The 72089-nt window shown below is 37.7% G+C and overlaps 1 protein-coding gene across 1 annotated transcript; it reads left to right on the forward strand.

Annotated features, from left to right (window-relative positions):
* The first annotated feature begins 2896 nt into the window (after positions 1–2896).
* On the forward strand, positions 2897–58857 carry LOC106083862 (protein yellow). The gene is made up of 2 exons (XM_013247139.2): positions 2897–3328; positions 57416–58857. The coding sequence occupies exons 1-2, from the start codon at positions 3094–3096 to the stop codon at positions 58753–58755; spliced, it is 1575 nt and encodes a 524-aa protein (XP_013102593.1). The 5' UTR covers positions 2897–3093; the 3' UTR covers positions 58756–58857.
* The last annotated feature ends 13232 nt before the right edge of the window (positions 58858–72089 follow it).

Here is a 72089-nt window from a genome sequence, read left to right on the forward strand (position 1 = left end):
AGATATAGCTCCCATATATATGTTCGTCGCATTTTGAGAAATATTGCAATTAAGAGCTCATTTGATAACCGATTCTCTTGAAATTGAGCATGAAGGATTATCTGATGACTTTCGACATTAGTAATGAATTTCATAGAAATCGGTTTAGATTTAGATATAGCTGCCGTATATGTATATCACCCGATTTTCACTTCTAGAGCCACTGCAAGCACATTTTTTGACCAATCTTGCCAAAATTTCGCACAACACTCTCCTCAATGACTAAGAAAATATCAAATCTAAATCTAAATATCTAAATCAAAATAAATCTAAATATCTCAATGACTAACACAATATCCACAGAGTTTAGTGGAAATCGATTCAGATTTAGATATAGCTCCCATATATATGTTCGTCGGATTTTGAGAAATATTGCAATAAAGTGCTCATTTGTTAACCGATTCTCTCGAAACTGAGCAGGACTAATGACTTTCGACATAAGTGGTGAATTTCATAGAAATCGGTTTAGATTTAGATATAGCTGCCGTATATGTATATCACCCGATTTTCACTTCTAGAGCCACTGCAAGCACATTTTTTGACCAATCGTGTCAAAGCTTCGCACAATGCTCTCCTCAATGACTAAGAAAATATCTAATATTTGGACGAAATCGGTTCAGATTTGGATATAGCTCCCATATATATGATCATCAGATTTTGTGAAATATTGCAATTAAGAGCTCATTTGTTAACCAATTCTCGAGAAATTTTGCAGGAAGGATTTTCTTATGACTCTCAGTATTACTGGTTAACTTCAAAGAAATCGATTCAGATTTAGATATAGCTGCCATATATGTATTTTCCCTGATTGTCATTTCTAGAACCACTGCAAGTGCGTTTATTGACTAATCCTGCCAAAATTTCGCATAACGCTTTCCTTGACCACCACCACAATATCTATTTAATTTGGTCGAAATTGGTTCACCGTATATATGTTCGTCCGATTTTGAGAAATATTGCAAAAAGTGTTCATTTGTTTAGCGATATTCTGCCAGGAAGGATTTTCTTATGATTCTACGTATTTCTGTTTAATTTCATAGAAATCGGTTCAGATTTAGATATAGCTGCCATATATGTATATTGCCCCATTATCATTTCTAGAATCACTGAAAGCTCGTTATTGACTAATCTCTCCTAGAGATTATTGAACAACGCTTTCCTCTACGACTACCATAATATCTAAGAAGTTTGCTCGAAATCGGTTCAGATTTAGATATAGCTCTTATATATATGTTCGTTAGATTTGGGTAATTTGCAATAATGTTGTCATATGTCAACCGTAGTTTAAACATATTTGCTCAAAATTTGATACGGATTGTTAAATAACCTAACATCTGAAAACATCCATCGAGGTACATTAAAATTGGTTTAGAATTAGATATAGCTCCCACTTTGTACTTATAGGGTAGGTGTAGGGTATAATACAGCTGGCACCGCCCGACTGGTGCCTTTCTTTACTTGTTTAATTTGGCCCAGGTCGGTTCAGATTTGGTTATAGCTGCCTTTAGACCGATCTCTCGATATAAGATCTTGATCGCATAAATGACGGGTTCATTATCCAATTTCGTTGACACAGTGACTTACGTTAGGTTTTTCGACATATGTGTTTTATATGAACAGACCAATATTTTGTTCTACAAAATTGAACAGTAACATGTATTTATTAGAACACTCAATGTCCGTGCCGAATTTGGTCCAAATCGAACTATATTTCGATGTACCAAATTATGCATTTTTCACCGGATTATGATGAATGATGGCGCGGCCTTTTTACTTGTTTTATTTAATCTTTTAAGGTTATTAAAAAAAGTCTTCTCAAAGAGGTGTCGCACTCGGCTATAAAAAAAGAGACCCGCATCATTGTGCTTAAACTTTAATCGAAGAGTACACATTGATAAGTGAGAAGTTTGCCCCTTTTCCTTATATGGAGTGTAAAATGCAAAATTTGCCCATGAACATTCCACTAAGGAACAGGGGCAAGCTTTTCACTTATCGATGAGTGCAGTCCGATTCAAGTTTTAAGCTCAATGATAAGGGGCCTCCTTTTTATAGCCGAGTCCGAACGGCGAGCCGCAGTGCGACACCTCTTTGGAGAGAAGCTTTACATGGCATAGTACCCCACAAATGTTGCCAGCATTAGGAGGGAAAAACCATTGTTGAAAATTTTTTCTGATGGTCTCCCCAGGATTCGAACCCAGGCGTTCAGCATCATAGCGGACATGCTAACCTCTGTGCTACGGTGGCCTCCAGTTTATTGGAGTGTACAGGAGCCAATTTGCAGTTTGCAATCTTTTAAGATTAAATTTTCTAGTGTCCAAACATAATTATAAAATCTTTTTCATCTTAATTTAAAAATGTTTCATATTTTAAATCTACTTTGCAAAAGCTTGCACATAGTTTTATGTTTCTTTTAGACATGCGAAAATGTCTAAATTTTTAATTCTATGAAAGAGTTTTTCCAATAATGAATGTATTGCATATTAAACACTCACCAACACATGCTTACAGTCCACTATAGGCCATTTTCATCAATGTTAATAACAGAGAAGCTGAAACCGAATGTTAAACGTTATCAACACCCATGGTTAGCCGAACGAACGCATAGTCATATTTACACAGATATGCACGTTTACAGCAAGCACATATTCGTAAGCATTGAAAGCCAAAGACAAGCTGGCGCACATGCGCGCACACACAGCACTGGCAGCAGTGCGAATTGAAAGCATTTTGTTTCTTTAAACAAAAAGTGTCTCTCTAAGACGAAATGTTCAAAAACCCAACAACGACCAGGCCAGTCATAGACACAGACAAAAAAGTTTATATAAATCAGAGTTAAGGTAATACACAAAACAGTTGCGCGTTAAACGTTGCCTACATTCAAACCGTAACGGTTTTAATACCAAAAAAAGAAAAAAACTTCAAAAAAAAAAAAAAAACACATAATTCAAAAAGATTCACGGAAATATAAGGAGTTTCATGCACAAGGATTAAAGTGCTTTAACAAAAACAAAAGGATACAAATAAAGAGTAGTGAGAAAAAGTGTTTAAAAAAAAATGAAGTGTTTTTTGGTTGGTTTATTGACTTTTGTGCTGTGCGTTCAGTTCGGTTATGCCACCTACAAATTGCAAGAACGTTTTAATTGGAAGCAATTGGATTTTGCTTTCCCCAATGAAAATCTGAAACAGCAGGCTTTGGCAAGTGGTGATTATATACCGCAGAATGCTTTACCCGTTGGCGTGGAACATTGGCAAAATCGTTTATTCGTGACCGTACCTCGTTGGAGAGATGGTAAGTTTGGTTGTGGTTCAAGGACCTTCAGTGAATGAATGATAATTATAGTGAAGTTTTATCGAATACAAAAAAAAAATTTAACAAGTAAAGAAAAATTGTTGAATATAAAAAAAATCAAAGACAATAAAAAACAAATGGACACTGGATTTAAGAACAAAAAAAAAATATATATATTAACGTAGTAAATTGTGAAGGGTTTTATTAACATTTGTGGAACTGAGGAAGTGAATATATTGAAAAAACCACAAAGTATTAAGTGCATAGATCTTGCTATGTCAAAATATGGTTAACTAAATTCAAAAAGTGTGAGACCACTAAATTCAAATTAAATAGAAAAAAAATCAAATTAAAAATTTAATTTTTAAAAATAAAAAAAAAAAACAATTGGGAATATCAGAAAATCTTGAAATATAAATAACAACCAAAACATTAAGAATGTAAAAAAAATTATTCCAAAATGAAAAACATTATTTTGTGTGTTTGAAAAAGGTCGAAACTAATAAATTTAGTTCTTGATCACAGAAATAGTGCATAAGCCATGTTTTCTTTCTATAGGGTTGCCCAAAAAGTAATTGCGGATTTTTCATATAGTCGGCGTTGACAAATTTTTTCACAGCTTGTGACTCTGTAATTGCATTCCTTCTTCTGTCAGTTATCAGCTGTTACTTTTAGCTTGCTTTAGAAAAAAAGTGTAAAAAAAGTATATTTGAATTAAGTTCATTCTAAGTTTTATTAAAAATGCATTTACTTTCTTTTAAAAAATCCGCAATTACTTTTTGGGCAACCCAACAATTCATATAATAATTTCGCATTGAAAGTGCTTCAGAATTCAAAATGATCTGCTTTTTTGGGGTTTTGACTCGCTTCGAAGCTAACTTAGAATCTTTCCCCCAAATGGACACATAGATCAAACATGACTATATGCGACTCATATGAAAGTTATTTGAAAGAAGTATATGAGCTGTCATCTAAAACAGAGTAGAGAAAAAACTGTCATTCAAAATTTGAAGTTCGGCCTAGATCACTAGAAATATGTAGTGAATTCGGTTTACACATCCAAGTGACCCTTCTAGTCTTAAACAAATGTGTAAAGTATGAAGTAGGAATATAACAACCAATCTGAATCAAAACTAATATTATCTAACGCGGTGTGCTAGTGCACAGATGACCAAGACATTTTTGAATATGGATCCTTCTCGGACTTTTTGATTGATTTTTTAGTGCCTTTGGTATCATCATACTTTCAAACCCATAATATAAATATACTCGTACCGCATGGTACTCTACTACCAAACCCTACCAGACATTTGGTCTACATTTTCCTCTTGTTTTTTCGATAACAGATTTCGTTCTGATGTCGTGTCAAAGACTCCATATATTCTTCGTTTAAAATTCGGACAGATATCGGATCCGAATTCAAATGATTTTTCCTACTTTGGTGTAGATTTCTGAGCTTTTGGTTCACTAGGTATATTCTTGATCGTCATGAAATTTTAATTCGATCTAGAAATGTTCATTTGTCTGCCTGTCGAAAGCACATTTACTTTCGAGGAAGTAATGTTATGCACCTGAAATTTTGCATATCTATTTTTTATTAGTGTGGGTCTGTTAAGATTGTAAATGAATAAAATCGATTCTCGTTTAGATATAGCTCCCATATAATCCGATCTCCAGGCTATACTTCTTGGCCTTTAGAGAGCACAATTCCTATCAGGTTTGGCTAAAATGTTGCACGAGGACACTTTCTGTGAGCTCCAACAGATGTACGAAGTATGGTTCAATACTTGATACAGCTTCCATATAAACCGATCTCCCGGATATACTTCTTGAGCCTTTAGATCGCAATTCCTATCCGACTTGGCTGAAATTTTGCACGAGGAATTGTCCCATGACCTCCAACAGACTTACATAGTTTGGTTTCAATCTGTCCCAAACCTGAATAGCTCACATATAAACCGTTCTCCCGAATATACATCTTGAGCCTTTAGAGGGTGCAATTCTTATCCGGTTTTGCGCATTAAATACTACTACGATCTTCAACATTTTTCCAAAATATTGTTTGTACTATACTTTACTATCAAAAACCGTTCATTATATACCCATATTGCCTCATATTGTGGCTAACATATCCTGTTGGTGGTTTTTGGGGGTGCAGAAGAGCCCCAGAAACTTGGAACCAAATGTGTGTACCAGAGTCGTACCCTACTTTTCAATCATTGCACACATTTATGAGTTACTGCGTTTTTGAAAATAAAGTTTAAGTAGGGTAGGGTAAGTAGGCATACTGCCATAATTTTTTTTTTACCCTGCACCACTACTGTGGTACAGGAGCTTTATAACTAAATGGATTTGCTTGTAACAACCAGAGAAAAAAAGACCCAATGATAAGCATACGAATCGATTCAAAATCACTTTCTGATTCGATTTAATTAGGTGCGTCTGTCTGCTCGTCTAGTTATTCATGTTAATTTGTGTGCACATTACAGGTCGCAATTTTCATGTGTGTTTTTTGGCCTGTAGATGAAACCTATTCAAAACGAAACAAGTAAAAACGAAATTTGGATACCCACCACCATGGATAAATTATCCATCCTCTTTTACAAAAACTCCACTACCATATCTATAAGAACCTTAATCAGCAGTTCGGTCTATATCGCAGCTATATCTGAATATAAACCGATCTGAACCATATTTGAGTCGGATATTGGGAAGCTTTAATCAACTCACTATTTCAAATTTCAGCGAAATCGGATAATAACAGCGGTTTTATATGGGCTTTAGACCCTACATCAGCAGATCGGTCTATATGACAGCTATATCTAAATATGGTCCAATCAGAACCATAATTAAGTCAGATGTTGCGAGGCTTATTTAAAATTGTAGCGAAATCGGATAATAATTGCAGCAGTTATGAGCTTAAGACACTCAATCAGTAGATCGTTATACATTCCAGCTATATATGAATATTGTCCGATCTGGACATAATGGGAGGAGTAAAACAACTCACTATTTCAAATTTCAGCGATATCGGGTAATAAATGAAGTTTTTATATATATAGACAGATCTGAGCCATATTTGAGTTTGATATCGGGAAGCTTTAATCAACTTTTTATTTCAAATTTCAACGAAATCGACTTAGGACCCTAAGTCATTTTTAAGTCGGATATTGGGAGGTTTATTAACGGATCTCAAAACTTTGCACAACGCTTTTTCTTTAACTGGCACAATATCTCTGGATTTTGGCTCATATTTGGATATGGTTCTCATATATGTATTTTAGTCAGATTTGGACTAATATTTCAATAATGTGGACATTTGTTATCGATTCTCATGAAATTTGCCCAAAAGATTCCCCTATGACACCAGACATTGCTGTTGCATTTCATAGAATTCGGTTCAGATTTAGATATAGGTCCCATTTATATATATCACCCGCTATTCACCTTTTGAAACTTTATCAGAGATTTTCTCAACATGTTAACTATTTTTTTTATGACTTCGATGCGATCACATAGTAAGATCGCATGTATATATTCGTCCAATTTTGAGTAACACTACAATAATTTAGTCATTTGTTAAACGATCCTCACTAAATTTAATAAGGTTTCGCATATGGCTCTTGAAATCAGTGGTGATTTTCATGGGAATCGTTTTAGATTTGATCTAGGTCCTATATGTATGTGTCGCCCGATTTTTGATTTCACTTCTAGGCACTTTGCAATCGCATTTATCAAAAAATCTTCTAAAAATTTTGCACAAAGTTTTCATCTACAACTACCACAATGTAAAGGATTTTTCTCGGAATCTGTTCCGTATAAGATACAGTTCTCTTTTATATGTTCACCCGATTCTACGTATTTTAGATGAGAATCTTCATTTAAAATGCAAGCCAATTTTAATTTCAACGCTTAGCTTTCATACCCAATGTGGTGTAGGGTATGGAAAAGTCAGCTTTGTTCCACTTTATCGCGTCCTTACCTTTATCTGTTAAGTAACTATCGTAAGGAGCTACAAATGTTGGGAATGCAGTGTAGCCAAAATTGGGATCAAATGTATTCTGCAGTAATTCTCATATCATGTTATATTGTAGCTACATGTTCTTTGTTTAAGCACAGCTATGGAAGCTTGTTATTATCTTAACTATTCTAATTATTTAAACTGGACGTTCATAGTGCAGGCTTCTTATCCATTTGTCTTATTACTGTGTTTCGGTAGCTTTGTTTATAACTGGACAGTTGATTTTGTTAATTGTCATTCCAACAGGTCATAAATCATTTCAATTGAGATAAATTCTAAAGCAGTTGAATTGTTATTTATTTTACAGATACAATGACATATTATGAGAATGCCAAATGACAAATTGGTCTAATAATTTAAGATCTAAGAAAAACGAAATGTTCAAATTCCATGAAAGCTATGCTGAGTATAACGACTCTTAAGATCTAATCTTAAAGAATGGAGAGTTATTGATCTAAATAGATCTAAGTTAGCTGCTGGTGAAGCTTTCTAAATATTTCAAACAATTTCAAATTGTTTTGTCAGTGCTGAAAATCAATTATTTGTATTGAACACCCAAGCCGTCGCCTGATGCAGATACCTTCAATGCCCTTTGAAGAAAGTGATTTAAAAGTGGCCTTAGCTTAGAACTTTAAAAAATTAGTTGTGCTTAGGCTTAAACAAAGAAGCACTCACTATTAAAATAAATTACTTTGAAACAAGTAAGAGCGTGCTAAGTTAGGCAGGGCCGAAACTTATATACCCTCCACCATTAAAAGTATTTGTCGATTTTTTTTTACCATATATCACATTTTAGGCAAACAGGCAGTATAAAAGAAAAGAAAGCTTGTTGTTGTGCTTGTTGTGCGCTCTAAAAAACTATAAAGTAACCTCAAAAAAAAATTTAAGTTAGGATTTCCGTGCTACTTACAAAATCCTTAATTGTTTTCAATATTACTCCCCTAAGTTGGTTCATGTCTGATACTCCACTTAGTATCGGTATCTGTTGGACGCGAAAGCCGGACAATGACAAAGGAAATGCTCCAACCTCTCATCATCTTCCCCACATACCCTACACATGTTATCACTTGCCGCACCGATTTTACATAAGTCATTGTGTGAAATTTCAGCTAACTGGAGTAAGAATTGCGTCCTTTAGGGGCTCAAGAAGTAAAAAGGGGTGATCTGTTTATATGGGAGCTGTATCAGGCTATAGACCGCTACAGAACATATTTAACACGTATGTTGAAGGTCATGGGAGAAGCCGTTGTAAAAAATGTCAGCCAAATCTGAAAATAATTCCGCCTTAATAAGCTCAAGAAGTCAAGATCCCCGAACGGTTTATATGACAGCTGTACCAGGTTATGAACCGATTTGAACCATATTTGGCACAGTTGTTGGAAGTCATAACGAAAAACGTCATGCAAAATTTCATCCAAATCGGATAAGAATTGCGCTCTGTAGTGGCTAAAGAATCCAAGATTCAAGATTATATGGCAGCTAATTCGGGTTATGGACCGATTTAAACCAAACTAAGCACGGAAGACAAAACGGAACACGTCGTGCAAAATATCAGCCAAATCCGATAAGAATTGCTCCCACAAGTGGATGAAGAAGTCAAGATTCAGGATTATGGACCGATTTGTACCGTACTTAGCTAAGTTATTGGAAGTCATAACAAAACACGTAGTACAAAATTTCAACCGAATCCGATAAAAATTGCGTCCTCTATAGGCTCAAGACGTCAGAATCCCCGATCGGTTTGTATGACAGCTATATCAGATTATTGACCGATTTCAACCATACTTGGCGCAGTTCTTGGAAGTCATAGAAAAACACTTCATGCGCCCTCTAGTTGCTCAAGAAGTCAAGATCCATGATCGGTTTATATGGCAGCTATATTAAAATATGGACTTATATGGTTTTACAATCCCAACTGACCTATACTAATATGAAGTATTTGTGTAAAATTTCAATCGGCTAGCTTCACTCCTTCGAAAGTTAGCGTGCTTTCGATAGACAGATGGATTGAAGAACGGACATAAGGCCCTGCAACATTATTCTTCAATTTGGCTCAGTTCGGTCCAGAGTTGGATATAGCTGCCATTTAGATCGATCTCTCGGTATAAGGTTTTAGGCCCATAAAAGGCGCATTTATTGTCCGATTTCGCCAAAAATTGGGACAGTGAGTCTCTTCGACAACTTTCTGCATATTGGCTCAGATCGGTCTAGATTTGGATATAGCTGCCATATAGACCGATCTCTCGATTTTAAGTATTGGGGCCGATTTCGCCGAAATTTGGGACAGTGAGTTTTGTTGGGCCCTTCGACAGCCATTCTTCAATTTGACCCAGATCGGTTCAGATTTGGATATACCTGCCATATAGACCGAACTCTCGATTTAATTTGGGTCCATAAAAGACGACCGAACTTAGCACGCTTTTACTTGTTTTTTTTTTTGTTTTTTGTTTTTTTTTTTTTTTTGTCAATACACACTCAGTTTACAAAGTCCTGTTACACACTCAGTTTACAAAGTCCTGTTACAAATTGCTAATTAATCTGAAATATTTTGATATTTGGATATTTATCACTAATTAAGTTGTCTAACACTGTGGACGTCTTGTTCACATGCTGAAGGCATTATTTACACTTAATAAAGAGGTAGTTTAATAAATTGTAAAAAAGACAAAAAATTAAAACAAGTTTAGATTGAATACAAAAAATTAAATTTATGTCATAAATCCTATTTGTAACATCTCGATGCGGGGCAAGTGTTGAAATAATCGATGATGACAACGACCACGACATTCAATTTAACTTCCATTAAAATTAATTACATTTTCATTGCAACTGGAGTGAGTAGGGGAGCAATAAATAGATGCAATGTCCACCATAATGGGTAGTGGCATAAACTTGTTGGATGCAAATCAAAATATTTGTTTATAGCCATGGTAATTGAGTAATTTATCTACTGGCTGGTGCTGCTGGCGGAATAGAGGATAGTCATTTCATCCAGTTTTACTTTTTTTTTTGGAAAATGTTTTTCTATCGTTGGTAGTGCGAGTGGGTTTCAGACAAACCTGTATCCTTTAAAATACGCCAAGGCCATTGGGTACGGAGAAATGGGGCTTTGCGACATTGTATTTCTCGTGATGTTGATTATCAATATTGTGGATAGTTTTCTAGACAAAAAAAAAAAAAGTTTATACAAGCCTCTGAAAATGATGAAGTATCTTTAATGCCATTGGTGACAGTTATTGGCATGTTTTGAAGTTTTAAGCAACTTAAATAAATCACAGATAAACACGAAGCGTAATGACAAGGATTGAATACATTGAGCCTTCAGTCATAAAATGACGGATGATGTCGATTAAATGCCATGAATCAATCCGTGGGGGAGACACATGGGAAACGTATGGATTAAGAAACTTTGTAACTGTTTTTATACTAAACACCAAACGATGGAGGGTATAATAATTTAGTCTGCAATACACCGAAATAGTCATTACTTTAGAGCATTTAAATGATCGTTTCAAAACAATTGAGGTATATCGATCGTCCGTCCGAATTTTTTGATCACTCTTTAAAAATTTGTTGACCTTTTTACGGGTCACATATTGTTTAGTTAGCCCCAGTGTTTCTTCTTGAGGTTTATTTTTGCGATAGGCACAATTGGTGTGATTAATACTGGGTTGCCCAAAAAGTAATTGCGGATTTTTTAAAAGAAAGTAAATGCATTTTTAATAAAACTTAGAATGAACTTTAATCAAATATACTTTTTTACACTTTTTTTCTAAAGCAAGCTAAAAGTAACAGCTGATAACTGACAGAAGAAAGAATGCAATTACAGAGTCTCAAGCCGTTGAAAAATTTGACAACGCCGACTATATGAAAAATCCAATTACTTTTTGGGCAACCCAATACTTCCCGGTCGGCCCAAATGTCAGCTACCAAGATACTCAAACACCACTTTTTTTGGGTTTTGGGTTGCTTCAATCAGCCATAATATCCAATTTAAAGTTTTGTTTTGGGAATAACACCCAAATTTGGTTACCAGACAAGCCATGTTTAGGTTAGGTTAGGTTGAAAGAGGGTGCAGATATTAATCTGCCCCATGCCACTATGGACATACACCTAAGCCAGTAATCGGCTTGCTGGCCGCTCTAAAACCTATAAAGTAACCTCTAAAAAGAAAATTTTAAGTTAGTAATTCCATGCTACTCACAAAATCCTTACTTGTTTTCAATACCACTCCCCTAAGTTGGTTCATGTCTGATATTGTGTCTCCACCTAAGTACCGATATCTGTAAGACGCGTAAACCGGGCAATGACAAAGGAAATGCTCCAACGTCTCATCATCTTCCCCGCATGCCCTACACATGCTATCACTTGCCGCACCGATTTTACATAAGTGAGCTTGTAGTCCTATGTGTCCCGTTATGATACCAATAGCTATACTGACCTCCTTCTTGCTTCCTTCCAGTAATAACTTCGTTTTCTCACAATCTGGATCCCCCGTTGGATTTTCGCCGTCCTAGCGACCGTTTCGCTGTTCCACAATTTGCATGCGCATTCGTCGACCACTCTCTTAACTTCGACAGCGTCGACCCGAAAGACTTCGGGTTAGCCAAGTTTATTGATGGCAGTCCTCTGGCCTTCACCGCCAAATCGTCTTTCCTTTCATTTCCCCTTACTCCGTTACGGCCCGGCACCCAAACGATGCGGATTTTGCCATACTCAGAGAAGGCGTTAATCTCCTTCTTACACTGCAAGAGTGTTGGTGACCTTACCGTCCTGGTTGTTATTGCCCTTATGGCAATTTTACTGTCGGAAAAGATGTTCACACTCGACGACGTCGTCGTGTTAGCACCACACCACTTTACGCATTCTGTGATCGCCCGGATCTTTGCCTGCAGGACCGTATTATGGTCAGGCAGTCTAAAACAGATGTCAGTCCCTGGGTTGTCAATGTAAGCCCCCAGGCCCACTTTGCCCTCTAGCTGTGATCCATCCGTGTAACATGATCTTCCAGATGACAATACTAGGGTTCTGTTAAACAAAGACAGTGCCGATGGCAGCAGTGCCTCGAACTCGGAATTCAAGGTTCATCTCACGTATCCGATCGGAAACCTCTTCCCTTCCTTCCAGTTTTCCTACTGCTGCTCCCATCCTCAAGCCACATTTGGTTATCCGAAAGAACAATCCCCCACGTTCTAAGATGGTAGTCGAATAACTTAGAAATAACTTCAACTTCCCCATTAAACATACCTCGTATCTCACGTTTTCCTCTCTCAAAACTTTTTATGCAACCGATTATGTGTTTCTGTGTTTGGTTTATGTGACGAAAAAAAAAATTCAAATAATCCTCTTATGCAATTGTACATTTTAACAGGTTTGCATGCAAAAGTGGTTGATGTAAAGATGAAAAACAAAAGAAAAGTCTCTCATTATCCAAACAATAACAAGGATTTCATTATGCCACAAAAAGAAAGGAAACAAAATCATTCAACACATTCATTTCAAGCAGACACAGGATCTCAATTACACTGAAACTTGAGGCAATGGACTTAATTTCCCAGATTATCACAACTACTTCCTCAATTTGTTACATCAGTTGCAAAACTACAGTAAACAAATTGTTAGATTCAAATAGAAACAGGAATATTTGAAAACAGAAATCATTGGTGCTGATGTACATTCAACGATCCAATTAGTTTCTTGCATTTTCCACACAGTCATAGAAATAACTACTTGTAATTAACTATCATACAGCCATACAAAGTTTCAAAATGATAGCACCCATAAGTGATGGTATTAACTTAAGTGCGTGTATTCATAACAACAAACTGTCAAAATTTAAACGATATCAATTTGGACTCGTAAAAAAGCCACTCTTCATCATGAACCACTCTTATCTCAATTATAACAACAGACAGACATATAAGTACCACTTTTGGCAGTTTATGAAAAATTGCCTTGCAATTAACAAAAGCATATTTACAAATGCCACAAAAATGTTAATAAACTCAAATATATTTAGAAATTGTTTCGTGTACAATAGCGTGATTGATTACTGGTTATAGAAATAAAATAAAAACATTTTTTCTTTACCCAACACCATAGGAAGGATGTACACTAATCTAGTCATTCCATTTGAAACACTTCATAATATTGATCTGCAACCTCATAAGATATATATATTCTTGATCATATTGACACTCTAGGATGGCCTAGCCATGTCCGTCCGTCTGTCGAAATCACCAAAATGGTATATCAAATAAAAATACCCGCTTAAAATTTTTGACAAATACTTCTTGTTGATATAGGTTTGGAGATTGAAAATAGGTCATATGGGTTCAGATTTGGATATGGTTAGGTTAGGTTAGATTGAAAGGAGGGTGCAGATATTAATCCGCCCCATGCTATTATAAGCCAGAAATCGGCTTTTAGTGCGCTCTAAATACACAACAAGTAAAAAGGCGTTAAGTTCGGCCGGGCCAAACTTTGGATACCCACCACTTCGGGTATATATGTAAACCACCTTTCGTCAAAATCCGGTGAAAATTGCATACCTTCTGTCTTATGAATGCCCCTTTATTGGGGTCATGACTTTAAATCGAGATATCGGTCTATATGGCAGCTATATTCAAATCTTCATCGATCTATACCAAATTGCAGAAATATGTGGAGGGGCTTAACTTAACTCTCTGTCCCAACTTTCGGCAACATCTGACAATAAATGCGCCTTTTATGGGCTCAAAACATTAAATCGGCAGATCGGTGTATATGGCAGCTATATCCAAATCTGATCTGATCAGGGTCAAATTGAAGAAAAATGTCGAAGGGCCTAACACAACTCACTGTCCCAAATTTCAGCAAAATCGGATAATAAATGTGGCTTTGATGGGCCTAAGACCCTAAATCGGAGGATCGGTCTATATGGCAGCTATACCCAAATTCGAACCGAATTGTGCCATATTGCAGAAGTATGTCAAGGGGCTTAACTTAACTCACTGTCCCAAATTTTGGCGACATCGGACAATAAATGTAGCTTTTATGGGCTTAAGACCCTAAATCAGAGGATGGGTCTATATGGCAGCTATATCCAAATGTGGACCGATCTGAGCCAAATTGACGAAGGATGTCGAAAGGCCTAACACAACTCACTGTCCCAAATTTCACTAAAATTGGATAATAAATGTGGGTTTTATGGGCCTAAGACCCTTAATCGGAGGATCGGTCTATAAGGCAGCTATATCCAAATCTGGACCGATCTGAGCCAAATTAACGAAGGATGTCGTAGGGCCTAAAACAACTCACTGTCCCAAATTTCAGCAAAATCGGATAATAAATGTGGCTTTTATGGGCCTAAGACCCTAAATCGGAGGATCGGTCTATATGGCAGCTATATCCAAATTTGGACCGATCTGATCCAAATTGAAGAAGAAAGTCGAAGGGCCTAAGACAACTCACTGTCCCAAATTTCATCAAAGTCGGATAATAAATGTGGCTTTTATGGGCTTAAGACCCTAAATCGGCGGATCGGTCTATATGGGCTATATCAAGATATAGTCCGATATAGCCCATCTTCGAACTTAACCTGCTTATGCACAAAAAAAGAGTCTGTGTAAAGTTTTAGCTCAATATCTTTATTTTTGTAGACTGTAGCGTGATTTAAACAGACAGACGGACGGACACGTCGAGATCGTCCTAGATTTTTACGCTTATCAAGAATACATATACTTTATAGGATCGGAAATGGATATTTCGATGAGCTGCAAACGGAATGACAAAATGAATATACTCCCATCCTTCGGTGGTGGGTATAAAAAAGTAACCTCGTAAAAGAAAATTTTAATTAGGATTTCCATGCTATTTACATAATCCTTAATTGTTTTCCATGCCACGCTCGTAAGTTGGTTCGTGTCTGATATTGTGTCCTCACCTAAATGACGCTATCTGTTAGCCGCGAAAGCCGGGGAATTACATAGGAAATACTCTAACATCTTATCATCTTCCCGCACCGATTTAACATAAGTGAGCTCATAGTCCTATGTGTCCAATTATGATGTCATAAGCTATACTGACCTCCATCTTACTTCTCTTAATTAATAGCTTCGTCTTCTCACAATCTTGATTTCCCCATAGGATTTTCGCCGTCATACCGACCGTTTCGTTGTTCCATAGTGTTACATGCATATTCGTCGCCCACACCCTCAAATCGAACTGCGTCGGTTAACCAAGTTTATTGAGGGCAGTTCTCTGGCCTTCACTGCCAAATCGTCTGCTTTCTCATTCGCAGTTACTCCGCTATGGCCCGGCACCAAAGCGATGTGGATCATGCCATCCTCAGAAAAGGCGTTCATTTCCTTCTTACAGACTGTTGGTTGTTATTGCCCTTATGGCCTGTTTACTGTCCGTAAAGATGTTCACACTCGACGTCCTCGCGTTAACACCACACGACCTCACGCATTCTGTGATCGCCCAATTCTCCGCCTGACCGTATTATAGTCAGGAAGTCTAGAAAAGATCTCAGTCCCTGGGAACAGTCTAGAACAGTCTCCCATGGCCTTAGATCTTAATGCCACCGTGGCTGCCACGCACTTAGTTTTTATGTCAATGGGTCGGATATCTAGAATAGTCTCCGGTGCCCTAATGGGCGTGGTCCTCATCGATCTGCCTATGCCAACACAACATGTTCTCTGAATCTGTTGTATTGTCTTTTTGTTGCACTTTTTCTCCATAGCAGTCTACCAAACTGAGGCGTAAGTCAGTATTGGTCTAATGGCCCTCCTGTAGATCCAGTGGACTATCTTCGAATTCAGGCCCCTTTTTGAGCCTACCGCTCATCTAGATATTGTCCAATATCTGTGAGACATCTCCGAATATGTCACTTCAAATCCAGTTTTCTGTCCAAGATCAGACCTAAGTATTGTAGTTTTTTTTGCGAACATTTTTCACAACTTACGGCGTACATTATCCCACATTCGTGAACTTTGTATGGCGATGAAGCACCAATCTATAGCATTGTGAACAAGTAAAAAGGATATATACTCGGGTATATATGTAAACCACATAATTTATGCCTCCATAGCAGCTTTATCGAAATGTGATCCCATTTGGACCAAATTCGACACGGATATTAAGTGGTCTAATAAGTACAAGTCATTGTTTAATTTTGCACAACAAAATACTAGTCTTTTTGGTCACATACCCATATATAGACCGATGTCGACAAGCCCAACATAAGTCATTGTGTAAAATTTCGGCGAAATCGGATTATAAATGTGCCTTTTATGGGGTCAAGACTTTAAATCGAGAGATCGGTCTATATGGCAGCAATATACAAATCTAAACCGATCTGGGCCAAATTGAAGAGGGCTGTCAAAGGGCCTAACACAACTCACTGTCCCTATTTTCAGCGAAATCGGAATATAAATGCGCCTTTTATACCCCCAAAACCTTAAATCGAGAGATCCTATATATAGCTATATCCAAATCTGGACCGATATAGCCCATCTTCGAACTTAACAGCTTATGGAAAAATAAAGAATCTGTGCAAAGTTTCAGCTCAATAACTCTATTTTTGAAGACTGTAGCGTGATTTCAACAGACGGACGGACAGACAGACGGACATGTCTAAATCGTCTTAGATTTTTACGCTGATCAAGAATATATATACCGTATAGGGTCAGAAATGGATATTTCGATGTATTGCAAAGGGAATAACAAAATGAATATATCCCCATCTTTCAGTGGTGGGTATAAAAACAATACTCGTAAAAGCATTTTTTATGATAAAAATTTGTATTATTTTTATTAGGCAAGACATTTATATAGCAGCCCTCGTATTTCTTTTTTGTTCATCACTCCGTTTGCAACACATCAAAATATTGCTCGGCATTATATTTTAAGACAATCTAGCCATGTACGTCTGTCTGTCCGTCAGTGGAAAGCACGATAACTTTCTAAGAAGTAAAGCTATATGCTTGGAATCTTGCACAAAAACTTGCTATTAGTGTAGGTCGGTTGGAATTTTTAATGGGCCACGTGGGTTCATATTTAGATATAAGTAGCTCACATATAAACCGATCTTCCGATTATACTTCTTGAGCCTCTACAGAATGTAATTCTAATCCGATTTGGCTTAAATTTTGCATAGTGACTTTTTCTATAACTTCTCACATACGTGCCGAATATAATCAGAATGAATAATCTGAATTTATTCATGACCTGATATAGCTGCCATATAAACCGATCTCCTGACTATACTTATGTAGCCTCTTGAGGGCTTAATTCTTATCCGCCACAATTGTGCACAGTGACTTTTTCCGTGACTTCTCGCATACATGCCGAATATAGTCTGAGTTTGTCTATAACCTGATATAGCTTTCATACAAACCGAAAAAACTTGCTTTTAGTGTAGGTCGCTTGGGATTTTTAATGGGCTATATGGGTTCATATTTAGATATATGTAGCTCACATATAAACCGATATTCCGATTATACTCCTTGAGCCTGTACAGGGTGCAATTCTAATCCGATTTGGCGTAAATTTTGCATAGTGACTTTTTCTGTGACTTCTCACATACGTTTGTCCATGACCTGATACAGCTGCCATACAAACCGATCTCAAGATTTTATTTCTGGGGCCCCTATAGGGGGCAATTATTTTTCGATTTGGTTGAAATTTTGCACCGTGACTGTTTCTATAACCTCTAAAATACTTGATAAATATGGTCTGATTCGTTTAATAAGCTGATATAGCTCCCATGTAAACCGATCTCTTGATTATCATTCTTGAGCCTCTAGCGATTTGACTGAAATTTTGCACAGTAACTTTTACTATAACCCCTAACATACGTGCCAAATATGGTCTTAATCGGTCTATAACTTGATATAAATTCACTATAAACCGATCTGCAGATTTTACTTTTGGAAACCCTATATGGCGCAACTATATTTCGATTTGGTTGAAATTTTGCACAGTGACTTTTTCTATGACCTCTAAAATACTTGGTGTGATCCGGTTCAGAAGCTTATATAGCTCCAATTGCATAGCAATTCTTATCCATTCTCCTTCGTTTGCCCATAAAGAGATACCGGACAAAGAAATTGACAAATGCGATCCATGGTGGAGTGTATACAAGATTCGGCCCAGCCTAACTTAGCACGTTTTTACTTGTTATTATTAGCTTGTTTAAACAAAAATTGCTTGAAACATTACTACGAACATGTGAAACAATTTGTTGGGTTGCATGATAATTTCCACCCTAATAAACAGACTTAAAAACGTATCAATTTGTGAACATGTCCGATAAATTACACCAACATTATAAGCAGTTGTGGAACGACCTCAACTAGAAAAAACGATTAGATCAAATTAAAGCATTTCCATGCAATAAACATCTCTTAATCTCGAATAGGTCTGATTGCACGTGACGTACCATTATTGTCAACTAAAAAGCAAAATGTTCTAAAACCAAATTTTAGAAAAATGGTTATTATTTAACTTATAATAATAAAAAGACTAGAGAGATATTATCCTTCCCTAAAATCCGAAAATTCTTAAATCTCCACTTACATAAAATGTGCGCTGTTCGATTTAGTTTTGAGACTGTTTTCTGTAGCCTACTGTGAAAAACAATCCGACGTGCTCAGAATAATATTAATTAAGAGTTGGTTCAGATTTGTCAAATATTTGTCCCAACTTCTTTTATCATTTGATGATTTGATTTTGTATCCACATAAGACATATTTATTTGACAAAAATGCTTTTTATTTTCCCCAAATTCGATTGCTTGCAAAACTTGTGTTTCTTTGTTTGATTGTAAAATTTTTTGTCAGTAATCACAACAGTATTCAGCCGTCGGATTCAAAGAGCAATTTTGAAAGTCAAAATTATTATTTTTTTATCATTTGTTTACAAATATCTATTTTGGATCACTTACTTTCCATCAAATACATACACTTACGCTCTTTTGCATTTCATGCGACTTTGGTGTGTATCAAAGTGTGAATAACAACAACAACATTTAAGGTAAACAATGCCAAAAAATCAGACAAGAAAAACCCAATGTGAAACAATAAGCCATGAACATAAATCTTACCGCGGCGATAGAGACAAGCCAATCGGGCAGTCGGCCAGCAGCCAACAAAATTAGAGCCAAGTTGTAACGTTTGTGGTTAAGGTCCAGCAACAACAGCAACAGCAATCAACTGGCGTTAACAATATACCATACAATGATTATTATCGATTCAAATGGTGTAGCGGGCCAAAAAGAAAAACTCCTAATGATTGACATATGATTTAATAGATTTCGGTTTTTTTCTGCTCGTGCAGTTCATTCATTATTCAGACATGACGTCTCCGTCTTCGTTGTTGTTTTCTGGCAACTAACTTGAGCATTGTGAAAGAAACACACAAAAAAAAGAAAAGAAAAATAATAGACGGAATGGAAAATCGCACACTCATGTTGAAAAGAATGTTTGCCACAAAAAAAAAGCCTTCCAATATTCGAATATAAAGACCATTGATATTTCTTAGAAATATGTAGCAAAATGCGTATGACTCTGTTATAACAAAAATTGTTGGCGTCTGTGAAATAATTGACTATGAACAACTTTTGTTTACCTCACAGCTCGTTGTCAATTACGAACAGCGGGAAGTATGCCATTAAAAGTTATAACAATATTTGTTTTAGCAAGTAGCAGCAAAACAAGAAAAACAATATTATTAAAAATTTTAGTTTATTTGTGCTAATCGTATGTTGTTATTTGTGTTAATCATACGCGCTTTACTCAATTATTTCAATTTTGCCAATACGAAAGACTTAAGACACAAACGTGAAATATTGTTCAAGAAGGCCTTTATGCCTGTGAGCTGGATTTATGATTAAAAATTCTGACTAAGTCACTAATGAGTTTGGACAGCAAAGATTTTTAGCATTCTTGCAATATATTGATGTCTTAGTTGTGGAAATAACCAGCTGTGTGAATTATAAATGGGAAAATGTTTTTGTTATAGTTACATTGAAATAGTTCTGTGACTCATCGGTTGTTAAAGTGTTTCCTGTTTTAAAATTTTCAATGCAGAATAGAACAAAGTTTTCTTGGTTCTTGTTCTTTTAAGCTTAACTAAGGTACGGTCACCGTAGAGCAGAAGTTAGCATGACCGCCTATGACGCTGAAAGCCTGAGTTCAAATCCTGGCGAGACCCCCATAAAATTTTCATCGGTGGTTATCCCCTCCTAATGCTGGCGACATTCGTGCGGTACTGTGCCATGTAAAAACTTCTCCTCAAAAGAGGTGTCGCACTGTGGCATGCCGTCCGGTATAAAAAGGAGGTTCCTTATCATTGAGCTTAAACTTGAATCGGACTGCACTCTTTGATATGTGAAAAGGAACAGGGGCTCCTTAATGGAATGTTCATGGGCTAAGTTGCAAGGTACGCCATACAGTTTAACAAACTAAAAATTCTATGGCGTGTTTTGCAGTTAAACATTTATCCTAGTCCTTTGATTCACCTCCAGACGAAAGATAGTCAAAATAGTTTGTGAAATTTTTCGAAAATTTATAATAATTTTTAATTCTATAAGAATAAGAAAAAAAAAAATATTAGTTGATGTCCAATTAAAAAAAAAAAAATTATTAGTTAATCAGCCGGTAGACTGGACCGGTGTGGAGTGGTTTTATAAAAATAAATATTTTATCCTTCAAAAAATTTTTTTCGTCTGTTGGGACGAAGATCATTAATTCTTAAAATTTTTTGTTTATTTCTCTTTCGACACGAGGCAAATGATTGAAGACTTTTCTTTGCAAATGGAAAAAGAAAGCCAGAGATCGCAACACACACCAACCACTATGGGACGAGTTTCGTTATTTGATTACAATTACTCATCAGCAGTGTTGCCACTCAAGAAAATTTGTTCCTACCTAAATTTAAGAAAAATCCTACCATATCCGACCAAAACGTACTAAAGGTTCTACAAGCCAAAAATACGGTATGTTTTTATACCCCCTACTGAAGAATTGGTCATTTTGCCATTCCAACTTTCATACATCAAATTCTACATCTTAAACCTTCAAAGTATGCATACATTTTGGTCGGTCTGTTTGTTGAAATCACTCTACAGCCTTGAATTTAAATATGGGCTTTATTTTGATATAGCTCTCTTTATACCGATCTCCCGATAAGAAATCTTGAGTTCATAAAAATCTAATGTATTTTTCCCCGATTTCAATGAACCCAAGGCGGATTTAAAAGATGATATCATTTATATAACAATCACAAATCATATGGTCTAATCCGAGATTTCGTCATCAAACTGATTTACTGAACCGACATTGTCCTCAACACAAGCAAAGAAACATGCGCTCATGTGTGAGTAGGTATGCCCGTAATATGAGAGAAAGAGAACGTGCAAAAAATGCAGTGGTTTGCTGTGAATGTAAACAAAGAACTGTCATCTTAATAAACTGGCTGGCTGTTTGTAGCAGTTTACTTGAGATCACCCTTTTAAATCCGCCTTGTGAATAACTGTGCTGAGTTTTCGAAATCGAAATGTTCTACTACACAGAAATGGGTTTTCTACCTTTATTTTACCCGTTAGAGTGATTAACATGGACCCCTCAACATCTGGACCAGATCTGACCATATTTGTATGTAGCTACCATATAGCCCCTTTTTCGGATTGAAGGCATTTAACGCACAAACGCTCGACATCCAAGGTTCACTCTTAACTAAGACACAGGAATGAAAAGAATTGAAATAATTTTAAGTTATCCGCGGCATTTTTTTTTTTCAGTTATTAACTTTATGTCGGAAAAACCTACCAAATATTGAGGTCAGCCTACCAACCTACCTAGAGAATAAAAAACTACCAATTTTGGTAGGAACCTACTAAAAACGGTAACAATGCTCATCAGCCTTATAAGGTGTAAAGGCTTCAAGTGCCGTACGTTGGTATGTTGTACTTATACCGAATTTATTACGAAAACGCCTCTCTGATTCAATAACCACATTAACCATGCTCGACAACCCTGTGTATTAGCTGTACTTTTCCCAATTCGTGTGTTTTTGTATTATGACAATTTTTTTGTTTACACAATTACACCACTCCCATTGTATACACATGATTCTATGCATATGTTGGAAGTTGTGTTAATGGCTTCGAATGCTAGACATCGGCAATGGCTCTAGCTGCTGCTCCGCATTCCCAAGTTCTAAAAGCCTGGCCGGGGCTTTGCCGAATTTTTTCTTTTTCAAGTTTTTTTGCCTGTTGGGGCGAAGATCATTAAATGTTATAATTTTTGGTTTGGTTTTCTTTCGAGGCGAGCTGAATGATCCGAGGTTTTCCTTGGCAGATGGAAAAGGAAGGCCAGAGATCGCAACACGCACCAACCACTATGCGACGCGTTTCGAAATTTGGTTGCAATTACAAATCAGCCATATAAGGTATGAAGGCTTCAAGGGCCGTACGTCCCGTTTGCAAAGAAAATTCCCTGATCATTCAACTCGTCTCGGAAGAGAAATAAACAAAAAATTACTTTATTTGTATATCGTATTTGTTGTTGTCTAAAACTCACCCAAATTTGATATTCAAAACAGCAAAAATGTTTGTTAAAATTGCATTTTTTGTCTGCTGAAAAACGGATAGCAGACATTACTGCTGTTTCAGCAAACATTGGGCTGCCATATTAGCAAACATTTTTTACTGCTATTTCAACAAACAAAATCTGCTGTATTGAGTACACAAGCCTGCTGAAAAAATTGTATGCTTCTTTTTATGGATGCCTGTTACTTGTTTTGATTACTTTAGGCATTTTTTAGAGAACTTGTTGGAAGAGATGATTTTAATTTGTGGACCATTACCCTGATCCATCAGTTGGTAAATGTCAACTCGTATTTTTTTTTATTGCTCTACTAATGTGCGTCATGTGCACGGCATGGTCTTTTGTATCTAAATTTAAAGAAAACAAGTAAAAGCGTGCTAAGTTCGGCCGGGCCGAATCTTATATACCCTCCACCATGGATCGCATTTGTCGAGTTCTTTTCCCGGCATCTCTTCTTAGGCAAAAAAGGATATAAGAAAAGAGTTGCTCTGCTATTTAAACGATATCAAGATATGGTCCGGTTCGGACCACAATTAAATTATATGTTGGAGACCTGTGTAAAATTTCAGCCAATTCGTATAAGAATTGCGCCCATTGGGGCTCACGAAGTAAAATAGAGAGAACGATTTATATGGGATCTGTATCGAGCTATAGACCGATTCAGACCATAATAAACACGTTTGTTGATGGTCATGAGAGGATCCATCGTACAAAATTTCAGGCATATCGGATAATAATTGCGACCTCTAGGGGTCAAGATGTCAAGAGATTATATGACAGCTATATCAGGTAATGGACCGATTTTAACCATACTTGGCACAATTGTTAGATATCATAACGAAATACTTCGTGCAAAAATTCATTCAAATCGGTTAAGAATTGTGCCCTCTAGAGGCTCAAGAATTCAAGACCCAAGATCGGTTTATATGGCAGCTATATCAGGTTATGGGCCGATTTCAACCATACTTGGCACAGTTGTTGGGTATCATAACAAAACACGTCGTGCAAAATTCCATTCTAATTGGATAAGAATTGCGCCCTCTAGAGGCTCAAGAAGTCAAGACCCTAGATCGGTTTATATGGCATCTATATCAGGTTATGGACCGATTTAAACCATACTTGGCACAGTTGTTGGTTATCATAACGAAATACTTCGTGCAAAAATTCATTCAAATCGGATAAGAATTGTGCCCTCTAGAGGCTCAAGAATTCAAGACCCAAGATCGGTTTATATGGCAGCTATATCAGGTTATGGACCGATTTAAACCATACTTGGCACAGTTGTTGGATATCATAGCAAAACACGTCGTGCAAAATTTCATTCCAATCGGATAAGAATTGCGCACTCTAGAGGCTCAAGAAGTCAAGACCCAAGATCGGTTTATATGGCAGCTATATCAAAACATGGACCGATATGGCCCATTTACAATACCATCCGACCTACACTAATAAGAAGTATTTGTGCAAAATATCAAGCGGCTAGCTTTACTCCTTCGGAAGTTAGCGTGCTTTCGACAGACAGACGGACGGACGGAGAGACGGACGGAGAGACGGACGGACATGGCTAGATTGACATAAAATGTCACGACGATCAAGAATATATATACTTTATGGGGTCTCAGACGAATATTTCTAGTAGTTACCAACAGAATGACGAAATTAGTATACCCCCCATCTTATGGTGGAGGGTATAAAAAGTTATGGAAAGTTGACATTCAGCGGTGATTATAAACATCCACTGAAACACACATTTACATATGTGTGCTATTTTTATACCCTCCACCATAAGATGGGGGGTATACTAATTTCGTCATTCTGTTTGTAACTACTCGAAATATTCGTCTGAGACCCCATAAAGTATATATATTCTTGATCGTCGTGAAATTTTATGTCGATCTAGCCATGTCCGTCCGTCTGTCCGTCCGTCCGTCCGTCCGTCCGTCTGTCTGTCGAAAGCACGCTAACTTCCGAAGGAGTAAAGCTAGCCGCTTGAAATTTTGCACAAATACTTCTTATTAGTGTAGGTCGGTTGGTATTGTAAATGGGCCATATCGGTCCATGTTTTGATATAGCTGCCATATAAACCGATCTAGGGTCTTGACTTCTTGAGCCTCTAGAGGGCGCAATTCTTATCCGAATGGAATAAAATTTTGCACGACGTGTTTTGTTATGATATTCAACAACTGTGCCAAGTATGGTTCAAATCGGTCCATAACCTGATATAGCTGCCATACAAACCGATCTTGGGTCTTGACTTCTTGAGCCTCTAGAGTGCGCAATTCTTATCCGATTGGAATGAAATTTCGCACAACGTGTTTTGTTATGATATCCAACAATTGTGCCAAGTATGGTTCAAATCGGTCCATAACCAGATACAGCTGCCATATAAACCGATCTTGGGTCTTGACTTCTTGAGCGTCTAGAGTGCGCAATTCTTATCCGATTGGAATGAAATTTTGCACGACGTGTTTTGTTATGACATCCAACAACTGTGCCAAGTATGGTTTAAATCGGTCCATAACCTGATATAGCTGCCATATAAACCGATCTTGGGTCTTGACTTCTTGAGCCTCTAGAGTGCGCAATTCTTTTCCGATTGGAATGAAATTTTGCACGACGTGTTTTGTTATGACATCCAACAACTGTGCCAAATATGGTTCAAATCGGTTCATAACCTGATATAGCTGTCATATAAACCGATCTGAGATCTTGACTTCTTGAGCCTCTAGAGGTCGCAATTATTATCCGATTTGCCTGAAGTTTTGTACGACGGATTCTCTCATGACCATCAACATACGTGTTTATTATGGTCTGAATCGGTCTATAGCCCGATACAGCTCCCATATAAATCGATCTCTCTATTTTACTTCTTGAGCCCCCAGAGGGCGCAATTCTTATTCGAATTGGCTGACATTTTACACAGGCCTCCAACATGTAATTTAATTGTGGTCCAAACCGGACCATATCTTGATATCGCTCTAATAGCAGAGCAAATCTTTTCTTATATCCTCTTTTTGCCTAAGAAGAGATGCCGGGAAAAGAACTCGACATATGCGATCCATGGTGGAGGGTATATAAGATTCGGCCCGGCCGAACTTAGCACGCTTTTACTTGTTTCTTCTGAGTGGTGATTTTCTATGAGTGTATAAATACTACTGAATTTGGATATCAGATTTGTGCTTTGGGGCTTGGGACTTTGAGAAAATGGGACTGAAATGCAAAGACTTTCATTTAACTTCCTTATGCTCCTTGTTGCTTTGTATATTCTCTTGGAGGATTTTCGGAGGCCCTCAAACATCTAGTCCATGATATTATCGGATCTCTTTTTTATTTCTAATGACATTTTGATTCCAATATTGTCTCAATCGTCCTACATATTCTTTGGGGATGAGACGGCACCCCCACGCTTAGCACCAAATTGGAAGGTAAAATTTGTTTACTTTACCTCCTAATTACCTTTCAATTGAGTCTCATATTACCCGAAGCAGACTTTTTTCCATTTAGGACTTTTGGGGGAGAGGGTTTTGTAGGTGAAGGAAATTTTTGGGAAGTGGCTGCCCCCTTGGCGTTGTGCAATTTTGATATCATCTTCTATGTAAGATCTTTTCCATTCCATTTTGTCTTGGTGGGTTTATTTGTTTCGCTAAAGAGTGTACCAAATATTCGTATCAGATGATACTCTACTATCAAAGTTCTTTCATTAAATTCCCATATTGTCCCAACCGGTCAACATGTTTCGTTTTAGGTTTCTTTAATACCCATCACCGAAGGTTTGGGGTAGATTCATATTGTCATTCCTTTTGCAATACATCGAAATATCCATTTTCGTCCCTTTAAAGCATATACATTCTTGATCGTCGCAAAAGTCTAAGACGATCTAACCATGTGTCTCCGTTCGTTTTTCTGCCTTTCTGTTAAAATCACGCTACAGGATTTAAAAATGAAAATAATTAGCTGAAACTTTGCACAGATTCTTTTTTTATACCCTCCACCATAGGATGGGGGTATACTAATTTCGTCATTCTATTTGCAACTACTCGAAATATTCATCTGAGACCCCATAAAGTATATATATTCTTGATCATCATGTCATTTTAAGTCAATCTATCCATGTCCGTGCGTCCGTCTGTCTGTCGAAAGCACGCTAACTTTCGAAGGAGTAAAGATAGCCGCTTGAAATTTTGCAAAAATACTTCTTATTAGTGTAGGTCGGTTGGGATTGCAAATGGGCTAAATCGGTCCATGTTTGATATAGCTGCCATATTAACCGATCTTGGGTCTTGAATTCTTGAGCCTCTAGAGGGCGCAATTCTTATCCTATTGGAATGAAATTTTGCACGACGTGTTTTGTTATAATATCCAACAACTGTGCCAAGACCCGATCTTGGGTCTTGAATTCTTCAGCCTCTAGAGTGCGCAATTCTTATCCGATTGGAATATAATTTTGTATGACGTGTTTTGCTATGACATCCAATAACTTTGCCAAGTATGGTTTCAATCGGTTTATATCCTAATAGAGATGCCATATAATCCGATATTGGGTCTTGACTTCTTGAGCCTCTAGAGGGCGTTATTCTCGTCTGATTTGACTGAAATTTTCCTCGTAGTGTTTTGGTATCACTTCCAACAACTACGCTAAGTATTGTTCAAATCGGTCTATGTTTTGATATAGCTGCCATATAAACCGATCTCTTCTTGAGCCTTTAGAGGGAGCAATTCTCGTCCGATTTGACTGAAATTTTGCATGAGGAGTTTTGTTATGACTTCCAACAACTGTGCTAAGTACGGCGCAAATCGGTATATAACCTGATATAGCTGCCATATAAACCGATCTGGGATCTTGACTTCTTGAGCCTCTGGAGGGCGCAATTCTCATCCGATTTGGAAAAAAATTTGTACAACGGCTTCTCTCACGACCTTCAACATACGTATATAATATGATCTAAATCGATCGATAGCTTGATACAGCTCCCATATAAAGCAATCTCCCGATTTTGCTTTCTGAGCCCCAACATTATATTATTTATTTGCCTAAAAAGAGGTACGGCGCATAGAACTCGACAAATGCGATCTATGGTGGAGGGTAAATATGATTCGGCCCTGCCGAACTTAGCACGCTCTTACTTGTTTGTCCTTATGAAGGTAAAGTTCGAAGATGGGTTATATTGTATATCTTGATATAGCTCCATATAGACCGATCATTCGATTTAAGGTTTTATTCCCATTACATAAATTTTGCCCACGAACATTCCATTAAGGAATAGAGGCAACCTTCTCCCATATCAATGAGTGCAGTCCGATTCAAGTTTTTTAAGATTAATGATAAGAGGCCTCCTTTTTTTATAACCGAATCCGAATGGCGTGCCGCAGTGCTACACCTCTTGCGAGAGAAGTTTTTACATAGCATAGTACCTCACAAATGTTGCCAGCATTAGGAGGGAAAACTACTGCTGAAAATTCTTCTTCTGATGGTCTTGCCAAGATTCGAACCCCGGCGTTCATGAAAATTTCTGCGCTACGGTGGTCTCTCATTAAAGCCACACTTATTATCCCATTTCGCCGAATTCGGCACAATATGGCCACTATTGAAACTTATCTGATCTGATTTATTGTATATTACGACCTAGCTGCAAATTAGTAATTCGTCAAATTTATTTGAATTAAACCTCCATAATGCGGGTGGTAAAAGTCGCATATGCCAAGTCCGGCTAGACAAAGAATTTACCATTATGTGTTTCAGTGTTTCAACATATGCATATTACACTGTGTAACAAAATATTGTTATGTAGCAAATTTTACATTAATTTAATAAAATGATGTAGAATTAAAGTTTCTGATCGTGCACTTTGTACTGTGGTTAGTTGAACAAAATTAAAATCCTTTTTATACGCATCACCGATGGATGCGGGTATAGTCATTTCAACGACGAAATATCCATTTCCGACTCTATAAAGTACATATATTCTTGATCAGCGTAAAAATCTAAAACGATCTAGCCATGTCCGTTCGTCTGTTGAAATCACGCTTCAGTCTTCAAAAATAGAGGTAATGAGCTGAAACTTGGCACAGGTTCTTTTTTGGTCCATAAGCAGGTTAAGTCCGAAGATGGGCTATATCGGACTATATCTTGATATAGCCCCCATATAGACCGATCCGCCGATTTATGTTGAGTTAGGCCCTTCGACTTTCTTCATCAATTTGGCCCAGATCGGTCCAGATTTGGATATAGCTGTCATATAGAACGATCCGCCGATTTAGCCACATTTATTATCCGATTTTGCTGAAATTTGGGACAGTGAATTGTATTAGGCCCTTAAACATTCTTCTGCAATTTGGCCCAGATCGGTCCAGATTTGGATATAGCTGCCATATAGACCGATCTCTCGATTTAAGGCTTTGGAAATATAAAAGGCGCATTTATTGTCCGATGTCGCCGAAATTTGGGACAGTGGGTTAAGTTGAGCCCATCGACGTACTTCTACAATATGGCACAGATCGATCGAATAATGTCTTATTACATTATGTATAAGAAATATAGTTGTAAGGTCAACATGGTGTATTATAAGTGTATATCAACACACTATCCCTTTGAACATACCTTCAAACTTTATCTCTTGCTTTTTTTAAAGTGTGTTAGATTTTTGTTACACTGTGTAGTATAGTGGTATAGATTTTGTTTTTCAGATCCTATCTGCTGTCATAAACCATACTACGCCCAATTAATTCATTCGATAGATTGTGTTATGGAAATTCAAAATAGGTCACTCCTCAATCAATAAATAAATGCATTGCAGTTTTATTACAATCACCGTTGCCATAAAAATAGCGTGGGATGTTGCAATTTTTTGCTTTTCGCATAAAAAGTTATCACACATAGGAGTTGTGGGCAACTTCTCTTGCAAAATGCAAATTCCGCAAAATTAATGTAATGGAGTTTGAACGTTCCAATGTCTGGTCATTTTGACATAAAAATGACTTGACAAAAGCAAATTGTAAACAAAAAAGATAAAATACATAGATTTTTTTTGTTATGGTTAAAGGCGTTTTTGTTACTACAACCAGAACATTATATGCTCAACTAACTTTATTACACCGAATTACTGAATTACCATATTTTTTTGGTTTCCTTTGTGTTTTGCCCAAAGTGTGAGTCAACCAACTTTAAGCATACTTTCAATTCTTTATACCCCGAAGTCTTAGGAGAAAAATGATACGTCATTAAAGCTCACATTCAAATCTATTATCCGACATTCTTTTACACAGACACTCTGCTAGCTTAAAACCTTGAATCTATTTTTGGGCCTATGAAAAGTGTAACGCTTTAATGAATATATTTTTATTGTAATTACTCTTTGAATTTGTTCTTTTGTACAACTTTTGCTTTGGATCCGCTTGATTGCATTTAAAGTTCGTGATTCATGACAGTGGGTAGTGATGTGATAATTAAATCAAATTTTGAAATTATGACACAAGAAAAATTTTAATTCTCCAGCTACTGCTTCTAGGTACACAGGAAAAAATATATCTCGATTTTATAACGCAAATAATTGTTTGACCTAACCTAAACTAACCTACCTACCACCATAGAATAGGGGCATGCAAATCTAGTCATTCCATTTGTAACACTTTTAAATAATGATTTGAGACCCTGTTAGGTATATACATATATTTATTCCTGACTGTTTTGATATTCTGCGTCGATCTACCATGGCCGTCCGTCTGTTTGTCAAAATCACAAAGTTTTGGAACATGAAGCTGTTCGCACGAAATACTTCTTCTTGCGCAGATACTTCTTTTGTGGGTCGTTGGGGAACAATACTCAAATTTGTATTATATATTCAAAATATGAGTTGGAATCAATGAATTGTGGCATTTACTTTTTGAAAACAATTCTATGTAAGTGTTGCCCAGTTCCAATATCCAGTTGTAAGGTCCATTTCGCAATATCTGCTGGGTCGTCTTTAAATGATGATGCCACAACCCATAAACCATACAAAACTCTCCTTTTTTGGGGATGCATCGGTAACTCTTATACGCCATGTGGCTGTTTTACAACTACAGTTTTGCTCGTTTACTTATCGATTTAGCCAGCAATGAGCTTAATCCCTGAACAAAATTCTATTGTGACGAACATAAAACAAGTTAGAAATCCTTGCTCGCCCTGACATTCTATGCCGATCTAGCAGTCCACTTGTCCAATCTTCCGGGGAAATCACGATTGTAGTTGGACGAGTAAAGATATCCGCTCGAAATGTAATGCAGATACTTATTAATGTAGGTCGTTGGAGAGTGCAAATGGCTATATCGGCACAGATTTGGATATAGCTCCCATTTATTATTATTATGTTTGTAGTGTTTTTCATGACTTCCAACATCTGTGGTAAGTATGAACCAAATTGGTTAAAAACCTGATAGCGTCTCCATATACACCGATCTCCCGATTTGAGATCTGGAGCCCCTAGAATATGTTATTTTTTCATATAGCTGAAATTATTCATATAGTGTTTTGTTGTTAGGGAATTGCCTAGCCACCTATCAAAATTTTGTCCACTATAGCCGTTGTGCCGGAAGCCCAGGCACGCGGCCATATGGGCTATCGCACAGTGTCCGGAATAACTGCATTAGCAATTCCCTCCTCTTCTTCCGGTCAACAGCGGGCCAGAGTGTCCTGCCCATCCATCCATAGGCTCCCACTCTGCCCCCAACTCCGCACTGGACATCTCCTCTGCTATGTACAGTAGATGGAGAAAAGGCAAGTGTGCAACCTGTGCCAGCCACAGGTCTGCTTGCAGTGGAGGATCCCATTTTGGCATATTTGTCAGCCATCTCATTTCTTATAACACCAATGCGCCCGGGAATACAGGCCAACACAGTATCATGAGCCCATTCAGGGCTCCCTAATACTCCGCCATGCTTTTTGACCTCATTTCGAATTCAAATCCCTGAATTCGAGGATGAATTTAAGGCCTCTGGCTCCCGAATCTCCCCTGGGGCCAGGCCTCTGCTTGAAAGATACAGGCACAGGCCTCTGCCTGAAAGACAGAGGCACAGGCCTCTGCCTGAAAGACAGAGGCACATGCCTCTACCTGAAAGACCATGTACTCTTCCGGCAGTCTAACGGACGAGTAAACCCCCTGTCCCCTCCTTGACTCTATCCTGGAGCCGTCAGTGAAGACCGAGGTCTTATCCAACGCAAAAACACAACATCCGCCTCCCAATCCATCCTTCCGGGAAAGCGAATCAGAAATAACCTTTTCCGAATCGGTCTCGGCGACAGGTAGTCTGAGACGCTCCACAGGCTACCTTCTACAGGACTCTGCCTGAAAGACCATGTACTCGTTCGGCAGTCTAACGGACATACCAATGTCGAGTGTCTCCAAGTAAACCCCCTGTCCCGTCCTTGACTTTATCCTGGAGACGTCTGTGAAGACCGAGGTCTCATCCAACGCAAACACAACATCCTCCTACCAATCCTCCCTTCCGGTAAAGAGAATCTAGAATAACCTTCTCCGATTCGATCCCGGCGACAGGTAGTCTGAGACCCTTCTCAGCCTACCTCCTTCATAAATGGCCTCCAGAATAAGGTTGTGGCCGTATCCGCCTTCTCTATGTATGCCAAGCTCCCTCTGCCTAAGCGCTACCTTAATTGCATAGCCCCTGTAAATTCAACCTCTCCTCCAGACCCGCCTGAGGAGTTGATCTTAACGTCTCCGTAATCCCCACGCAGGGATTACGGAGACGTAATGTCGGGAGTCAAGAGATAATCCTTCCTACCAAATTTCAACAGAATCGGTTAACAAATTACCATTTTATTGTATTATTACAGCAAATCCGACAAACATATATATGGGAGCTATATCCAAATTTGATCCGATTTTTTCCAATTTAAATAGGTTTTGTCTCTAGGCCGAAGAACATGCCTGTACCAAATTTTAAGACGATCGGAAAAATGTAGTTTGTACACAAATTAGCATGGACAGACGGACATAGCTAAATAGAATTCGAAATTGAATCTGAGTCGATTGGTATGCTTATCAATGGGTCTATCTCTCTTCCTTTTGGGTGTTACAAAGAAAAGCACTAGGGTATAATACCCCATTCCACAATATTGGTGTACGGTATAGAAAGTTAATGGGGAGGAATTTTATATATGTTTGGATAAGAATTGTGCCTTCCAGAGGCTCAAGGAGGACAATCCGGAGATCGGTTTATATGGAAGCTATATAAGGTTTTGGGCCGTATTTGGTACGTCTATTGGAGGTCATATTCAAAGTCATCGTGCAAAATTTTAGCCAAATCAAATAAGAATTTCCCCTTTTAGAGTCTATTCTAGAATATTCAGAAGATCGGTTCATATGGGAGCTATGTCAGGTTTTTGACCACTTCCGACCATATTGGTTATATCTGTTTAAGGTCATAAGAAAAGCAATCGATTAAAATTTCAGCCAAATTTGAAGAATTGCGATCTCTAAAGGCTCCAGAAGTATAATCTGGAGATCAGTTATGGGAGCTATATCTGAACTTGGACCGATTTGGCCCATTTACTTTTCCAACCGACATACTTTATTAAGAAGTATTTTTTGAAATATTTCAGGCACCTTCTTTTGTATTTGTCAGTCAACTGGCTTTACTGCTTCCAATGTTAGCGTGCTTTCAACAGACGCACGGACATGGCTAGATGAACTAAAAATGTCATAACGATCAAGAATAAATATTCTTTATGAGGTTTTAGATGAATATTTCAAGGTTTTACAAACGGAATGGCGAAATTGGTAAACCCCTAAGTAAAAGCATGTTAAGTTCGGTAGGGCCGAATCTTATATACCCTCCACAAAGATCGCATTTGTAGAGTTCTTTTCCCGGAATCTCTTTTTAGGCAAACAAATGATAAACGAAAAAAAAAAAGATTTAATATTGATGTTTTATCAAGGTACGGTCCGATTCGGACCATAATTGAATTGAATATTGGAGACTAGTAGAAGTCATTGTGTAAAATTTCCGCAAATTCGAGTAAGAATTGCGCTCTTTAGGGGCTCAAGTAGTAAAATAGCGAGATCGGTTTATATGGAAGATGTAGCAGGCTATAGACCGATTCGGACCATATTTGACACGTATTTTGAAGGTCATGGAAAAAGCCGTTGTGTAAAATGCCAAATCGGATAATAATTACGCCCTCTGGAGGCTCAAGAAGTCAAGATCCCAGATCGATTTATATGGCAGCTACATCAGGTTATGGATCGATTGCAACCATATTTGACACTAATGTCAGAAGTCATAACAAAATAGCTCATGCAAAATTTCAGCCAAATCGGATGAGAACTGCGCCCTCTAGTGGTTCAAGAAGTCAAGACCCCAGATAGGTTTATATGACAGCTATATAAGGTTATTAAACGATTTCAACCATACTCAGCACAGTTGTTGGAAGCCATAAGAAAACACGTCGTGCAAAATTTCAGCCAAATCGGATACGAATTGTGCCCTCTATTGGGTCAAGAAGTCAAGATCCAAGATCGGTTTATATGGCAGCTTTACCAAAACATGGAGCGATATAGCCCACTTACAATCCCAACCGACCTACTCTAATAAGAAGCATTTGTGAAAAATTTTAAGCGGTTAGCTTTACTCCTTCGAAAGTTTGCTTGCTTTCGACAGACAGGCGGACGGATATGGTTTGATCGACTTTAAATGTCACGACGATCTAGAATATATATACTTTATGGGGTCTTAGACGAATATTTCGACCGGCCGTTAAAAGCCAAAAAGAAAAAGATGGTAGTACACCCTGAGTACGGGGAACTTAGAAAAACAGCTTTCAATGTTGTAGTTTCTCAATGGAAGACAAAAAGCTCGTCTCCAAAACAAAATCCACCACATGTGTGGAGGTTATGTTGACGTCGGCAGGCGGAGCTTGCTACGTTGACTAGGAAATAAAATGAAAGCAAAAGCCATACGGGGGTGTTGGAGTTTGTTTTAAGAGATATTGCTCAGTGAAAAAGCTTACAGCGAACAGTCTGGTAGTAGTAGCTGAGATTTCACATAGGATTTGTGATTATGATCTCTACTATACGTACTACGAACAACAGGCTGTGAACTGTAGGCGGTCAGACGGACGGACATAGTTCACGATGGTGCCCATGAGATAATGAAACCCAATTATCGAAACGCTTCCACCAGTGGGGTGACATGTGTCCTGCCTTGTGTGAGGAACTGGCAATTTATTTTCTTCAAGACTCAATTATCAATCTCTCCTTTGGATGTTGCATTCGCTTGGTCATTAAGCTCGACTTGAAAGACAATGAACAAAAATATTTCGACGTATTACAAACAGAATAACGAAATTAGTATACCCCCCATCCTATGGTGGAGGGTATAAAAATATTCAATATGGGTTATGTTCTGCTAGGTCTAACTTAGAGAATTTTTTTATACCCACCACTTATCTATTAATTTGTAGATCAACTGCGAGTATAAATCGATCTAGCCATGTCCATCCGTAGCTTTGCCCGCCCATCTGTAAAAGTTACGACGGCGGTAGAATGTGTAAAGCAAGCCCCTTGACATTTTTCACAGATACTTCTTATTGATGTAGATCTTTGGGAATTTCAAATGGCCAATTTCGCTTCAGTTTTGGATATTATCTCCCACCACAATGTGGTCTTTCGATTTTACTTCTCGGGCTCCTTGAAGATGCAATTGGGATCCGATGGAGTTGAAGCTTTGCAACTAATGTTCTGTTATGTTTTTTAAGAACCGTGCAAAGTTTAATTCAAATCGGTATTTAATCTGGCATAACCTCCAAATAAAAAATTATAAGAATTACTCTGAGAAATAAAAGAATTATAAAGAACGGAATCATAACGCTGACGACCCACGCAATGAAAACAGGACCATGATATGCGGATCTGCAAGATACACCTCGAATCTTGGGGGTCAGACACTATATAAGTAGCGAAGAAGATTGAAACACTGGAAAAGCTATTCTACGTTCGCCTAATGGGACAAATGCTCTGTAATAACCAAAAGTTCAATAAGCCTCCATATAAACCGATCTTCGGATTTGACTTGTTGAACTCACCGAACTGTATATTCCAGATTGATCTATAACCTGATATAGCTCCCATATAAACCGATCTGCCGATTAGCTTATCTCTCCATGGCAGTGGGTTACCAAGATTCGGCCCGACTGAACTTGACACATTTTTACCTGTTTTATTTGATCAAGGCTGGTTTTGTATTTTTATATTTTTCGAAGACATTTTTCGATTAATTTCCATATACTGATTTGGATTTCGGATAAAAATTGTCAAGTATTATGTAAAAATTTTCTCAGTGTATCGATGTAATAAATTAATAGGTGTCATAGCTGTTAATCCCAAATACCGTAGTAAAATTTTGCATTGTAAAAATGTTTCTTTTTAATTGAACAAATCAATCAAATGTTTTGCAAAGTGAGTAGGCGTTTTATTTTCAAACGCGAGTGAAAAAAGGTCAGGGTTGTGATATTATTGACCCTGCCTCTTGCAGAAAACATTATAACAGATTGGCCTATTAAATGTTAGTCCCTTTCAATTTATCAAATATTTCTTGTGTTTTGATTAAATTTGTTACTGAGGGTGTTGCTCACAAACGCCATTGTGGGCGATTTGGCTTTACCCTATTTCTTTTGCCTTCACTTCCCTGTTTGGTTGGCCACAAAAAATGCCAAAAACGAAACTAGAGTGAACGCACAATGCTGAAAGGTAATTTTATTTTCAATACCTTGCTTTTTCAACCGAAATAATAATAACAACAAATCGTTTAAATTATTATTTATCCAAAAAAAATAAATGAAAGGTTGGTTTCTTGAAAAAAAGCACTAAAATATTCAATGACAGGTAAATTTTGAGTTTTCAATATATTTGCTACAAAATTAAAAGGGCAACATTCGGCTATGAATATGTTGTTGTAAATATTTTTTTATTTTAATGATATGACTTTATTTAGCAACATTTAATATGGCTTGCTTTTGATTCGTGTCATTATTGATTTGTGTGAATCGAAAGACTTAAGACACAAACATTGCTCTTATTGTTCACAATAGTTACATCAAATATTGAAAGGCTTCATTGCTCATACGTTTTATGGTTTTAAAAACAAAAGTAAAAGGTATTTACAACCAAATACATGACCTAGAAGATATCATTTTTTTTGGCCAAAGCACGTATTTAACCAAAGGAAATAATAAAGGTAAAAAGGTGAGCCTCAGTCATGTGTGGAAAAATATAAATTTCATAACACTTGATGCATTCAATCGATTTCATTGGGTAGCCTTGTAACCTTGCCCAAAATATTTTTATAATTCTAATAAAATAACTAAATAAATGTACATATATTGATTACACGATTTAGTTTAAACATGAACTTTTAGTGAAGGATTGTAGCATATTTCGATTATCTTGTGAAACCTTGATTAAAAAAAAAATTAGTACTACCGATATAATTTATCTAGCTGATTAGCAACAAAGAAGCTATTTTTCAATTGCGGTCAACATCATATATAACCATAAAGTTAAATGACTTCATTTATTATATAGCAATTGCTATGCAAAAAAATTAATTATGCGTTTAAAACCATCAAATGCGGTTCATAGAAAAATCAGAAACATCATAAACTTAGCTTTAAGTGTACATACATAGGTCCAAGTTTGGAAATTATGATATACCAAATGCTTGTAACTCATACTGGTAAAGAGATATAATTAATCCAATCCATTAGGTATAATATTGGATTGCCCAAAAAGTAATTGCGGATTTTTTAAAAGAAAGTAAATGCATTTATAATAAAACTTAGAATGAACTTTAATCAAATAACTTTTTTTACACTTTTTTTCTAAAGCAAGCTAAAAGTAATAGCAGATAACTGACAGAAGAAAGAATGCAATTACAGAGTCACAAGGTGTGAAAAAATTTGTCAACGCCGACTATATGAAAAATCCGCAATTACTTTTTGGGCAACCCAATTACAATTGGCAATTCAAAAAAATGTTGTTCAGAAAAATATTAACATAATTTTTTTATTCTAAAAAAATTAATTCTATCATTTCATTTTCTTTTCAGGTATGTAATGAAAGTATAATTCAGAAGTCACTTGTAAGTAATTTATGTAATGTTTAAAATAAGACAAAAGCTTTTATATAGTCATCGAAAGTTTGAAAAACCTCAGCAGGACTATAAATGAAGCGAACTACACTCGTCTTATGTATAAAAAGTAAAAAGGCGTTAAGTTCGGCCGGGCCGAACTTCGGATACCCACCAACTCGGGTATATATGTAAACCACCTTTCGTCAAAATCCGGTGAAAAATGCATACCTTATGCCCCATAGCAGTAATATGGAAATATGTTCCGTTTTGGACCAAAAACTAATATGTACAAGTCACTGCACAATTGTGTGCAACAAAACATTGGCCTTTTTAGTAGCTATATCCAAAAATAAACCGATCTGAACTATATACGACACGGATGTCGAAACCGCCTAACATAGGTCACTGTGTCAAATTTCAGTGAAATCGGATTATAAATGCGCCTTTTATGGGGCTATGAATTTAAAGCGAGATATCGGTCTATATATCCAAATCTGGACCGATTTGATCCAAGTTTCAAAAAAATGTCGAAAAGCCTAACACAACTCACTGTCTCAAAGTTCGGCGAAATCAGACAATAAATGCCTTTTATGGCCCCAAAACCTTAAATCGAGAGATTGGTCTATATGGCAGCTATATCCAAATCTGGACCTATCTGAGCCAAATTAAAGAAGAATATCGAAGAGCCTAACACAACTCACTGCCACGAATTTCGGCGACATCGGACAATAAATACGCTTTTTATGTGCCCAAAACCTTAAATCAAGAGATTGATCGAGCTATATTCAAATCTCGACCGATCTGAGTGAAATTGAAGAAGGATGTCGAAGAGCCTAACACAACGCACTGTCCCAAATTAAGGCGACATCGGACAATAAATGCGCCTTTATGGGCCCAAACCCTTAAATCGGGAGATCGGCCTATATGGCAGCTATATTCAAATCTGGACCGATCTGGGCCGAATTGAAGAAGAATGTCGAAGAGCCTAACACAACTCACTATCCCAAATTTCGGCGACGTCGAACAATAAATTCGCTTTTTATGGGCCCAAAATCTTAAATCGAGAAATCGGTCTGTATGGCAGCTATATGCAAATCTTGATCGATCTAGCCCTATCGATCTAGCTAGAAGGATGTCAAAGGGGCTAACACAACTGTCCCCAATTTCGGCAAAATCGGATAATAAATGTAGCTTTTATGGGCGGATCGGTCTAATTGGCAGCTATATCCAAAACTGGGCCGATATAGGCCAAATTGGAGAAGGATGTCGAAGGTCCTTACACAACTCACTGTCCCAAATTTCAGCGAAATCGGATAATAAATGTAGCTTTTATGTGTGGATCGGTCTATATGGCAGCTACATCCAAATCTGCATCGATCTGAGCTAAATTGACGAAGGAGGTCGAAGGGCCTAACACAACTCACTGTCCCAAATTTCAGCAAGATCGGCAAAAAAATGTGGCTTTTATGGGCCTAAGACCATAAATAGAAGGATCGGTCTATATGGGGGGATATAGTCCAATATAGCCCATCTTCGAACTTAACCTGCTAATGGACAAAAGGATCTGTGTAAAGTTTCAGGATCTGTGTAAAGTTTCAGCTCAATATGTCTATTTTTAAAGACTGTAGCTTGATTTCAACAGACAGACGGACGGACATGGCGAGATGGTCTTAGATTTTTGCGCTGATCAAGAATGTATATACCTCAAAGGGTCGGAAATGGATATTTCCACTTGTTGCAAACGGAACGACAAAATGAATATATCCTCTTCCTTCGGTGGTGGATATAAAAATGGGGTATCCAAATGTCAGAAGGGACATCTAGAGGGACCGCCCCACCCTACAACCTACCAAATATATAATTAGACCAATCACGGCAATATGGGACTCAAATAAAAGGCAGTTTAAGTGGTTTTGGAAGATGGAGCATTTTTATACCCTATACAACTACTGTGGTGTGGGATATTATAACTTAGTGCATTTGTTTGTAACACCCAGAAGCAAGAGAGCTAGACCCATTGATAAGTATGGCGATCGACTCAGAATCATTTTCTGATTCGTCTGACTGTTTGTCTGTCCGTCCGTCCATCCATCTGTCTCTCCTTGTTAACTAGTGTACAAAGTGCAGATCGCAATTTTCGCCCAATCGTCTTCAAATTTGGTGCATCGATTGGTTTGGGGTGTCTTTTCTAGAGCTTGACATGTTATGACTATATTGGTCCGTTGTGTATTTAAAAAGTTTTGAAGACACAATATAGAGCGAAAGTAACTCTTTGATTTGAAACTCTCACAGATTAAGCTCGATTAGATGAACTACTCAAAAGTATACCAAACCGGATATCAAAACTAAATAACAGGCTAAGTGTGAATAAGGGTTACAAAGTATTTCATAAGAGGAACTTTAATAAAGTCCGGTTTATTACCACAATCTCATTATTTCACATTGTGGATTATACTACCTTATATTCATTAACGACTTTAAAATTCCAATACAACATTTCATAAGGATTTAAAACCTTGTCATATAAAGATGTAATTAATTCTTGTTAAAAGCATTGCGTCATTGTTCCGTATTCACAATGACTGATAATTGCATTTGTCAACCATAAATAAGAAATGTATCACAGTACATTAACAATACAATGCAGTAACATAAATTATGAGGCATAAAACCCCCATGGTTTTGATATTTCAATTTCTAATGGGTCCATAGTTTTTTAAATTTATGGTCATATCACTGTACTAATTCACTACTCATGTTAACATGAATATTTTCTTAATTCGATTAGCTTCCAATTTACCAGTTTGGATTTTTTTTTTTTTTTTGAAATGCAAATCGCAAATCAAGTCCACTTTATCATCTTCGCCCAAAAAAAAAAACACACAAATACAAATTCATTGAACATGAAGCAAAATTGAGCCCCATTCAAAAGTTGCGAAGTGCGTGAATGTGATTGCTATTTATGTGCAAATTACCATAACTTATGTCGTCGAGATTTTATTATCTGAATGACTCGAGACTTGGTGTGAAAACTTTCAACCATTTTAACATGAAGTGTGAACAAGTTGATGCACTTGAATACGAATGCCACTACTGTAGTGCAGCACACGTACGTGAATGCCAGTGATGCTCGTTGGCATGAGGTATTACAGATGCATATATGTTTGACTACAGATCAAGATTCCAAAATGGACAACATTTGTTTGCTCGATTACTGTAGCTGGATGCACTTATGCCAGATTAAGATGATGCTATTAAATGGGTACAAATGATTGCCATGGACCAAGTAGCCAGCTATTATCAAACCGGAATCGAGGAGTATAATGTGAGCAGTCACAGTGTTTCCTGTATTACTAAAGTATAGTAATATTACAATTATTAACAAACATGGTTAGCCATATATATTCAGAGAGAGACTGAAGTTCAAATGTAAGACTTTGGAAAGAGCGTGCTAAGTTCGGCCGGGCCGAATCTTATATACCCTCCACCATGGATCGCATTTGTCGAGTTCTTTGTGCGGTATCTCTTTTTGGGCAAAAAAAGATATAAGAAAAGATTTGCTCTGCTATTGGAGCGATATCAAGATATGGTCCGGTTTGGACCACAAATTAATTATAAGATAGAGACCTGTGTAAAATGTCAGCCAATTCGAATAAGAATTGTGCCCTTTGGGGGCTCAAGAAATAAAATAGAGAGATCGACTTATATGGGAGCTGTATCGGGCTATAGACCGATTCAGACCATAATAAACACGCATGTTGATGGTCATGAGAGGATCCGTTGTACAAAATTTCAGGCAAATCGGATAATAATTGCTACTTCTAGAGGCGCAAGAAATCAAGATCCCAGATCGGTTTATATGGCAGCTATATCGGGTTAAGACCCGATTTGAACCTTATTTGACCCAGTTGTTGAAAGTAAGGATAAAATATGTCATGCAAAATTTCAGCCAAAATAGATAGGAATTGCACCCTCTAAAAGCTCAAGAAGTCAAGTCCCCAGATCTGTTTATATGACAGCTATATCAGATTATGAACCGATTTGAACCATACTTGGCACAGTTGTTGAATATCATAACAAAACACGTCGTGCGAAACTTCATTTCAATCGGATACGAATTGCGCACTCTAGAGGCTCAAGAAGTCAAGACCCAAGATCAGTTTATATGGCAGCTATATCAGGTTATGGACCGATTTGAACCATACTTGGCACAGTTGTTGAAAATCATAACAAAACACCACGTGCAAAATTTCAGCCAAATCGGATAAGAATTACGTCCTCTGGTGGCTCAAGAAGTCAAGATCCCAGATCGGTTTATTTGGCAGCTGTATCAAAACATGGACCGATATAGCCCATTTACAATCCCAACCGACCTACACTAATAAGAAGTATTTGTGCAAAGTTTCAAGCGGAAAGCTTTACTCCTTCGAAAGTTAGCGCGCTTTCTACAGACAGTCAGGCGCACCCTCCCCCTACCCAAATTTTCTAATTTTCAGAAACGCCAGATCTCGAAGATGAATGTTGCGGTGATTGGGGGGGCGCACCCTCCCACTTACCCAAATTTTCTAATTTTCAGAAATGCCAGACCTGTGTGTTCCCTTAAAGTAACCTAAAAACAAAAATTGTTTGTCCAAATATCGGACGGGTTACCTAGGGGAGACCGCCCCACCCCCAAAACCTACTAAATATATACAGTGAGAAATCACCACAATATGGGACTCAAATGACTGGTATTTAAGAGTAGAAAACGTTTCGGATATACAATTGTCGGACCAAGTGTTAAGGGGACCACACATCCCCCAAAACACTCCTAAATCGGACATATTTACCGACAATGGCATTATGAGACTCAAATGAATAGTATTTGCGAGTAGATTACGAATTTAATATCCAAATGTGGTACAAAGTTTCTGGGGGTCCACCCCCATCCCTCAAAACAGCCCCCAAAACGGTCATGTTTGTCGACTATGGAAATATGGGGCTCAAATGAAAGGTAATTGGGAGTAGATTACGGATGTGACATCAACATTCGGGACCAACTGTCTAACCAACGACCCACCCGCAAATGGGAGGTATTTGCTCACCATCACAATTTGGGTCTTAAAGAGAGTGGAGCACGATATTGATAATTTTAAGGGCCCATACCCAAAACTGGACATATTTGCTGACTTTTGTAATAAGGGTTTTAAATAAAAGGTATTTGAAATTAGCAAACGTATTTGATATCCAATTTTGAGGCCAATTGCATTATGGGGTTCAAATGAATGATATTTTAGAGTAGACCAAGTTGCTAATGTATTTTCAGGGCTAAGTGTTTGGATGACTACCTCATTCCACAAAACACCCTTAAACCGGACATATTGACCGATCATGTCAATGTGGGGCTCAAATGAAAGGTATTGGGGAATAAAGCTCGAATAACCACTTTTCGGGACCAATTTCCTGGGTGTCCACCCTTTTCCCAAAACACCCCACAAACAGCAATTATTTACTGACCATCGCAAAATGAGGCCAAATAAAGGTATTTGGGAGTATAATACGAATTTACCGATCATGGTAATATGTGGCTCAAATGAAAAGTATTTGAGATTTGAAAACTAATTTAATAAACAATTATGGGGCCAAGTGTTTGGAGGACGCCTCATCCCACAAACTCCCCTTAGACCAATGGCAATATGGGGTTTAAAAAAATGGTTTTTGAAGGTAGAGCAAGATGCTGATCCTGCAATGGAATCTCAACAGGTAGAGTACGCTGCTAATATTTTTTCAGGGTTAAGTGTCTGGGATACCACCTCACCTCAGAAAAAATACCTAAATTGGACATACATAAATATCGATCTTGGGGCTCAAATGAAAGGTATTTGGGAGTAGGGCACAAAATTCATATCCACTTACGGGACCACTTTTCTGGGGGTCCACACCACTCCTCTAACCCACGAACTGCCACCCCGTGGCACTTCCTACTCTCAAAATCCATATGAGAATATCGGGCTCCAATAAAGTCTTTTAAGCTAAAATAAGTCTTTAACATCCAAACTTAAATGACCATAAAGCCTTCGAGCGAATTCATAGACGAACAAAGTTCATACGGAATTCAGATAAAGGCATTTATATTGTTATACTGTTTCTTCTCACACTATATACACATACTATTTTCGTAGCATGGTATTTCACTAAAAGTTCTTTAATTGTCAAAAATAAATATTCAAAGGACAATTTTGTTCCATATAAAGTAGAAGAAGGCGCAGCGGAGCGGGCCCTGTCCAGCTGGTAACCTATATAAAATAGTTTTCAATACCCGGAGGCGATCTTCGAAAGGCAACTGAACGCAAAATACAACACTCACACGGATGTCAAGAAGTTCACAGCTGTTTATCACTATGAAAGAGAGCCATAGGCTCGCAAAATTTCCAAAATTTCAACGACAGTCCAACTTTGATTTGCCCTTCGGTGCTACGCATATTTTGTCTTGGCATTAGTAAGGATTAAGACGACATTTTACAAACAAAATTTTCCATTTGCACTTCTTATGTCATAACTTCCTAACCAAAATTATATGCCTGTTTTTAACTGATACGGAAGACAATTTTCTGTAATTTTTCATTTGCATATGGTAATATATTTATATGTTATGAGCAAATGCTATGTTGTTGGATTTTTCACAAAACTACTGCCTTTAACTAGTATTTACATAACTTTCATTTGGAGACTTCACGACAATTACAATACTTTTTCTTATATTGGATTTTCCATATTTTTTCGATATTGAATTTAAGTCCAGTTTAGACCAATGGGTTTTTGTTTTTGTCTCTTTTTCGAATAGAAACAACAAAAACCCTTTAAAAAGTCAAAGCAAAATGTGGTGTGCAGAAAGCCTTCGGCAAGCTACTATGATCGCGATTTCAGCCTTACTTGGGGTCTCATCAGACTATTTTCCCACTAAAGAGATTACATGCTTCCATCTATTAACTTATTAGTGAGCAAAATAAGTACAAATGTGATATGAAATTTTATTAACAAATAAACTTTTCAAGTAACAAGAAACTACATGAAACACTAACGTCCTTATTCACAAAACTTTATGAAGCCTTAAAATAGGTTTATCTGACAGATATGTGAAGAAAATATGTTAAATAAACCTATTTCAAATCAACGTTAAGTTTTATGAATAAAGATGATTTGGTTACTCCATGATAATTCCGTAATATATTTCAAAGGATAATATATTAAATTTGAAAAATGTTCCTCTCGATGATAGGCGTAACACTGTGCATGGCAAATTCAAGTTGAATCCAAGTCCATTTTTCGAAAAAGGAAACAAGTTTATCAAATAATGATATCGCTACAGACAAGCTATGTGGTCTTAGTGCCATAGAAAGAGAGTGACCAAATAATTTGTTGTTGTTTTTTGTAATACGCATGGGATACCGGTTGTCAAGCAGCACATGGCACTACATAGTGAATCGGGGTTTGACATCCTTATCAACATGTCAGCAATTTCGTTTTTTTTTTAATTTTCAAACGAGTTTTTTAAATTTTGTACAACTTTTCTCCTAGCTTCAAAACGTTTTTTTTGTTTGGACATGAGTTGTGTCACTACAACTCTTGTACAATGTCCATATATCCCAAGATAAGCGTTAGGCCATTGCATACGGAAATCGAATTACCCGAATAGCATAGCATAGTTGGTGAAGATGAAAGACCATGTTGATATTGTTTAACAAGTTCGAAACAGGAGTTGACTTGTTAGTGGTTGACATCAAATTGTTCGGGCCATTTATTTATGGTTTAATGGTATCGTTAAATCTTGTGTCCAATTATAATAATATCAAAACTGATTGACATTTGGCAATTGGGAAATTTGAGCCCCCATTAAGCCGTTTAAGATAGTTTAACATAGCCGTTTTCTTTTATTTTTGTTGGTATATAAAAATTATAAATCCATGAGGAAAAGCTTATTTTTTGTCCAAAAACATTTTGAACAAATTATAGTGTGGTCATGAATTTTTCACAGTGGTTTATCACGCCACATTAACCGATTGGATTTGGCTGCCTACTTGGCGGGTGGTAAAATTCACAAAGTGTCCATATCATTTTTTTGTTTTCTTGTGGCATGCTCGTAAACCATCACCTCAACCCATCGCAGGTGAGATGGAGATAAACCAGATTTTCCTTAGGTGTTGAAAACTTTGTCCATAAAATTGCAAGATTTGCTCAAGAGTGGTCTGCCATTACTTATGTTGGCTAAAATATAATAACAATTATTATTATAAGCAACGTCTAATCGATCGCCAAAGATCCAGTTTTTTGTGATTTTTTTTCTCAAAGCATTTCTTCATATTTAATACCTTGCAGACAGCCTTCCGGTTTTTATTTTTTTATTGGTATACCGTCTTAGGAAATGCCAGACACTAAGACGCCTTATGCTATATGGTTTAATAAGGAATAAGTTGGATAGTCAACATTAAAAGACCAACAGTCGCATAATAATTATCAAATTAACTAAAACATCATATTTAAGAGCTTTTTATAGATTTGTAAAACTGTTAGAGCATAGAAACCAATAAAGAAAGGGAACCTACCAAGATTCTGCTAAAAATTTATGCAAAATAAATTTTGTTGAAAGGCATAATTTTATGCTACTTACCAAACATCTGCCAAACCATCAAAAATTAAAGCTTCTAGTAACCGAAAAAGGACGATCGAGAGACTAGTTTATATGGGAGCTATATCAGTTAATAAACAGATTTGGACCGTACTTCCTACAGTTGTTGGTTATAACAGAACACCTCATGCAAAATTTCAGCAAAATCGGACAAAAATTACGACTTGTAAGGACTCAAGAAGTCAAATCGAATGTTTGGTGCGGTTTGTGGTCCGGCGAGGTCATTGGACATTACTTTTTCGAAAATGAGGTTGGATCAATAGTCAGGTACGATGGATGGATTGCGCTATCGATAGATGTTTTGATGTTTACAAATCCATGACCGACGCAAGGGAGGGGGAGGTTCATTCCGGACTTATCAAGTATATTGGCCCTTTCATTTCCCTCTATATTCTTGTGCCCCGACACCCAGCATAAGGTATGGTATTCTTGTAGACGCATCAGTAACTCTCGCCCAGGACCTTGGATCTCACGCACGTTTTATTTAAAGCCTTCAACGTTGCCTGACTGTCGCTGGAAATGATATGATATCGATCGGTCGATATCAATAGACAACATAAGCTCCGCTGCTGCAGCCATCGCATACATCTATGCCTGAAAAATTCTGCAATCATCTCTTATCCAGAAGTAGACGTTATTATCGAGTTCACTGCAATAAATACCACATCCTGTTCCATATTCCATCTTCGATCCATCTTTAAAACAATAATGTCTGAAAATCCTACCCGCTCTCTGCCACTCCGCCAGGTTAGTTGATATTACTTGCCGTCCCTTATCCACCACGTCTAATCCTATCTGGAAGTCCGTCTGGGAGATCGCCGTGGTGCTACCCAATATACGTGCATGTCTCGCCGGTGACCCACGAATCAATCCAAGCTGCGACAATCTGAGAAGAGTTTTCTCCGCTGTCTCCGTAGGCTGAATCCTCATCATTACCTCTAATGATCCAGTCGCAGTGGTTCCCATAGTCCCAATAACAAATCTCAAAGCGACCCTATTCACCCTGTAAAAGTTACGGATGTGGGAAGTAGAATCCGTCACCGGCCACCAAACGTGACAGCCATACGACAAGACTGGCCGCACCACCGCCGCGAACAATCAATGCATAAGCCTGGTTACCCCTCCCTGAGGTGATCCCCTTGTGACATTCACCCTCACCATTTCAACACCAATACTGGCCGCTGCCTGTCTGCCCCATAGAATATTCATTATCAAAGCAATCACACCATTACTCACACTCGCACCCATAAGTGCCGCATCAATGGCAGAGGAGCTCACGTTGTTAAAAGACCCCTCGAAAACGTCGCCATGTAATCGATATGTCTCTCAAAAAAAAAAAAAAAACTCCTCTCCAGCGTCTTGACAAGAAAAGAAGAGAGACCAATCAGCCTAAAATCCTTCGCTGAACTGTGTTGCAGTTTTCCCGCCTTCCGTAGAATATCTAACTTAACTCTCCTCCAAGATCTGGGAACATAGACAAACCTTATACATGCAGTATCGAACAAGGTCCCTTATCACCGTAGGAGGAGGAGTCTATCATCATTTAAAGTCACCGAGAGCATTAATTATCGTCGAAATATTGACGTTGTTGATTTTTTCCCTCGCATTTCATTTTATAAGTCCACTTTTAGGCTTAGCGAAGCAAGCCTGTCCACATAATAATCTTATAAATTTTCTCCATGCGCTAGTTTTTAATGTATTCTGCCATTTAAGCCACTGAAGACAACTTTTGAATAAATGTTGTATTTTGTTTAACACCTAATAAAAATTTAATTTAACACAAACTAGTTTGCCATATCATGATATGCTATTACTAGTAAATCAAAACACATGTTAGCTACGCCATGATAATCCCCTGGGATAAAACGATTCGCCAATTACAAATTGTAGTAGACGTTTTGGGCAAAATAATCTCTCGACTTATACTCGTATTTATAATACATTAAATATCCAGACTCCAGAAACAGATGCATTGAGTTATCTTAATTGACTCGACTCAATGGTTGTTTATATTTTCAAATGGCTTATGCCAATCATTTTAATGTTTTTATAATTACCCACAATATTTGATGATGCTGTTGAATCCATAAATCCATGCATATTGAAGCTGTGATAAAGCGATTCCTGTTTTGAACATATCAAACTCTATAAATGTGCTTTTAATTTGTTTTTAATAACTCATTCAGCGCATGCTTCTTTTGCTTGTCAATTGGATTCATTTATCGGTGGTCCACAGCTATAGAAAAATTATATTAATATTCAATTAAAATATGCAAACCAAGAATATACCCATTGACGTCGACAAAACAATAGAGCTGTTTCTGTATGTGCTCAAATAGTAAAATGAGCAAATAAAAGCGTGCTAAGTTCAGCCGGGCCGAATCTTATACATCCTCCACCATGGATTGCATTTGTCGAGTTCTTTTCCCGGCATCTCTTCTTAGCCAAAAAAAAAAAAAGGATAAAAGAAATGATTTGCTCTACTATTAGAGCGATATCAAGATATGGTCCGGTTCGGATCACAATTAAATTATATGTTGGAGACCTATGTAAAATGTCAGCCAATTCGAATAAGGATTGCGCCCTTCGGTGCCTCAAGAAGTAAAATTGAGAGATCGATTTATATGGGAGCTGTTTGAGGCTATGGACCGATTCAGACCATAATAAACACGTATGTTGATGGTCATGAGAGAAACCGTTGTACAAAATTTCAGCCAAATTGGATGAGAATTGCGCCCCCTAGAGGCCCAAGAAGTCAAGATCTCAGATCGGGTTATATGGCAGCTATATCAGGTTTTATACCGATTTACGCCATACTCAGCACAGTAATTGGAAGTCGTAACAAAACACCTCATGCAAAATTTCAGTCAAATCGGACGGGAATTGCGCGCTCTATTGGCTCAAGAAGTCAAGATCCAAGATCAGTTTATATGACAGCTATTCCAGATTATAAACTGATTTGAATCATACTAAGAAAATTGTTCAAAGTGACACCAAAACACTACTTGCAAAATTTCAGTTAAATCGGACAAGAAATGCGCCTTCTAGAGGCTCAAGAGGTCAATACCCATAATCGGTTTATATGGCAGCTATATCAAAACGTGGACCGATTTAAACCATACCTTGCGCAGTTGTTGGAAGTGATACCAAAACACCACGTCAAAATTTTAGACGAATCGGATGAGAATTGTGCCCTCTAGAGGCCCAAGAAGTCAAGACCAAAAATAGGTTTATATGGCAGCTATATCGAAACATGGAACGATTTGGCCCATTCATAATCCCAACCGACCTACACTAATAAAAAGTAGTTGTGCAAAATTTCAAACGGCTAGCTTTACTCCTTCGAAAGTTAGCGTGCTTTCGACAGACAGAAGGACGGACGGACGGACAGACAGACGGATGGACATGGCTAGATCGACTTAAAACGACATGACGATAAAGAATATATATACTTTATATGGTCTCAGACGCATATTTTGAGGTGTTACATATTATGGTGGAGGGTACAAAAAGGCAGCCGAGCCGGGCATCGGGCATATATGTAAACCACCTTTCGTCGAAATCCGGTGAAAAATGCATACCTTATGCCTCATAACAGCTTTATTGAAATATGTTCCGATTGGACCAAACACTTTTAAGTACAAGTCATTGTTCAATTGTGTATAACAAAATATTGGTCTTTTAAGTAGCTATATCTAAAAATAAACCGATCTGAACCATATACGACACGGATGTCGGTCTATATAGCAGCTATATTCAGATCTGGCCAAATTGAAGAAGAAAGTTGAAGTGCCCAATAGAACTCACTGTCCCAAATTTCGGCGACATCGGACAATAAATGCGCCTTTTATGGGCCCAAGACCTTAAATCGAGAGATCGGTCTATATGGCAGCAATATTCAGATCTGGACCGATTTGGGTCAAATCGAGCAAGGATCCTAACACAACTCACTGTCCCAAATTTCGGCGACATCGGATAATAAATGCGCCTTTTATTGGCTCAAACCTTAAATCGAGAGATCGGTCTATATGGCAGCTATATTTATATCTAGACCGATCTAGGCCAAATTGAAGAAGGAAGCGAAGGGCTTAACACAACTCACTGTCCCAAATTTCGGCAAAATCAGACAATAAATGCGCCTTTTATGGGCGCATGACTTTAAATCGAGAGATCGGTCTATATGGCAGCTACATCCAAATCTGAACCGATCTGAGCCAAATTGAGGAAAGAAGTCGAAGGGCCTAACACAACTTACTGTCCCAAATTTCAGCAAAATCGGATAATAAATGTGGCTTTAATGGGCCTAAGACCCTAAATCGGCGGATCGGTCTATATGGGAGCTATATCAAGATTTAGTCCGATGTAGCCCATCTTCGAACTTAACCTGCTTATGATCAAAAAAATAATCTATGCAAAATTTCAGCTCAATATCTCAATTTTTAAATACTGTAGCGTGATTCAACAGACAGATGGACGGACATGGCTAGATAGTTTTAGATTTTTACGCTGATCAAGAATATATATATTTTAAAGGGCCGAAAATGGATATTTTGATGTGTTGCAAACGGAATGACAAAATGAATATACCCCCATCCTTTGGTGGTGGGTATAAAAAGTGATTTATGTGGGAGATATCTCCCAATATGATATTCTATGATTTCGTTATAGTTAATTTGGAGTGGATAGGGGGTAATTGATACGCAGATCTCATTTGTTGTTTGTGGTCTAATAGTCACAAATTTTTGGACACATCATCATGTGGGCCCAAGGAGGAACTCTTTTAAGTTTTTGGTGCAAACAGATTCAGATTTAGTTTTTCAAGAGGTTAGCATGTCCGCCTATCACGCTTAACGTCTGGGTTTGAATCCTGGCGAGACCATCAGAATAAAATTTCAGCGGTGGCTTTCCCCTCCTAATGCTGGCAACATTTGTGAGGTAATATGCCATGTAAAAACTTCTCTCCAAAGAGGTGTCGAACTGCGGCACGTTGTTTGGACTCGGCTATAAAAAGGAGGCCCCTTATCCTTGAGCTTAAACTTGAATCGGACTGCACTCATTGATATGTGAGAAGTTTGCCCCTGTTCCTTAGTGGAATGTTTATGGGAAAAATTTGCAATATTTGCATAAAATTTGGTACGGACCTTTCCATTATCCGCTAGTTGTATCGGTGTGCTTTGCTTCATCTTAAAATTACTTGTCAAATAGACAAGTCTTTCAGTTTAATGGGTTCTGCACTGAAGCAAATATTTTTCTCACTTCTGCAAATTTGTTACGATTTATATCGAACACAACAATGGGTATAAAAAATTTTCACGGTGGGATGAGGGTATAATAATTTCGCCATTTCGTTTGTTACACATCAATATATTGATCTGAGGCCCACACTCGTTCATCTGTCCGTCTGTCGAAAGCTCGCTAACTTTAAAAGCAGTGATGCTAGGCACTGAAATTTGTACAAATACTGCTATTAGTGTAGGTTGATGCGGTTTGTAAATGGCCAAATCGGTCGTTGTTTTTAAATAACTGCCATAAAATCCAATCTCCCGATTTGTCTTCTTGGCTATCTCTTTATAGGCAAACAAAGGATAATAGATAAGAATTGCTATGCTATTGGAGCTATCTCACGTTATGGACCTATTCGGACCATATTGGTTTGGAGACCATAGTAGAAGAAGAGCCTTATAGTGGCCGCAGATCGGTTTATATGGGAGCTACGGGTGTATCAAGTTCGGTACCGATTCAGACCATATTTGGTCAGTATGTTGGAAGCTATAACAAAACAAAACGAAATTTCAGCCACTTGGGACAAGAATTGCGCCCCACAGAGGCTCAAGAAGTCAAGATCGGAGATCGGTTTCTAAAGCAACTACATCAGGTTATGAACCGATTTGAACCATACTTAGCACAATTTTTGGCGGTTATAACAGATCACATCATTTAACATTTCAGCCAATTCGAATGAGAATTGTCTCCTTTAGAGGCTCAAGAAGTCAAGATCCAAGATCGGTTTATATGATAGCTATACCAGGTTATGGACCAATTACAACCATACTGAGAACAGTTGTTGGAAATCATAACAAAACACGTCGTGCAAAATTTCAGCCACTACGGACAAGAATTACGCCCTACAAAGACTCAAGAAGTCAAGATCGAAGATCGGTTTATAACGCAACTATGTCAGGTTTTAGACTAATTTGAACCATATTTGTTTGAAATTACGACAAAACACGTCATTCAAAATTTCAGCCAATTCGAATGAGAATTGCGCGCTATAGTGGCTCAAGAGGCTTAAGAAGTCAAGATCGAAGATCGGTTTCTAACGCAGCTATATCAAGTTATGAACCTATTTGAACCATACTTAGCACAATTCTTGGCCGTTATAACAGATCACTTCATTTTACATTTCAGCCAATTCGAAAGAGAATTGTGTCCTTTAGAGGCTCAAGAAGTCAAGATCCAAGATCGGTTTATATGACAGCTATATTAAAACATGGACCGATGTGGCTCATTTACAATCCCAATCGACTTACACTAATAGGAAGTATTTGTGCAAAATTTCACGACCCTATCTTTATTCCTTCGAAATTTATTGTGATTTCTGAAACGAAGACATTGAACTCGAAGAGCTAGCCGCTCGAAATTTAGCAGAGATACTTCTTAATTTTTTGTCCTAACTTCCAAACATGCTTGGTAAGTTTTGTCGAAATCGCTTTATAACCTCATATTGCTTCCATTTAAACCGATCTCCCGATTATCCTTTTACGGCCTTTAGAAGCTATAATTTTTGGCTGGTTTGACTAGTATTTGATACGTAAAGTACAACTATACCCTTCAACATAGTTCATTTTGCGTAAATCCTTAGCAGAATCCATGATGGTGGGTTCGCAAAATTCGGCCCGGTGAAATTTTGAATGTTTTAACTTTTTTATCAGAATCGTGTTTATGTTTGACTATATTTGCATTAATCTTAAAAATTTGGTGTTTTTGAAAATTTAGTTAGGGAAAAGCTGTAGACAACAACCTTCAAAGTGGAAGTGGAAGTTTTAGAAACATTGTTACAGGCTGAGTTGAAGGGTTTAGCGGATATGATATGTTTATTTAATTGCTAAAATTTTCTGAGTGCAGGGTATAATAAAGTCACTTTCATATGAATTTTACTTTACCTTAGGTGTTTTTTTGTTGTTTAGTGTTACTAATTTGGAAACGTGATTAGCATTTTGTGGTCTAAAGCATTTTGCCTTAAACATCACAGTTGTTTTTAATTCGTGCATCAACACACGCCTGATATATAAATGTACCTCTTCAATTTCATTTGCGGATTTGCGATACACACAATAACTAAGTCGTAAGGGGCCTCCTAAAATGTGCAAATTTAAATTTAGTCCTTGAAATTAAACAAAAAAACTTGGTGAATGTCATTTAAAGTTGATTGCTAATTTAATTTACACAGCTGTTTTTAATTTCGTTCAAGCCTAAAAGTATGCTTTGCTGTTTGCATGGTATTTCCTTTGTGTAAAGGTGTCCATAATGTCCACCATTATCAAATGAACTCCTCGTACTTACAAGTGGGCAATATTTAGAGAATGATGAAATTATCTGTAATAAACAACGGAGCCTGCCATAGCGCAGAGGTTACCATGTCCCCCTATGATGCTATAACATTAGGAAAAATATCAGCGGTGGTTATTATCCCGTCCCTACGGTGGCAACATTTCGGGGGTACTATGCCATGCATAGAAACCATGGAAAAACTTTTCCCAAAGAGGTGTCGCACTGTTCGATTTGTCTTAAATTTTGCATATTGTGTTCTGTTACGACTTCCAACAACGGCACCAAGTATAGTCCAAATCGGTCCATAACCTGGAGTTCTGCTGTTCAACATTTTTCTTAATTAATCTAGTCATTCCGTTTGTAACACCTCGAAATATTGATATAGGACACCAAAAGGTATATATACTCTTGATCGTCTCCACATTCTGAGTCCGTCATGTCCGTCCGTTCGTCTGTCGAAATCACAATAACGGCCTAACGCGCAAAGCTAGCCGCTTGAAATATTGCACGAATAATTAATATCGATGTAGGTCGTTAGGGATGGCAAATAGTCCATATCAGCTCAGATTTGGATAAGCTCCCATATACCGATCTCCCGATTTGACTTCTTGAGCCCCTGCAAGCCGCAATTTTTGTCTGAAATTAAATTTTTGCTAAAATTTGGCATATAGTGTTCTGTTATGACTATCAACAGCTGTGCTAAGTACAGTTCAAATCGGTCAAGAACCTGATATAGCTCCCATATAAACCGATTTCCCGATTTGACTTTTTGAGCCCTGGAAGCCGCAATTCTTGTCCGATTTGGGTGAAATTTTGCATATAGTGTTCTGTTATGATTACCAACAACTGTGTCAAGTACTGTCCAAATCAGTCAAGAACATGATATTGCTTCCATATGAACCGATCTCCCGATTTGATTTCTTGAGCCCTTACAAGCCGCGATTTTCATCCAATTTAGCTGGAATTTTGCATATAGTGTTCTGTTATGACTCTCAACAACTGTGCCAAGTACGAGAAAAGAAGCAGATTCCATGGTGGTAGGTTCCCAAGGTCCCAAGCAGCAAAATTAATGACTAATATTCAGCAGACAATGTTTGCTATTTTTAGCAATCTTTTAATACCCTCCACTATAGGATGCGGGGTATACTAATTTCGTCATTCTGTGTGTAACTACTCGAAATATTCGTCTGAGACCCCATATATTGGGTTGCCCAAAAAGTAATTGCGGATTTTTTAAAAGAAAGTAAATGCATTTTTATTAAAACCTAGAATGAACTTTAATCAAATATACTTTTTTTACACTTTTTTTGACAACGCCGACTATATGAAAAATGCGCAATTACTTTTTGGGCAACCCAATATATTCTTGATCGTCGTGATATTTTATGTCGATCTAGCCATGTCCGTCCGTCCGTCTGTCGAAAGCACGCTAACTTTCGAAGGAGTAAAGCTAGCCGCTTGAAAATTTGCAGAAATACTTCTTATTTGTATAGGTCAGTTGGGATTGTAAATGGGCCATATCGGTACATGTTTTGATATAGCTTGCATATAAACCGATCTTGGGTCTTGACTTCTTGAGCCTCTAGAGGGCGCAATTTTTATACAATTGGAATAAAATTTTGCTCGACGTGATTTGCTGTGACTTCCAACAACTGTGCTAAGTAAGGTTCAAATCGGCCCATAACCTGACATAGCTGTCATATAAACCGATATTGGGACTTGACTTCTTGCGCTTCTAGAGGGCACAATTCCTATCCGATTTGGCTGAAATTTTGCATGACCTATTTTATTATGACTTCCAACAACTGTGCCAAATAAGGTTCAAATCGGTTCATAACCTGATATAGCTGCCATATAAACCTATATGGGGTCTTGACTTCTTAAGCCTCTAGAGGTCGCAATTATTATCCGATTTGCCTGAAATTTTGTACGACGCATCCTCTCAGGACCATCAACACACGTGTTTATTATGGTCTGAATCAGTCTATAGCCTGATACAGCTCTCATATAAATCGATCTCTCTATTTTACTTCTTGAGCCCCCAAAGTGCGCAATTCTTATTCGAATAGGCTGACATTTGACACAGGTCTCCAACATATAATTTAATTGTGGTCCGAACCGGACCATATCTTGATATCGCTCTAATAGCAGATCAAATCTTTTCTTTTATCCTTTTTTTGCCTAACAAGAGATGCCTGGAAAAGAACTCGACAAATGCGCTCTATGTTGGAGAATCGGCCTGGTCGAACTTAGCACGCTTTTACTTGTTTCTATTAGTGTAGTGTTCTGTTACGACTTCCAATAACTGTGCAATGTACGATTGCAATCGTTCTATAGCCTGCTTTAACTTCCATATAAACCGATCTCTCGATTTCACGTCTGGATACCCTGGAAACTATAATTTTTGTCCAATTTGGCTAAAATTTTGTACGTGATGTTCTGTTCCTTCTTCCAACAACTGTGCCAACTATGGTCCAAATGGGTCTTTTACCTTATGTAGCTCCCATATAAATCGATCTCTCGATTATCCTCTTTCGGTTCCTAGAAGCTTTAACTTTTGTCTGGTTTGACAAAAATTTGGTACTTAGAGCAAAATACTACCTTTCAACTATTTTTATTTTGTGTCAATTTTACGCAAAATCCATGGTGGTGGGTTTCAAAGATTCGACCCGGCCGAACTTTGCACGTTTTTACTTGTTTTTCGCCATATTAGCCATCATGGTGAAGGGTACATAAGATTCGTCTCAGTTGAGCTTAACGACCTTTCATTTATTTAAAGTGGTGTAATACACAAAAATTTGGATAATTTATTACCAAAGGCCCCTTTATCATCGTCACTGGCATCATTTTATGCTATGATAGTCACTACAATTGTTGTTGCCATCGGAATTATGTTTGACAAATGGTTGCAATTGAATAAATCACAGTGTTCATTTTAAAATTTACCATACCGCACGGGGTATGCTGAGTTAGAAAAAGCACAACCAACAGGCAAATTTGCGAAATAAATTTTAATACGCCGTTTTCGGTTTCATGTTACCATTTCAAATTTTTAGCAGTTATTTATTAGTTGCCCCATTAAAGTTTGATGAATTTTGCTGTAACATTTTTGCATTTTTGTGCTTCTGTCATTTCAGGTATACCGGCCACATTGACTTACATCAATATGGAACACAGTGTTACCGGTTCTCCCGCTTTAATACCCTATCCTGACTGGCGTTCGAATACGGCTGGTGATTGTGCCAATGGCATAACTACTGCATATCGCATTAAGGTTGATGAATGCGGTCGTCTGTGGGTTTTGGACACTGGCACCATAGGCATTGGCAATACCACCACCAATCCTTGCCCCTATGCGGTGAATGTATTCGATTTGGCCACCCACACACGCATACGCCGCTACGAGTTGAACCCAGAGGATACGAATGCCAATACATTTATTGCCAATATTGCCGTGGACATTGGTAAGAGCTGTGACGATGCCTTTGCTTACTTTTCGGATGAATTGGGCTATGGTTTGATCTCCTATTCATGGGAACAGAACAAGTCATGGCGTTTCTCGGGTCATTCCTACTTCTTCCCTGATCCCTTGAGGGGCGATTACAACATTGCCGGCTTGAACTTCCAGTGGGGTGAAGAGGGTATTTTCGGCATGGCCCTGTCCCCCCTACGTTCAGATGGCTTCCGCACCATGTACTTCAGTCCCTTGGCCAGTCACCGTCAGTTTGCGGTGTCCACTCGTATTCTGCGTGATGAGAGTCGTGTGGAGGATAGCTACCATGATTTCATTGCCTTGGATGAACGTGGTCCCAATTCGCATACCACCGCTCGCGTTATGAGTGATGATGGTGTGGAGCTGTTCGATTTGATTGATCAAAATGCTGTGGGTTGCTGGCACTCATCCATGCCTTACTCTCCCCAATTCCATGGCATTGTGGATCGCGATGATGTAGGACTGGTCTTCCCCGCCGATGTGAAAATAGATGAAAACAAAAATGTCTGGGTTCTGTCGGATCGTATGCCTGTATTTTTGCTCTCCGAATTGGACTATAACGACATCAACTTCCGCATTTACACCGCACCATTGAGCACCCTCATTGAGGGCACAGTATGCGATCAACGCACCAGTAGTGTTTATGGACCGCCCAACTCGGTGGCAGCTGTCAAACCTCAATTCCCTCTTTACACCAAACAATATTTGCCTCCTGCCCCAGCCAAACCCACAATCATTCAACACCATGTGCCCATCTCCTCAGCTCGTCCAACCTATTTGCCTCCCTACAGCGGTTCGCAGAGATTAAACGTTCCTAGTGCCTTTGTTTATAATCAGCATAACGGCTTAAGCTATGAAGCTTCCAATGGACCACACCTCTTCCCAGCGATAGCCCATATCCAACAGATTCAGCACACTGCCCAACCCGAAGGTTTGGGTAGTTATGCCACTTCACGTAATACTCCTTGGTGGAAGCGTCAATAAAGTCTGTCCGGACCAACAAGAGTGATACTTAGTCTAAATATTTTGCCACTATGTATAAAGAAATCTCCTCTCATCATTGTTTGCAAACCCATGTTGTCAATTATTGTAGTATGTGAATTATTTTTTTTTATGTATGTATTTTAGTGCTAAATTTTTTACATTGTATAGACATTCCTTCATATTCCTGCACATAATCATATTTGGCATATTTTTTCTTTTGTTTTTTAATTTGAAATTAGTGAACATCATTTTTTATAAGTTAAGAAAAAAAAATTATGAATAAATAAATGAAATAAAAACGATGTGTGTTTTAGTTTAAATTTGTATTTATTATATAACAAGTAAGAGCATGCTGAGCTCGGTCGGGCCGAATCTTATATACGCTCCACCATGGTCGCATCTGTCGAGTTCTTTGCGCAGTATCTGTTTTTAGGCAAACAAAGTATAATGAATAAGGGCGGAGGAGCAGCCATATCATGTTATAATCCGATTCGGGGATCAAGATGCGAAATCGGGAGATCGGTTTATATAGGAACAGTATCAAGCTATAGATTGATTCTGACCTTATTACACACATAAGTTGAAGGCCATGGGAGGAGCCGTTGTACAAAATTTGTGCCAAATCGGATGAGAATTGCGCTCTCTAGAGCCTCAAGAAGTCAAGACCCAAGATCGGTTTATATAGCAGCTATATCAGGTTATGGACCGATTTGAACCATACTTCGCGCAGTTGTTGGAAGTAATATGAAAACACTATGTGCAAAATTTCAGTCAAATCGGACGAGAATTACGCCCCCTAGAGGCTCAAGAAGTCAAGACCCAAGATCGGTGTATATGACAGCTATATCAGGTTATGGACCGATTTGAACCATATTAAGCACAGTTATTAGAAGTGATATCAAAACACTATGTGCGAAATTTCAGTCAAATCGGACGAGAATTGCGCCCTCTAGAGGCTCAAGAAATCAAGACCCAAGATCGGTTTGTATGGCAGCCATATGGACCGATTTGGACCAATTTACAATCCCAACCGACCTACACTAATAAGAAGTATTTGTGCAAAATTTCAAGCGGCTAGCTCTACTCTTTCAAAAGTTAGAGTGCTTTCGACAGACAGACGGACATGGCTAGTTCGACTTAAAATGTCACGACGATCAAGAATATGTATACTTTATGGGGTCTTAGACGCATATTTCGAGGTGTTACAAACAGAATGATGAAATTAGTATACCCCCATCCTATGGTGGAGGGTATAGATTCAAAAACGGCTGAACCGATTTTCATGAACTTTTCACAGATGGTACCGTTTGGGCCCCCGGTGAAAATAGGCTACTACAGTTTTTGATATACAAAGGGGGCGGATCCTCCCATTTACCCCATTTTTCAAAAACGCCAGATCTCGGAGATGCGTGCTCCGATTTAAGGGAAACTTTGCATGCCACCGTATGATACCCCAAAAACACGAAATTGGTATAAAATTTTTGGGTAAAATAACCTGGGGGGACGCCCCATCCCAAAACCCACCCAGACGGACATGTTTACCGATTGGGACAATATGGGTATCAAACGAAAGGTATTTAAGAGTAGAGTACGAATTTGCAATACAAATTTCATCCAAAGTATTCGGGGGTTGGTGGGGCCTCAACCCCAAAAAACCCCCAACAGGTCTCTTTCACCCCTTTGAGCAATATGGGTATCAAATGAAAGGTATTTAAAAGTTGAGCACAAATCTAAAATAAAAATGTATTACTTTGTATCTGAGGCGTCTCGTCACCCTCCAAAACCCCCTGCAGGGCATATTTACCAATTGGGGCAATATAGATATCAAATGAAAGTCATTTAAAGTAGAGTAAGAATCTGATATAAAAATTTATTCCCTGATATCTGAGGCGCCTTCTCACCCCACAAAACCTCCCAGCAGGGCTTATTTACCAATTGGGACCATATGGACATGAAATGAAAGGTATTTAAAAGTAGAGTAAGAATCTGATATAAAAATGTATTCCTTGTTATCTGAGGCGCCTTCTCACCCCACAAAACCTCCCAGCAGGGCTTATTAACCTATAGGGACCATATGGATTTGAAATGAAAGGTGTTTTTAAGTTGAGTACACATCTGTTATAAAAATTTGGTCCAAGTTGTCTGCGGGACCAACCCCAAAACCCCTTTAACGGGCATGAATGTCCAACGTCACAAAATGGGTATCAAATGAAAAGTCTTTGGGATTTGACTTCGAATCTGGTATACATATTTGGGATAGAGTCTGGGACCGGCTCACCCACTAAATACCCTTCAATAGGACATGTAGTTCGAGCGCGATAATATGTGAATTAAAAGAAAGTAAAGTTCAAATCTAATGTTGATATAAGAATTCAAGAATCTGGGTCACGTCCAGCCGTCCTGCCATTCAGCTGGACATGTATATTGCGACAAAAAAAGCCTGAAATAAATTGTCTTTTGAGGCTTAGCGTCGGGGGACCGACACTCTACTCCCAATAAAAACAACGCCAAACTGTCATGTAGGCGACCGAGATCATATTCTACGCAAAAGAAAGGATGGGTGAGAGGGCAATCCCCCTCCCCATATCCTACCCAAAAAAAAAAAGGGTTGATCAAATAATAGATATTTGATAGTAGAAAACGAATTTGATATCCAATTTTGAGTCCGGACGGACATGGCTTGATCGTCTTAGATTTTTACGCTGATATATTAGGGTCGGAAATAGATATTTCGATGTGTTGCAAACGGAATGATAAAACGAATATTCCCTCATCCTTCGGTGGTGGGTATCAAAATTATTGCTTTCTTTAGAATTTTCTATTTACTTTAAGATTTAACAGAATTCTTTTCGTTTTATAATTTTCGTTAGGATTATTGCCTAATTTTTGGGTATTTTTTAACATCTTATTACCAATTATCAAAACAGGAATTGTCGATTTTGGGAGTGAGGATCAGCCAGAAGCATTGCAAGAGCTACCAATGCATACGGAAAAAGTCACAGTTTGGAGCGGTTTGTGGGCTGGTGGCATCATTGGACCGTACTTCTTCAAAGATGATGCGAATCGTATTTTATTTTTATATCGACCACCGAAGGATGGTGATATATTAATTTTGTCATTCCGTTTGCAACACATCGAAATATCCATTTCCGACCCTATAAAGTATATATATTCTTGATCAGCGTAAAAATCTAAGACGATCTAGACATGTCCGTCCGTCTGTCCGCCTGTCTGTTGAAATCACGCTACAGTTTTTAAAAGTAGAGATATTGAGCTGAAACTTTTAAAAAGAGTCTTTTTTTGTTCATAAACAGGTTAAGATTGAAGATAGGCCATATCGAACTATATCTTGGTATAGCCCCCATATAGACCGATCCGCCGATTTAGGGTCTTAGGCCCATAAAAGCCACATTTATTAACAGATTTTTCTGAAATTTGGGACAGTAAGTTGCGTTAGGCCCTTCGACATCATACATCAATTTGGCCCAGATCGGTCCAAAATTGGATATAGCTGTCATATAGACCGATCCTCCGATTTAGGGTCTTAGGCCCATAAAAGCCACATTTATTATCCGATTTTGCTGAAATTTGGGACAGTAAGTTGCGTTAGGCCCTTTGACATCCTTCTTCAATTTGGCCCAGATCGGTTCAGATATTGATATAGCTGTCATATAGACCGATCCCCGATTTGGGGTCTTATGCCCATAAAAGCCACATTAACTATCCGATTTTGCTGAAATTTAGGACAGTGAGTTGTGTTAGGCCCTTCGATATTCTTCGTCATTTTGGCCCAGATCGGTCCAGATTTGGATATAGCTGTCATATAGACCGATCCTCCGATTTAGGGTCTTAGGCCCATAAAAGCCACATATATTATCCGATTTTGCTGAAATTTGGGACAGTGAGTTGTCTTAGGCCCTTCGACATTCTTCGTCAATTTGGCTGAGATTGGTCTAGATTTGGATATAGTTGTCATATAGACCGATTCCCCCGTTTTGGGGTCTTAGGCCCATAAAAGGCACATTTATTATCCGATTTTGCTGAAATTTGGGACAGTGAGTTGTCTTAGGCCCTTCGACATCCTTCGTCAATTTGGCTTAGATCGGTTCAGATTTGGATATAGCTGCCATATAGACCGATCCTCCGATTTAGGGTCTTTGGCCCATAAAAGCCACATTTATTACCCGATTTTGCTGAAATGTGGGACAGTGAGTTGTCTTAGGCTCTTCGACATCCTTCGTCAATTTGGTCTAGATCGGTTCAGATTTGGATATAGCTGCCATGTAGACCGATCATTCGCTTTTAGGTTTTGGGGCCATAAAAGTCGCATTTATTATCCCATATCGCTGAAATTTGAAACAGTGAGTTGTCTTAGACCCTTCGACGTCTTTCTTCAATTTGGCCCTGATCGGTTCAGATTTGGATATAGCTGCCATATAGACCGATCTCAGGGTTTTGGTTTTGGGGCCATAGAAGGCGCGTTTATTGTCTGAAATCGCTGAAATTTGGGACAGCGAGTTGTGTAAGGCTCTTCGACGTCCTTCCTCAATTTGACCCAGATTGGTCCAGATTTGAAAATAGCTGCCATATAGACCGATCTCTCGGTTTTAGGTTTTGGGCCCATAAAAGACGCATTTATTGTCCGATTTCGCCGAAATTTGGGACAGTGCGTTGAATATAGCATATAGACCCATATCTCTATTTAAAGTCTTGGCCCCTTTAAAGGCGCATTTATAATCCGATTTCACCGAAATTTGACTTAGTGACTTATATTAGGCTTTTCGACATCCGTGTCGTATATGGTTCAGATCGGTTTATTCTTAGATATAGCTACTAAAACGACCTATATATTGTTATACACAATTGAACAGCGACTTGTACTTATTAGTATTTGGTCCAAATCGGAACATATTTCGAAGTAACTGCTATGGGACATAACGTATGCAATTTTCACCGGATTTTGATGAAAGGTGGTTTACATATATACCCGAGGTGGTGTGCATCCAAAGTTTGGCCCGGCCGAACTTAACGCCTTTTTACTTGTTTTTTATTTTTTTTTTTCTAGTTTTTTGCCTGTTAGAGCGAAGATAATTAAATTTCACAATTTTTGTCTGTTTCTCTTTCGAGACGAGCTCAATGATCGGAGATTTTCTTTGCAAATGGAAAAGGAAAGCCAGAGATGGCAACACACACCAACCACTATGGGAAGCGTTTCGTCTTTGAAGCCATACACCATATTAGGTGTAATGGCTTCAAGGGCGTTGCGTTGGTATGTTTTATTTGCATCGTATTAATTGTGAAAACGCCTCTATGATACAATTACCACATTAACCACGCTCGAAGACCCTGTCTAATAGCTGTACTTGTTCTCAATGCATGTATTTTTGTGTAATGACAGACTTTTTCTGTGACAATTACACTACTTCCGTAGTACACACGATTCTGTGCATCTGTTGAAAGTTGTATTGTTTAGTTTCTACAATAATTTTTCGATTGATGCCCTTAATCAGACACGCAATAAAACTTATTTTGTTTTTTAACATATCGTTTGTTTGGAACTTAACGCACCGTGTTCACATTTTCCTCATAAATTTTTTGTATTCTTCTCGTAAATTTATACAAATGATAATGTTATAATTATGCAGACCAACTTAAGAGATAAATCATTTAATGATTATCTTTTCTTTTGGCAAGAATTTTTAATATTATTGATTGTACATTAAAAATACATTCAATCTTGATTTGAAATCCCAGGCGTAAAACATTCTCCAATTTCAAATTATGTTTTTTAATATTATAAAAAATTACCAAGTTGATGGAAGATAATCTAAATAATGATCTTTCATTTATTCGAGGGTTTGCCAAACATTTATTTTAATGTTTGAAAAGTAAGCCTGCTACCTTAAAACAAATAAACCATGACCCATTATAGGTGGCATGCCATTAAGCAGAAAAAAACCAGTACCAGGTGATCGATGCTTGGTGATCGATAATGTTGATCAACATCGAGACCAACGACAAGTCGCTTGATTTAACCGAAAGACACTTTAACCGGCTTGGCGCTGCTGGTGTAGATAGATAGTGACGAAGCACAAGTTTTATCACACAATTGTGACACGTTGTGTGCTATGTAGAGACACTGAGCCGCTGTAGGCACACACATTGTCCTGGGAAAAAGTAAAGCGATTACATGGTAATGTATACACATATTTGGTTAAAGTAGGATTACACTCACTAAAAATTGAGAATTCGAATGACTTATGCATAATGAACCACATGTTTTCCATATTATTTGAAAACTTTACTTAAAAGACAGTTGAAAGGAAGAAGAAGTCATATTTTGGCATATAATACTTCCTAAATCAGTGTTCGGTTCGAAATGTGTTCATTCACCGTAACGTTGCGTCCAACAGCATCTTTGAAAAAATACGGTCCAATGATTCCACCAGCGTACAAACCACACCAAACAGTGCATTTTTCGGGATGCATGGGCAGTTCTTGAACGGCTTCTGGTTGCTCTTCACTCCAAATGCGGCAATTTTGCTTATTTACATAGCCATTCAACCAGAAATGAGCCTCATCGCTGAACAAAATTTGTCAAAATTTGAACACATTTCGAACCGAACACTGATTTTGGTAATAAAATTCAATGATTTGCAAGCGTTGCTCGTTAGTAAGTCTATTCATGATGAAATGTCAAAGCATACTGAGCATCTTTCTCTTTGACACCATGTCTGAAATCCCACGTGATCTGTCAAATACTAATGCATGAAAATCCTAACCTCAAAAAAATCACCCTTTACAACTAAATCAACGTAAAGAAAAAACAAGTAAAAGCGTGCTAAGTTCGGCCGGGCCGAATCTTGGGAACATACCACCATGGATTCTGCTAAAATTTTATAAAAAATTAGTTTAGTTGAAGGGCATAATTCTATGGTTTTTGGACCGTATTTGGCATAGTTGTTGGAGGTCGCAACAGACCGAATGTGCAAAATTTCACCAAAATCAGACAAAAATTGCGCCTATCAGGGGTTAAAGATGTCAAATCGGGAGAGCGGTTTATATGGCAGCTACAACAGGTTATAGATTGATTTGGACCATATTTGGCCTAGTTGTTGGAAGTAGTAATAAAACACTGTATGCTAAATTTCAGACAAATCGGATAAAAATTGCAGCTTGTAAGGGCTCAAGAAGTCAAATCGGGAGATCAGTTTATATGGGAGTTATGTGAGGTTATAAACCGATTTGGAACGTAGTCGGTACAGTTGTTGGAAGTCCTAACAGAACACCACTTGCCAAATTTCACCCAAATCGGACAAAAATTGCGGCTTTCAAGAAGTCAAATCGGGAGATCGGTTCATATGGGAGCTATACCAGGTTATAGGCCGATTCGTACCGTACTTAGTACAGCTGTTGAAAGTCATAACAGAACACCACGTGCAAAATTTCAGCCAAATCAGACAACTATTGCGGCTAGTATTTTCGTCTTAGACGAATATTTCTAGTTGTTACAAACGGAATGACTAGATTATTTTACCCCCAGTCTATGGGGCTTTAAAAATTCTCCCAGACTTTTCAATTGGATTTCTTTCCAGGTTTGATAAGAACTGCCGTATGTTTCCTCCAACTATGTGTAGACATATCGAACGTCAGACAAAGCCGGATCATATTATTAGCAGAGTAATAAGAGGAAGTACTTTCAGTTGTAATGGTGCAGAAAATCTGTCTTCTAGTGGGTTGCCCAAAAAGTAATTGCGGATTTTTCATATAGTCGGCGTTGACAAATTTTTTCACAGCTTGTGACTCTGTAATTGCATTCTTTCTTCTGTCAGTTATCAGCTGTTACTTTTAGCTTGCTTTAGAAAAAAGTGTAAAAAAGTATATTTGATTAAAGTTCATTCTAAGTTTTATTAAAAATGCATTTACTTTCTTTTAAAAAATCCGCAATTACTTTTTGGGCAATCCAATAGCTTTCTCGTTCTTAAACGTAAAAAACATTCTTAAACGTACAAAACATTTTCATATTTCTGCACACTAGATGTGTAATCTATTATAATTACTCCCAAAACTATGCTACAATATTTGTATGAATTAAATGGCTTAGTAATAGAAACTAGCGTTGCCAATTAAAATAAAAATTGTTGGCAATAGACAGGTTGAAACAGATTACAAACTTAACCCATAAATGCCAACTTATTGTTTTCGAACTGGCGCGCATGTAGTGCTAAATGCGCAAGTTAAAAATACATTAAAAATGCAACTCTGCAAAAAAACTCTACCCTCCACCTTTGAAAATTGCACATTTTTCCAATGAACACTCCACTAAGGAACAGGGGCAAACTTCTCACATATTTATGAGTGCAGTCCGATGCAAGGTTAAGCTCAATGATAATGGGCCCCTTTTATATAGCCGAGTCCTCAGTGCGACACCTCTTTGGAGAGAAGTTGTTGCCAGCATTAGGAATAGAGAACCACTGTTGAAACCCTCCACCTTTAGGTCACCAAAACCAAAAAACATATTACCTAGTCCTAAACGACAAAAAGTCACTAAGGCTATATGAATGCTCACCACCATTGGATGGGGAGTATACTAACCTAGTCACCAGTATATGGGGCTGAAGTAAACTGAATTAAAGGCTATATTGTCCCCTATGATATAATGGAAGGGGATTTATTTTTTATTTCTCACATTTTAACTAATCTGTAATAATAGCGCGGCAGCCAACTGTACGTACCGCATTAACCCTATGGAGTACTTCATCATTCCAAAATCGACAATTCCGCCCCATTGAGCCGAAAATGAGCTCGTCGCTCTATGGAAGAAGCGCGCGATGAACATTCTTAACAGACCACGCATTACTATAATGAAATTCAATAATTTGCAAGCGTTGTTGGTTTGAATTATAGACCAAACTGAAGATGATTGACTGTGAAATCAAACACGAAACGTACGTGAGCTGTTTAACAACACTGGGTTAAACAAAAAGATAATAGCTAAAAAATCATTCTTTGCATATACGTATCTGGACGAAATTTAGTGTGGTACACCCACAGGGGGTATAAATATTCAGCCAAATTGGGGAAAAATTTAAGCGTCTAGGAATTATGCGGGTTCTATATCTGTTACTGCACATACCAGAGATGTTTCAAATGCGGTTTTTGGGAGTTATGTCGAAACGTACTGTGTATACCAAATTTAAGTCAAATGGTGCAAAAAATTGGTACTTGTAGCTCAAGAATGTCATATTGTTCCATTCTGATCCAATATCGCCTTCTTGAAGACCCTAACTACATACACGAATAATAGATATATGTTCGAAATTTCTATTCGCTTGACCCAGCGTAATTTCGATAGACTGATAAAAGGACGGACATGGCTAGATCATCTCAGAATATTGAAGCTATCGAGAATATATATACTTTATAGGGTCGCATATCAATATTTCGAGTTGTTACAAGCAGAATGACAAGATTAGTATACCCTATCCAATGGTTGTGGAGTTTAAAAATATTAAAATAGTCATGGCATTTTCATCCGCGTCATAATTAAGTCTCCTGAAAGTATGCTGCAATATATTAAATAAAATTGGCCACCTTATTTATTTTAAGTTGGAATACAATATGTTATTAGAGAAATACAGTGCACTCTCGATGATGACCAATGAACGCCTAGAGCGGATAACAAATTTTAATCTCAAGTTTGGTGACAAATTTTATTCTGAGTGAACTCTAAAAGCAAAATCTTTAAGTGCTACATTAACAAGAAATAGTAGTCACTGGTGTTTTTTGTGTTGTGGTGCTTCGAATTTCTGAGAAGCAAGAGGTTCTGAGCAAATATTTATTTGCTTACCCGTAATTTAGAGAACCGCATGATAGCCGATGAATTGGAGTTTGGGGAGAAATTCCATTAATTTTCAGCGGTTTTTGTTTGAAATGTGCTGGTTCACATGTAGCTGGCCATACGGCTCTCACTCCTGTCCTATGCGCTTGGCTTTGCTGGCGAGGGCTGCTGAGGGAAAGCAGGAGGCATATACCAAATCTATTTTATTTTGTTTTATTTAATTTATTTTTTATAATATACAACGAAATAACTTTGGATCGTGTTATACCACCTTTAAATTTTAGCACCTAAAAGCATGCTACATTGTAATGATTTATAAAGTGTGGATTAATATTAAAAGAATATTGGATTGATTTATTATGCAAAATAGTAAAAAACAACCCCTCGACCAAAGTAGACTCAAATATTGTCTTGAGTGTAGTAGCGCAATTATTGTATTTAACTTTAACAAATTTGCTCATCATTACAGATAATTACCCGAACAATCTAAAACTGAATCAATGTACATGCGCCTGGCACAGCATAACAAGATAAATAAAAAATTATTATCTCTTATAGCGGTAAGAGAAATAGGCTTTCCTGCCCCATGTCCTCGCCGGTATTCATTTTAGCTTTAAATAAATGGAGCCTATCATAATGCAATCTTAACAATTTCAAAGAACTGTCCATACAATTCCCCATCCACCAAAACCATCAAGGCATAGGTATTGGAAATGTTATCGGGACTTAAGATGGAGATAAAAGCCTAAATTGCCTTGGAAACGCTTCAATTTAGTCAGAACAGGGGGGAGAAAGGTGACCAATATAATATAAAGATTGACCAGGGCTTGTGTGATGAAATACCAGATGAGAAATTCCCTATGCAATGTGGCTCCTATATGATTTATATGCGTAATAAAATTTTTGGCGGCCTCTGCATGTGGGCGTGGCAATGGCTGCAACTTTCCCATTAAACAAACAAGGGCGAAAGTTAATACCCAACGTGTTTGTTTTAACACGATGCCCAAGTAACACCAGGGACACTACAGCCAACCAGCCCAAACCCATTCAATGGGATACAACAAGCTGTGGTCGTTTTTAATGAACTGTTAAATGCACAGCCGATGGTTGTCCTGCTGCAGGCATGGACAGCAGCAGCAGCAACAGACAGCAACCATCAAATTTCCACTATCATCATCCGTATCCGTGCGAAACAATGTGAGTACCCCTCGGCAGAGGGGCTAGTGTATCAGTAGTAACTTCCCACTTAAAAGGGATTTTTAGCTTCCTCAGTAGATGTGGCGTTCAACGCATAGCAAAGTACTCGTGGCGCAAGGCTCTGTGGTCAAAAGCTACCACTATGGGCTAATGTATTGTATTGGCGGGACGGGGGTCTTGCGTATGCATATTAAAGTGTATAATCAAGCACCAGCAACGAGATGCAAAACTTGACGCCACAAGTGGCTAAAACAACACTTGCTACTATTAACACTATAACAAGGTGCGCAAGCGCTCCCAAAACAAATAACAACGACTTCCAGCAGCCACCAGGCAGTCAGCCATCTCTGACCATGACAATACCACCAAGAGATTTACCAAGGAGGCGGTCTGCGAGTTGGCCACGTTGTGGTAGCAGTGGGAACTGAATATTACCTTGTTTAAAGTATTTGTTTTATAACAATCCAGACGTTATTAAGGTTTGTTTGCTAATTCGAAGGGGCAAATGATCGGGCGGGAAATTTTGAGATTTCAAGAAATATTGAAAAATATTTCTTTTCTTTTGGGAAGAGGGTCAGCTCCACAATTTACAATCTATGCCAAGTTTCAGTTAAAATTTATAACAATTAAGCATAAATAAACTTTGTAGGGTCGGAAAAGAGTATATCAATGAGTGGGGAATGGAAAGATAATACGAATATACCTTCATCCTTTGGGGGTGTGTATAAAAACGATAAGCGTAGAAAGATCTCTGGAGGGTGGAATAAGCACCCCCAAAAGTTTTGGTCCCACACCCTCCAAAATTTCGAAATCTCCATAGTTTTCGATAAAATTTCTTATATTATTGCTATTGAAATGGCTTTAACCCCCACTCAGAAAGCTTATGATAAAAATACACGACTGCTCTAGAAATGTCTACATCATTTTGTTGAACACCCTCCCTTCTCATACCAACCTCGTTGCAAAACATGTTAGTTTGCGGAAAAAAATAATAATTTAAGGCTTCGTTGGAGTTTAAACCCCATTGCAGCTTCTTCATAAATAATTTGCATTCATACAGTCCACAAATGTTTGTACAAATCTACCACTTTGTTTATCCCCTACATTTGGCTGTCTAAATTATAGAAATTTTCACTTTTGTTCAAAACTAGTCTCTGCAAAGAGGCTTAAACTCATCCCAAATACGGAGATAAATGGGTTTAGTTGAAAAAAGTAACACGTTCTAATCGGATGCTGCCCCGCTTCATCGGTTTAGGCTGCTATTAGTGGTTTTTATATGTTAAAGAAAACAGAAGGATAAATTATTAGCCAAAGGTTGCAAAGTTAGCAAAGATTTCAAATGTTCTGCTTCCGTTTCAGATGAGTTCATTGGTCAGCTAAAAGGTTACCTTTATGCCATTGCTATGCCTGAATGCTGATGAACCTTTTTTCCTCATTTTTTTCTCATTAGCTTGAGGAGCAAATTGAAAACACGCAATTTGCGTGTTGAAATTTTGTGGTTTTAATTTAGACCTGTGAATTTTCTCTGGAACAGATTGATAGATAAATTACGCTTTAAAGTCTCTATTATACATATACAATTTGTAACGTGTTTTCAAACTGCAAAAGGTGTGTGTGTACAGGCTTGTGTTTAAAATAAAAACAAAAGACTTAAGACACAAACCTACACACTTGACCACAAAAACACATGCGTGAGCATCGTTAGCAATAAAATGCGGTAGCGAAACTTTCGAAGATTGAAAATAATTTCGAGCCAATTGACACTTAAGATACTTTTTAGGAGTGAAAAAAATTTTAATAAGCTAATTAGGAATATACGGTTCACGCAGGGCTTAAAGAATATCAATTTACGGTTCTGCGAAGATTTAAGTTGCCGGACCTTCTTTTGGTGGATATCAGCCTTTGAAGTGGTTTGAGCTGGTTCACCATGCTTGGACCATGATCGTTTTCGACTAACGTTGTTGTAAACAATCCATTTTTCATCTCCAGTTATGATTCGTTTTAAAAACGGATCGAATTCATTGCGTTTCAGGTGCATATCACAAGCGTTGATTCGGTTTGTTAAATGAATTTCTTTCAATACATGTGGTACCCAAATATCAAGCATTTTCACCAGTCTAAGACTTCCAATAACGCCATTGTCAGCGTATATATAGCTGCTTTTGAGTTTACAAAAAATTTCATTGAAATCGTCTTCAGAAAATTTTGTTTATTGAGAACATTTTTGAAATTTTGCCCTAGAAAAAATTTCATTGAAAATTTCGTGGATATTGTATCTTTATATGAAATTCCACAA

Source organism: Stomoxys calcitrans, chromosome 4 (assembly GCF_963082655.1).
Source record: "Stomoxys calcitrans chromosome 4, idStoCalc2.1, whole genome shotgun sequence".
Lineage (NCBI taxonomy): Eukaryota > Metazoa > Arthropoda > Insecta > Diptera > Muscidae > Stomoxys > Stomoxys calcitrans.

Excerpts from the sequence above, each read along its gene's own strand:
- LOC106083862 (XM_013247139.2), top strand. The coding sequence starts at position 3,094 with ATGAAGTGTTTTTTGGTTGGTTTATTGACTTTTGTGCTGTGCGTTCAG. Across the intron at positions 3,329-57,415 it reads CGTACCTCGTTGGAGAGATG|GTATACCGGCCACATTGACT; the intron begins GTAAGTTTGGTT and ends CTGTCATTTCAG.